The sequence below is a fragment of the Eschscholzia californica genome, unplaced genomic scaffold (assembly GCF_041429995.1).
Source record: "Eschscholzia californica isolate CP2 unplaced genomic scaffold, dmEscCali1.0.p SCAF_3, whole genome shotgun sequence".
Taxonomy (NCBI): Eukaryota; Viridiplantae; Streptophyta; class Magnoliopsida; order Ranunculales; family Papaveraceae; genus Eschscholzia; species Eschscholzia californica.
In genome coordinates this window covers 41,372,727-41,444,158 of record NW_028238420.1, presented here as the reverse complement: position 1 = coordinate 41,444,158, position 71,432 = coordinate 41,372,727, and the positions used below count along the sequence as shown (strand labels likewise).

The 71,432-nt window shown below is 35.8% G+C and overlaps 4 protein-coding genes and 2 long non-coding RNA genes across 16 annotated transcripts; 5 read left to right on the top strand and 1 right to left on the bottom strand.

Moving 5' to 3' along the window:
* The first annotated feature begins 891 nt into the window (after positions 1–891).
* Positions 892–1,888, top strand: LOC147550408 (uncharacterized). The gene is made up of 2 exons (XR_015238915.1): positions 892–1,179; positions 1,612–1,888. It is a non-coding gene; the product is annotated as an uncharacterized LOC147550408 (long non-coding RNA).
* Positions 1,889–5,943: 4,055 nt separating this feature from the next.
* On the top strand, positions 5,944–6,760 carry LOC147550407 (uncharacterized). Its single transcript, XR_015236722.1, has 2 exons — positions 5,944–6,210; positions 6,527–6,760. It is a non-coding gene; the product is annotated as an uncharacterized LOC147550407 (long non-coding RNA).
* A 20,287-nt stretch (positions 6,761–27,047) lies between these two features.
* On the top strand, positions 27,048–31,515 carry LOC147550406 (Zinc finger C-x8-C-x5-C-x3-H type family protein). Its single transcript, XM_086665512.1, has 10 exons — positions 27,048–27,350; positions 27,530–27,701; positions 28,140–28,237; positions 28,765–28,860; positions 29,000–29,093; positions 29,223–29,434; positions 29,590–29,699; positions 29,773–29,956; positions 30,933–30,999; positions 31,075–31,515. The coding sequence occupies exons 1-10, from the start codon at positions 27,304–27,306 to the stop codon at positions 31,111–31,113; spliced, it is 1,119 nt and encodes a 372-aa protein (XP_086521638.1). The 5' UTR covers positions 27,048–27,303; the 3' UTR covers positions 31,114–31,515.
* Positions 31,516–47,600: 16,085 nt separating this feature from the next.
* LOC147550405 (RNA-directed DNA polymerase (reverse transcriptase)) lies at positions 47,601–52,178 on the top strand. 10 transcript variants are annotated; one of them, XM_086665502.1, is made up of 4 exons: positions 47,601–51,001; positions 51,102–51,174; positions 51,316–51,493; positions 51,595–52,178. In XM_086665502.1, exon 1 carries the CDS (start codon positions 48,539–48,541, stop codon positions 50,831–50,833), a length of 2,295 nt encoding a protein of 764 aa, XP_086521628.1. In that variant the 5' UTR covers positions 47,601–48,538; the 3' UTR covers positions 50,834–51,001; positions 51,102–51,174; positions 51,316–51,493; positions 51,595–52,178. The 10 variants fall into 10 exon arrangements, with proteins under 10 accessions (XP_086521628.1, XP_086521631.1, XP_086521632.1 ...); XM_086665505.1 differs by having other exon boundaries at positions 51,592–52,087; XM_086665506.1 differs by having other exon boundaries at positions 48,396–50,989; positions 51,342–51,493; positions 51,592–52,178.
* Positions 52,158–56,920, top strand: LOC147550404 (mraW methylase family protein). Of its 2 annotated transcripts, XM_086665510.1 has the most exons (5): positions 52,158–53,028; positions 53,655–53,906; positions 55,295–55,363; positions 56,041–56,233; positions 56,318–56,920. In XM_086665510.1, the coding sequence occupies exons 1-5, from the start codon at positions 52,543–52,545 to the stop codon at positions 56,734–56,736; spliced, it is 1,419 nt and encodes a 472-aa protein (XP_086521636.1). In that variant the 5' UTR covers positions 52,158–52,542; the 3' UTR covers positions 56,737–56,920. The 2 variants fall into 2 exon arrangements, with proteins under 2 accessions (XP_086521636.1, XP_086521637.1); XM_086665511.1 differs by lacking the exon at positions 55,295–55,363.
* A 420-nt stretch (positions 56,921–57,340) lies between these two features.
* Positions 57,341–70,361, bottom strand: LOC147550403 (histone acetyltransferase HAC1-like). The gene is made up of 18 exons (XM_086665624.1): positions 69,953–70,361; positions 69,557–69,638; positions 68,071–68,429; positions 67,044–67,140; positions 66,459–66,771; positions 65,864–66,355; positions 63,869–65,751; positions 63,013–63,309; positions 62,639–62,917; positions 61,966–62,094; positions 61,513–61,713; positions 61,219–61,361; positions 60,802–61,111; positions 60,566–60,705; positions 59,708–59,786; positions 59,212–59,604; positions 58,400–58,617; positions 57,341–58,084 (listed from the first exon to the last, which is right to left on the bottom strand). Exons 3-18 carry the CDS (start codon positions 68,262–68,264, stop codon positions 57,970–57,972), a joined length of 5,283 nt encoding a protein of 1,760 aa, XP_086521750.1. The 5' UTR covers positions 68,265–68,429; positions 69,557–69,638; positions 69,953–70,361; the 3' UTR covers positions 57,341–57,969.
* Positions 70,362–71,432: the final 1,071 nt, after the last annotated feature.

Here is a 71,432-nt window from a genome sequence, read left to right as displayed (position 1 = left end):
CTTCTTAACCCATCGTCTTCTTAATCAATCACAGATTCGTTACTTTCCTTCTTCTTATAATTCTTCCACCACTGAAAATTACTCAGTTGAAACCCATTAAACCCATCATCAAGAACCTGATTCTAGACTTCATCTTCTCTTAAAGTAGGTATTTCTTCTCATCAATTCATCACTAACCTTGAATAACCTTTGAAATTGTGAAAGCAGTTGTAAGGGAAAGACGGGAAGAGAGATGGTAAAGAAAGACGGAAGAGAGAGAGAGAGCGTGTCCTTGGTGTGTGAAAACAGTTTTCACATGTATTTTGTGGGAAAAGAAAGTCAGACATTTTCCCACTTTATTTTACAATGGGAATGTTATTTTCTTACTCAACTTGACCAACCAAACGGTACGAAAATTGATTTTCTCAACCTATTTTTACACGTATCAAACAGACCCTTAATGAGAAAGAGATTGAGAGATGACTCAAAATTAACTATCTTCAATTTCTAATGGACTATCACGCCGACTACGTTATGGAGGAGTTGTATTACCATATGATATACAGTGTCTAACCTACCTAATGGTTCAAATTAATAGTTCTTATTTATATGATTTAAACGTAAGAGACACTATGCAATAAGAAAAGAAGTTAAATGATGGTTTTAGTTGGTACATTGTTTTTCATTTTAACCTTCGAAGATGTCATAAAAGCACATGTTAATGTCCTGCTCTACGCAATCTGGGAAAAGAATTGAATGGAGGTTTTAGTTAGTACATTTTCATTTGAGCCTCCTGTGATAAAAGCATATGCCCGTGCCCTTAGGGCACGGGTTATACCTAGTTGGTTATAAAATTGATTATGAAATTCAACCTATTGGATGTTACAAACCCCTTAATCTGGTACGTTGTCTTCTTATCTTCGTTATCTTCTTGTCTTTGCGCCTTACTTCTCCTTCCCGCGTTACAACCTCTTGATGGCATTGATTATGAAATTCAACCTGATGTCACAAAATTGATGGCAGAAGAAATTGATTATAAATCATGGTTGAATTTCAGTTTCTTAGGTGTGCATCCCCAAATCTTCTTTCTTCCCCTAATCGAAATGGTGAATCATGGCAGAAGAAATTCATTCCAAATCGAAATAAAGAATCGTAGCAGAAGAATTTCTTCCTCTTCGGATGAACACATTTCAGTAATATGTATTACAATAACTTTTTCTCTTTCTATTTCTCTCTTTATGTCTTTTATTCTTTACATGTTTGTGGTTTTAGTTTTGACTCAAAGATCTGTAATTTTGTTTTCTCATCTTTATTAGGGTTGTTATCCAAAAGAATAGAGCAATCAATCTTATTCTATGTTATTTTTCGTACATCGATCAACTGTTTGATAGAAGGTCCTGCGATTTCTGTAATTGCCTTATAACTGTTTGATAAAATCTCTTACTTCAAATTGGTACAGGTCAAGACTTTCTATGTCAATGTCATGCACTCGTGCATTTTTTTTACCATCTTCGAGTTTAAGAGAATCAATATATTAACGAACAACCATAAAATGATTGAGAATGCAATATATGGTTTTAGTTATTTATTCGTTACTATCCTCAGATAACCATTGTGTATTTAATTGCCCAGGATCATTAAAGAATCATGGTCGACTCTATGCCAGCTCTTCAGTAATGAGAATGGAACCATTGTCGGCCTTCAATAGGGGATGCACTCGAAAAACTCTTCTTTGTAAGTACATCTCTTACCCAATCTGTTGGTTGCACTCATTGTTTCCTGTGTCAAATTTTTTGGCAGTGAATCAATATTTTTTTGCTTGTGTTTGATATATTATTCAAAGTTGATGTGGCTGTAACAAACATTATTTTATTGGTTATTTCTTGCTAGATTGTTCCAATTATCGCTTTATCATCTTGTGTAATTTGGTGATGTTTCATATCATCTTCTTAAGTCTGGTAAATATGAGTATAAACTGATTGTAATAATGTTTCCGCTTTTAGATGAGTACTAGGCATAACCCGTGCCTCCGGCACGAACATTTCTGTTGAGCAGTTAACGCGTTATAAAGTAGTGGACCTGTTGCTATCAAGATTAATGATCATCGCAAAAATAAACCTTCTTATAAAAGTGTATATCTTACAAAAATAAATAATTGAACACAAATAACTTAAAAATAATAATCTATGCCACATTTTGAAGAGTTACTAAGTGTCTGGATCCTCTTTTGTCATTTAATTATTTGATTTCTCCCGAGCATAAAGACTCAGTTCAGTTGTGTAATATGAACATGACGTACAACAATCCAGTAGGTGATGATTATCCAAAGTAGGAGTCAATTAAGTATGAATCCATTTCGTTTGTTCATTTTGGAAAAGCAAAAACCAACTCACTTGATCAAATCACATTGCATAAACTATATCCCGCTACTACCGATTTCGAGGTCAAGATCAGTCTCTAGGTCCTTCGTATCATCATCAAAGTCCAATTCCGTCAGATAATTGTTGAGCCCAACCTTTACAACTACAGGTTGTTGGTCTGCATGATTTCATCAACACTCTACATAAGTTGTTGGTCTAGTTCATCAAATTGATTGTTCTCGTCCAATAGATCTTCTAGAAGGTTCTTTAGAAACCACTCATGGTTCCGAATCTCTGGTATGGTTATGCTTTGTAACGTGAAACGGTAAAAAAGTCTGAGATTAATATAAGAACCATGAATGTAAAATCATCCATAGAACTCGGAATACATATATTCTCGCCTGCAAGAAACATCAAAAAAAAAAGGGTCAAACAACAAACCACAAACACAAAAAATATTTTAGAAAGACGGTGTTCTTTATCTGATAAGAGAAATGCCAAAAAAATTTGTGAGCAAATCTAGCTTATAGTTCTTCCGACCTCAAAATGTCAATAGGTACACTAAAAATTAGGATCTATTCGAAAGAAAATCATTAGCCGTTGAAGAAGTTCCAAAAAAAAATCTTGAGATGAGATGGAGACACGCGGGAGTAATGCCATCGGGAATTGAACAATCAAAATTCATCGCATGAAACAAAAGACAAGTGAGCTAAGTTGGCTATATCTATGATAAGAACACAGTCCTACTAATTTCAGTAAGAACCTGTATACATTCTTCTGGACTCCTCGGGATTCTCAAAAGCATATGCACTCATCAGCATGACACGAAGGCTTACCCCACATGACCATACATCTGCAATCCGATATCCATTGAAAACGTGTATGCGGATCAATGTGGACTTCATTTTGGCTCTTTAAAACATTTTTCTAGGTTTTACTGGCGCATGACCAGATCAATGCAGGTTTTGACGATTGTCTCTTAATTTTGTTTTTGTATCCTCTTCTATCTATTGGAGCATCCTTATCAAAATCCGTGCACTATTAAGCCAAATAGTTAGCAAGTTGTAGCTAGTAAGACCAAACAGTTTTTTAACCTTGCCATCATATTCCTTCTTAAGCAGTATTTCTGGAGCTATATGGGCAGGCCCCACAGTTGATTTTGGATGTGAGTTCAACACTGATGACTGATCAAGTAGCCAAGTCAAGATGTAAAGCTTGAGATATGGTAAACCAACTTACATAGAGAAACATCATATTAAGCATCTTCCATGTCATGTGGTGCACAAATATTTTCATAAAGACAGAGCTGATATAATCAGTCTTGCTTACATAAAAATTATGTGACACCAAAGTTGCTGGTGAACCTAATACACCATCAGTACAATTATTGAAAGGGCAATGCGTATGTTCGAGTACCTAAAGTCGCATATCTTCAACAGTGGAGTTGAGTTTTCCATCCAACAGTACTGTGTTTTCCAACTAAAGATCATGATGGTATACTTGCTTCATGAAGTAACAGTACAGAAACATGAAAATCAATAATTCACACTTACGTAATCATGGTAATCGAAAACTGTAACTTATATGGAGAAACTGACAGAAATAGAGAGAAATAGAGGGGTAAGTTCAACATTGAGTTTACCTTGAAATCTTCAGCAATTTCACACACTGAATGCTGAAAGGGCGTTCCGATGATCAAAGTTTAGTACCTCAGCTCTCTGGAGAGAAATCCATAATTCTTTTCTAGTATTCCCTCATTTCACTGGTTGAACAAAAAATACAACAGACAAATGGGGCGTCTATATGACTATGTAAATAGGTGTTTCGGAAAGGTTAAATTGTTCATACAGGAGAGTGATCGTGCATGACGATAACAGTGAGACTTCTTCACACCTCTGGCGTTTGGCGCTGATTTCCTCAACCTTCATTTACGCCGCAAGATGTAGTCATCTGCAAAGTTAAGAGAGAGATAATCAAGTGTTGAGATGGTTATCTGTAGTAAGGCTAGAGTTGTACAAACCGCTAACAGTCAACATTATTTTGAGTCGCGCTCATAAGAATTAGTAATTAGTCCTTCTAAATATAATGCTTCGGTTTCTTTCGAGCCTAAAACATCGTTCTATCTAAAAGACAGGGAATCCACAAATTTTCTATTTTTATGTCTTTTAGCTCATAAATTCAAATGTAGTCATGGTTGTACAGAGATGTCAATGGCACTTTGGTAATGGAGTTGTTCAATTTCATTACTCTTAGAACGTTTGCCAGTTTCTTTGACCTTTTTTATTTCTTAGGTTAAAGAAAACCAACTCCCAAAAAACTAAGATTTTCATAAACATATCAAATTCATACATATTAAAAGATGGAAAGGCAAGCAATACCTAAATTAATTGTTGGAGTCTCTCAAATAGATCATGGTATAGAATTGAGTAAAGATATAGTATAAGAAACACATTGGAAAGCATTAGAAGAAATAGATGAACATAAGAAACAGAAATAACATAAAAAGAAAAATTAAGTCAACCAAAATTTATTACGGTAAGAATACGGAAGAAGAGTAAATGAGGTAAAAATACGATTGAGGAGAGAGGGTAAAAAACCTGGCTAATTGGAGAAACCAATTAAAACATTGATAGACCTTCTCCAACATAAGAATACTTATGTCTAGGAATGTTAATTCTTCATGTTGTGATTCAGCAAAACCCCTTGTAAATCCCAACCCTAATTGTAAGAGAGGGAGAGAGAAAAAAAGAAGACCCAAAAAGTAGCATGGTCTGAGAAACTGTGTCAGCATCCTAAGTCCTAACGGTGTCAAATTCACTATTTCTTCATCATTATTTCAGTTTCTTTTCTGAAAATCGAGAATATCAAGAGAACGTTGTAAAGAGAGAAGCCAGTGACATACGATAGAATAAATGGTGTTTTAAATGAGGGTAAAATAAAGGACGTTATGAGGGTAAATGAAAGGGGTAAACGGGGATGAAGCTTAGTAGTATGAGAGGTATTGAACTGAAAGTAGGAGGTTAAGGGTTTTGAGAATAAATGAAAACAGTTATGATGGGGAAACAACGAACGTGAATCAGATAAAACGATGAGAATTGTCCTTGTCATATATCTAAGTGGTTGTTGAGTCAGCATCTATACCTATATGGTTGTCTAGTCAGCAGCATTTATTTTGTCCCAGTCAGCAAAATAAGTTCTGTTTTGTTATATAGACTAGGGTATATCCAGTGCCCTAGTATCAATCAAATGTTACGAAATTTATTAAGAGAGACAAGATTTCTATTAGTTATTATTTTTTTGTTTCTTTTCTCTTAAATTACTTATTATTTTATTGAGAGGGAGAGATTTTAATTTCTTTTTTTAACTCTTGAAATTTATTTTGTTTCTTTTTTTCTTAAATTGGTATTTCATTTCTAAGAAGGAAACGATTGTTGTTTTTTTAATAGGTAACTTTATTTCTACAAAGGGCTATATTTTAAATTTTGAGAAGGGCTTCTAGACAATATCTTTTTTTAAAAAAAGGATGTTTGTCCCAGTCATAGTTTTCCCTTCTATTTTGTTACATAGATAATATATATATATATATACACACTAGCAAATCTACGGGTGAATCTTGAAGATTTCTACATTATTTTCATCATAATCTTGTAAATCTTGTGTATTCATCAATCTTCCATGTTTAGCCGTTGAAGTTGGGAGTTGCATGATTCTAGTAAAAAGAATATCATTGTATGCCTAGGTACTTATCTCTCCTATAAATACACTAACCAGTTACCCACTTTTATAAGGTACAAACAAATGGCCAAGTTCGTACAAGTTTGGGTTATGTTTGCCCTTCTTCTCATCGCCTCTACGGTCTCGGTCTCAGCTGGTATTACTTTTATCCTTTTCGTTTCTCGCATCGCATAAAATTATTATTTACTTTAGTCCACAGTAGAATTGGTAGTGTCATTAGAAAATATTAGTATTTTTCTATGTCCACATCAACTTCTCGATGTCATGATAGTATTTTTTTTTTTCTGCTGTAATTATCGATTTCATTTTATAAAAAGAAATAGATGTTATAAAACTGATAATTACTTTTTTCAAAATCTTTTGACAAAATAATATTACTATTTTTTACTGTTACGACAATGATGCTCATGACTGGCATATAATTAATTTTGGGGTTTTGTGATGGTAATCAGGTGGGCAGAAAGTACTGGAAAATATGGCGATCCATCCAAATGGGACGATTTGCATTCCTACATGCGTTCCATCTTGCAGTAAATTATGCCTCGACAAAGGGTACAAAGAAGGGGGATATTGCTACGTCCCTGGAGATTGTTGTGCTTGTCAGGAGAAGACAGTTTAAGCTCTAATTCCATATTTATCTTTTAGCTTACCGTTGATATATGGATTAACTGAAATAAATAAATAAATATCGTATTCAATCATCAATATGTATCAAATAAACATTTTAAACAATTTTGTCCTTAAGAAAACTCATATACATATATACGTGTGTGTCTGTGTATCTGAATCAAGGCCTGCTCTTATGGTAGCAATCAAATAGACGTTTTTTGCCATTTTTTGTAAATCTGTTGAGAAGTATTTTGAAACGATTAATGGGTCTATGCCTGACTAAAAGCTTGGAGGAATTCCGGGCAAAGTTACGCGGTTGAGCCAAATTTCGTGAGAAAAGGTACAAACACTAATACAATAACAGATTGTATCAATGTAACACCATTTTGTTCCATCAAAAACGTTTTTTACGATTAAGCACTATTTTTTGTACTAAAAAGACTAGCTTTTACCAATAATCCAATTTATCGAAATTATAAAAAAAAAATTAATTGTTTAGGGGTGCCTCGAACCCTTGACCTCCAAGGTGGAAGACTATACCTTATACCACTCCAACCATGGGTTGTTGGCAGCTTATCACAATTGTTTTGTCCCAAGAAATATTAGTTTGTACCAAAAAAAACAATAGATTGTCTAAACAAACAGTACTTTGTTTAAAATACGAAAAAAAAAAAAATTTAATCAAAAATTGATAAATTAATCTTAAAAATCAAGCGAAAACTGCAAATATCAGACACAAGAAATGAAGTTTTCGTTTAGGTCAGCTTTGATTTGGAGAGTTGAAATAAAAAGAGATCTATAACTTAGTTTAACTAGCACAGATTTATAACCTAATCAAACTAAAGAAACCATGTAAATCAAATTTAATCTATTCGGCTTTTATCTCAAATCGAATATCATACAAGAAAACAAAAACCAAATCATAATCTAACTAAAGAAACCATGTTAAGCCAATTAAAATCATTTCTTCATTATTAAGACATATTATTTTGGCTTAAGGTGCCACAAACCCATATTATTTTGGCCTAAATGGCCATGCTAGTATTCTAGTGGCTTTTGGGCATGTACCAACTTTGTTTAGCCTAAACAACAAATTTTCTCATATATAATATGTATTTAATATATAATGTTATATATATAGTACACAAAATAAAAGCTAACAAGTTTCTCGAAAAATATAACTAAAAATTATTGAACCAAGTAATGAACCTAAATAAAAACAAAACGTTAAGTTAAACCAAAAATTATATTTTATAAAATAATAAACCTGACCAGTGTAAAATATAAAATATTAGCTGACTAATATTACTAATGTATTGTTGTTAGGAGTGTTTGAAGTCATACTTCACATTGGCCTTTAAGTTTTGGTACTAAACTTTACCCTTTATAAAATGATCATCATTCAATCAACTTTTCATAAAATTTATGGAAAGAGTTATTAACTTAACCAGTATAAACCTTTGCTTTATCAATGGTTAAAAACTATTTATGAAAGGGCAAAAATGAGAGATAATTAAAGGAATGATGCATGGGGCCTACCAAATAGTTAATTTTTGGATTTATTTTACATTTTCGGTTTATTTTGGTTTTATTTTATTTATTGATTTAGGAGTGGATATATGACTCATTGCCCCCTATTTTTGGACCTTAGACTCAAAAATCCTCAAAACATTTAGATCCATATTATATGTCAGAATGTTTTAACTTCCAAGTTTAAGGTATTAACTTGACAACTTGAAACTTCTCAAGATGGGACTTTTAGTTTTGCAGCCTTGTGAAATATAACTCGTTCATGCTCTCAACTTCATAATCAAAAATTTGTTACTGTACCCTTTTATGTTTAAGTTAATTTCTCGGCTTTTCAAACAAGTGGGTGGCTAAACAATTTAAAATTATGGTGGCGGTTCATCCAAGTCTAGAGAATTTAGGGATCATTTGCTTATGGTCTAAAGAAATCAAAATTCTATTAATGGAGGTACGCTCTGGGTTTTCGCAACTGTAGAGCATTTACAAATTGGATTTTCTTCCATTAATCTCTAGCATGTTTACTTCAGCGAGATGGGAGTCATAACTCTTAATCCACTAAATTACCGTTAGATTTTCATTTGGCTGTTCATTTGACTCAATCTCAGGGTTATTGCTTTCTCTTTTTAAGCCACGTGTAATTAGTCTTCAGTTAATAGTTTTGTCAATCTTTTAGCTCAAGCTTTATTCTTTATTCAGCTCTGAAGCACTGTCCATAAATTTCACGTTTGGTTTTCGTTTTTGTGTACTAAATAACTCATTAAGCAAGTACTATCGTGCCGAATGCACGGGCTGTAACTAGTGAAAATATAAAGAAAATGGAAAGAAAAACGATATTCATTTTCTACAGTGGACAAAATTTACATTTGATCAATACTTTAAGAATAGATCAAAATTGAAGTCCATAGGTTAAAATTTTTTTCCTTGTATCCAGGTTCACGTTTTTAACACTAACAGGTTTCACATTTATCTTTTATTTTATTTTATTTCAGTTACACTTTCATTTATATATAACTGAGTTGGGTAATTAAGGCAATAAACTAAATACATCAAAAGACTATGTAATGTTATGCAAAAAACAAGGACCAAATTCAAGAGAGTATATGATTATAAAAAAATGTGTTATGCAACAAATCCGGTTTATAGAGAAATTAAGTTAAGAAAAGGGAGATTTGCTGTTTAAAACCCATTTCTTATAATTGATTTGTTGTTTGGACTCCCTTTTTCCAGTGTTGCACTTTGAACTCCCTTTTTCAAAGAAAATGTTAAATATAACCTTTCCCAAACACTTTGGACTATTTTACCCTTCTCCCTTTCTCACTCTAAAATTAGCAGCATTACCCATGGCATCATTTAACATGTAATTACTTCATTCACTCTTCCATTGATTTTTAGATGATATTGATGTGATCTTCAAACCCAAAGAAACCCACAAAAGTATTAAAAGATCAAGATGAGTTTGGGAAGGAAATCAAATCTCAAATGGTATACCAGAATGTGAAGAAGCTTATATGAACTATCATTCCGTCAAATCTAGTCCCAAAGAAATCCACCATTTAAAACTCAAAACCAAATAAAAAACTACTAAAACTCCTCAAATAGAATTATGACAGTGTACAAAGCTTTCAGTAGTCTTATTAGAAGATACAGTAGCAGTGGTCTTATTAGAACAACAATGGTGGAAGACATGATGATGAATCCAACAAAGTTCATGGCTTTTACAAAGAGAAAGTTGAAGTTTTGAAGGAAGCTGATATATTGAATAGACAGATGGATGCTTTAATTGCTTTTAGGACCAAGGATGATAATCCTTATGAATTGATGAATAATTGGCCTATTAAAATGAACTGTTTGGCTTTCAGTGTTAAGCCTTCCACCATTAGTGTTAAGCCTTCCACCATTGTTGTTTTGACTTCGTCACGTGGTGCAGCCAGAACCACTAGAACCACCTCCAAATAATTAGTCATTCTCTTAATTTTGGATACTAGGGTTTGTGTGGTTGTGTTGTGACAAAGAGGAAGAAGATGGATTAAATAAAATAGGGGTCCAAACTATAATATTAATTATGTAAGGGTAAGGTGGGAATTTTTCGAAATATAACCTTGGAGATGGAATGTTCCCAGAATATTCCGTTAAAAGGGAGTCCAAAGTGCAAAACTGAAAAAAGGGAGTCCAAACAGCAAGTCAAATATAAGAAAGTGGGTCCAAACAACAAATCTCCCTTATGAAAAACACGCATTTTATATAATTTCACATATGAATAACGGGATTAGGATCGGGTGGACTCTGGACTTTTATTTCATATGTCTGAGTTATACTTGATTAAAATTGATGGTGTGCATATACAAAAAGTGGATTTCCTTTTAACAATAAATTTTAGAGTAATGTTAAGGGGAGGTTACTTGGAGTTTGGGGGGGCACTTGTCCCGACAGGGCCCTTGGTGGGCTCGCCCCCCGTGAAAGATAGAGACTAGAGGGAAGACTGATCGCGTATTGCGAGATTCCTATGATTTATTGGGTCTTACTCACTTGGGTTTGCTTTTCTTTTTCTCTTAAAATGGTGCTTATAAAAGTACAATTGTATTTCGAGACCCTTGTCAAATTGGAGTCCAAAGCAGTCGTTTGGACATGGGTCGCCCTGTTTGGAACACTTGTACATGAAAATATATTTCCCCGATTAAGTCGAAGTCGAGCCAAACATGGTGATGGTGTGTCAACCACGACACAACCACTTAATGGAGCATGTCAACACAGCATAGCCCGTTGTGAAACTCTACTTGAAAATAAGACCAAAATGACGAGTGAAAACAAATCATAATATTTCAGCTAGCATAAGTTCAAAGCATATTTCAATGAATATATGAATGGTATTAGACACATCTACTTGCTCAAGTAACATAGACTTGTTTTTTTTTTTTTTTTTTTGTTAAGAGAAGTAACATAGACTTGTTGGATTGAACCTAAAAGCAGTTCTAAATGTGCAATTACGTTTGGGTAGGAGAAAACATGATAGTATAACATCCCCTAATTCTAAAAGCAGTTCTAAATATGTCAACCACGGCACAACCACTAAATGGGGCATGTCGACACAGCATAGCCCGTTGTGAAACTCCACTTGAAATTAAGACCAAAATGAGGAGTGAAAACAAATCATAATATTTCACCTAGCATAAGTTCAAAGCATATTTGTATGAATATATGAATGGAATTAGACACATCTACTTGCTAAGTAACATAGACTTGTTGGATTGAACCTAAAAGCAGTTTTAAATGTGCAACAACGTTTGGGTAGGAGAAAACATGATAGTATAACATGCCCTAATTCTAAAATCAACACCATATTTATTTAGCAATCCAACCAATTTCTCTTATCCTCCCTACAAGCTCACTTGTAGGAGGGTCCTACTGTTTCCCAACAAACTATGTTGCCTCAAACTGGCCCATTCATAATGGGGTCGTGGTGTGTGAAAGGGCGTCACACTGCTCGTTATGCCATGGCCCTTCAAGTACGGGACACAAAGAAATAGTCAGTGAGATTAAAAGAAGAATATGGCTTCTAAATCAATGTTTATTGACAAGTTCTTTATGCGCAAGAGATTTTTCTTTATTTCCCAAAGTCCCGACCTATTTTAATCACAAAAATTTAATAGCAAATAACTGGTGATCCAAACCTTATTTCCCAAAGACCAATCATGGTGGTTTTGTTCTCGATGAAGATATGGAATTACATGAGATCGTCTCGATTTTCAATATTCAGATAAAGAGGTCAACTCAATATTTCCTAATTATAAATCTTCACACAAACACAGAGAATAACGTTAAGTTTTATCATTAATGCCTTGACTAAAACAACAATTAAGTTTTCTCTGGCATCTCAAATTCTCAAAGTACTGTATGTTTAACTACTAAATTGACCTAGCAGCTAGCAATGAATTTAACTTTGTCTCCATATTTATTTATTTTTGTTTTGATCAATTTATAGGGAAAAGGAGTTTTGAGTTTCATATTATTCATTTGTTTCCATTCAACAAGTGTGACAAATAATCTCAACAAAAAAAGAAGTGTGACAAATTGGCCTGAACAATTTGTGAATATTACCATATAACTTACTCTGACAACTTGTGAATATTAACCATTGTAACTAACCAGGACAACTTGTGAGAGAGGATATTTTACACGAGATTCACAAACAAAGGTACAACCTAAATAAGGATATTTTTTCATAATATCCATTTCACCCTTCTACGTTGACAATATATATAAATATGTTGTTTGTAACTTTTTTGTCATTGTATTTCACTACTGCTTAGTCAGTTATATCAATGAAATTATCTTCCAAAAAAATAAACGGTTGACAACATATAAAATAATGTCCTCACTTTTTTTTTTTGATGAGAAAAACAATGTCCTCACTTATTATAAAATGTTGACATCATATATAGTTGCCCTGACTTGTTATATAATGTTAAAAACATACATAATTTTGTTGTTAACAACATAAACAATGCATTTAGGCAAAATATTATTTGTCCTTTAATAGATTGGTCAAATACAAAGAATAATATACATATTGCATAAAACTTTAATATTTGTAAAAGACAAACAAAAAAATGCATCAGTGTAAATGTTTCTATCCAAAACAAAACAAAAAAAATGCGGAAACCATTTTCTCATTACAAGACAAATCGAAAAATGTTTTAGTCAAAATTTTAGTGTTAAATCTGTGTTGGTCAAATGCAAAAGACGAAATGCGCAATATTTTACAAAATAATTTTTGAACATAGACGAATTTATTCCGAAATTTACAAAATTATTGAGAGCAAACTAACAAGTTTCAAAAATGCTTTTCACATTGATTTCGGATTAAATTGTACGTTCACAAAACAAGGTTTGAGATTTGGTTTCCCGAAACTTATATATGAAATCAGATTCATCAGTAACATTATTGTCAAGGAAACTCTTTAGCTGGACGGCAAGGATCTACAGGCACCAGCCAAGGATAGAGATCGGCTTTCATTGAAGCTTTCAGATTTGGGTTAGTTAGATAGAAATCGACTCCAGATGAGAGCATGTGATGGGTTGGTTCGATTCTAAAACACTTGATTCGGGCATGATGGATTTGCATACCGATCATCATTAAAACCCGACAGAAAAATCAAAGTGATTTTCAAAACATTCTACGTACCCAGAACAGCTCTGAGAAATCAAAGAAATTTTCAAATGTATACTTGCAATTAATTTCAAGAACCTGGCTATAAAAACATTCTACGTACCCAGAACAGCTCTGAGAAATCAAAGAAATTTTCAAATGTATACTTGCAATTAATTTCAAGAACCTGGCTATAAAAACATTCTACGTACCCAGAACAGCTCTGAGAAATCAAAGAAATTTTCAAATGTATACTTGCAATTAATTTCAAGAACCTGGCTATAAAAGTAAACCCTTACAAAAACAGTTATGGAAGAATCATATGTTGAGGGGTAGGTCTGAACAATTAATTTCAACTTGTTGTAGTTCAAATTGGGGCTTTTTAGGTTTTGTTAGAAAATTGTTTATATAATAAATAATTTTTTATTTGAGTAACTCTATAAATACTCAATTTGATTTCTCTTTTGCATATAAGTTTTTCGGACAGCTTTTAGTATATTTTAAAGACAATAGTTGAGTCGTCTAGAGTCATGTTTGAGAGCATAGTAACTCCATAGTTCGATGGAGCATATAGAATTGTAGTGCTTCTTTCTATATGACGTGATCGTTGTATCTTAGGAGACAAATGTCCGTAGACCGTTAGCACCGATGCGGGGACATGATTGTCTTAAGGAAAGAGTGACCACTCGCCTCGATCAAACAAGATAAGTTTTTCATTTTTATATTTATATAATCTAATAGTGTCATAGTAATTTAATTGTCAAGAACGAATCCGTAACCCGATACCAACAGGTTTCACGACCAAAATTATTGAGGATACGTGTAACTACCATAGAAATATTAAAAGGAGAGATGGCCAACAATTATACCTTGAGTAGTTGTGATAGGAATGGTTCTGGTCTTGGTTTTGATTTCTTGGTTTTGATGACATGATACTTTCTCTCTCTACTCCAAACCCTCCACAATGTGTATCTCTTTCTCTCTCACGGTTGAGAGCGGTAGAAATTGAGGAATATGTTATTCTGTTTTATCTTTATAGGAGACCGACTTCCTCCATTAGAGAGAAAAGAGAGAGATGATGGAGAAAAGAAAGAATAAAAGATAGAAAATAACTAAGGTTGAAGGTTGCCGGCCAGAAAAGTTTGACCAGCGACCTTCTGCCGGAGAAGAAAGTGTGAGGTGGAGAAAGAGAGGGTGAGATGGAGGAGAAACGGGGTGAAGTGGAGGAGAAATAAAAAGATATGGCTTTTATGTTTTTAACTTTTGTGGAAAGTAATTTGTTTTAGACCCAAGGGTACTTCTGAAAAAAGTAAAAAAAAAAAAATTTCTTTGGCGGCCAAAACGAACTGCCGGGCACTTATGGGGGTCAAAACGGTGAGTTGGTCACAATTGGGGGTCAAAACGGAATTAACCCTTTTCTTCAAACATTATTTAGATTTGGGTCTGGTTTTTATTTTTATTTTTTTTGAGAATTCGGCTACGATCTACGTTAGTCGTTATGAGACATTGATGCATCATGGAGATGTAATAAGTACGATAACTGCCTAATTTAAACAGAAAATGAAAGAGGCCTAAAGTCCGACAACAAAGAAGCCTAAAGACCGACAACAAAGAGGCCTAAAGCCCGACAAATTATTACATTATTTATAGCCTAAATTACATAAGATAAATCTTGATGACAACTGCTTCCAGCGAGACTCGATCCCACGACCTCATGGGCTTAAGAGGGGTGTCCAACCGTTACACCAAATGTTGGTGGACGTCGGATTTCGTATTATACCTCAAATTTTGAATTTTTTAGATCTCTCATAATGGTGGTCAATATATGGGCAATCAAATATTTTATATGGACAACTATTTTAAGTGGACAGGTGATAAAATTAGAAGTCTTATATGGACAACAATTTTGTAGGGACAACTCTCTAATATATTTCATTCATTTCCTCTAAAATTTAGAATTTTCAACGTTAGTTCTCTTATTGTCTTCTTCCACAAATTCTATGCACTTTCTTCTTCTTCATCATTACCAACAGAAGAAATTATTCTTCACTACTCATTAGTGGAAAACTTCATTTATGTAACATTGTTATTGTCATTGTTAATCTCCATCTTTAATAATTCCAGAGAAGTAAAAGGATTTTCCATTTCCCTGTTCAAATTAACCTAACACACTAGGGGTTTCACTCAAAATCAATTTATTATAACTCTAGTTTGATCAATTGGGGAAGAACTAACAGAAAAACCAGAGGCAGTAGATTTATCTTCATAGTCGTAACAGTGAATAAGTGCATCTGAATTTTCCGAACTTTTTTTTGCCTTATCAACTCTTTCATCAAATACTACTTCATGGGATCTTTCAAAATCAACTTTAACCACTTCAATCTTGGAAACCCCTTTGAGTGATTCATTACCACCATCTTCTTCATTCTCAATTTTGCCTATAAAAATTTAGTTGACTTTGATTTAGTAAGAGGAGAACCCCATACAGTCTTAAATACTAATAGTTAGTAACTTGTGGACTACTAGCAAAAAATAGTTAAAGATTGAAAACCTAAACTGTCATCTTCTTCCTTCTTCTTCCTTCTTCTTAGTCTTATTCTTCTTTCTTCACTTCTACTAAAAGTAGTTTTTACCACTTTTCTTTTTTATCAAACCTTAGATAGATGAAGATGACAAAACCCCTCAATCTGGCAAAATCGGACAACTTGCAAGATTTTCGTAGCAACTTAGCTTCTGATGCCATATTTTCGCAGAAATCCGACAAGAATATTGCATAACAAAAGCTAAGTTGCAACGAAAATCTGGCAAGTTTTCTGATTATGCCAGATTTTCGTCGCAAGTAAAGTCCTGTTATGCCATATTTTCGTTGGTTTTCTACGAAAATACGGCATAACAGAAGCTAAGTCGCTATGAAAATCTGGTAAGTTGTCCGATTTTGCCCTAGATGCAACTAATTTGCTTTCTGACTTTTGTTTTTCGGTCGATATCTTTTTTGGTTTTTGTATTTGTTCAAGTATGTTACGGTTGCTACTTAAATTTACAACGTTTTTGAACTTTTCTTATATTTCGGACTTGAACAACTTATTTTGGAGAAAATGATAACATGATGAATAATTGTAATTGAAGGGACATCGGGGAATAAGAAGTTTGAATTAAATAGAAGTCAAGTCATAAACATAAACCACACATAAAATAAAGGTTTTCGGTAACAACGTAATATCTCCGTAAAGTAGGTGATGGGTCATGAAAATGTCCCATCTAAGTCGTTTAATTTAGTCGAGTTAGTTCGTTTCGGGTCTTTATTATAATAAAATGGTTGATTTTCTTGATTAGGTGTGTTTTGTGGATTTAGGTGTAAAAAATGGTTAAAAACGAGGAAAAGACGCATGAAGGGTATTTTGGTCATTTGGAGTCAAGGACAATCTGGTAATTTGGCCAAGGTTAGTGCGTGGTTGAAAAGTAGAGGTCGAGACGAGTCCGTAGGAGAAAACGGAAGTTAAATCGGAGTCCGGATGAGCGAACTAGGCAAAGTCAAAGATGGAGTCAAAACAGGTTGACTAGCGGGACAATGTCAGGCATTATTTTGGTGCGCGGTACACCAAGGAACACGTGGCGCGCTCCGGAGATCGTTGCATCAAATTCCCGTGTTTCCGCTTAACAGCGAAATGGCCCAATGACCTTGATCCGGTGTATCCGAAGCAACTTAATACCATAGACCCGGAAGCAACGTTTTAATCTTAGCCGCTCCCTTCCGCGTGTCCCAGATCCAACGGCTCCCGTAATTCCCGTGTTTTATATTTATTCCGTCCATCCCGGAGCAGCTTACCTCGGTGGTCCCGATTCTATGTTTTAATCTTCACCGCTACCTTCCGCGTTCCTTTGATCCAACGGCTACTGTTTGATGCCGCGCCAAGTTACCAGCAGCCGACACGTGTCCACTTCTGCCGACCATCCAGATCCGTGCTTTCCTTCATCCGACGGCTGCTGCTCCTAGCACAAGATAACATGTTGCTTCCGGCTACACAGTAACATCCGAATTTGAACCCTATTAACCCAGCCGCCGACACTTGTGTGCTTTTAGGGTTTTTCAGTTTTAAACCCCCCATATTTCCAAATATAACCCTTCCTTTTCATCCTTTTTACCATTTAACCCAACCAAAACCAAAACCCACCTATAAATAAATCATTTTCTCCTCCATTAAAACCTAGACTTCAATAACCCTCTCAAATGGCTTCCTTACCTAATTTCTAAGCCACTTCTCTTCCTATCTTCTAACCCTAATCCTCTATTCTTTTCTTCTACCTCTTCTCACCTATTTCTTTCTCTCTTTTCTACTACTAAATCTATCTTCTCCATTCTTTTTCTATCTTCTCTACTAATACTACTACTTTTTCTCTACCACTTTCTTTTCTACCATTAATAGTCATCTCCTTCTTTCTTCCATATTCTTCTACCATTTCTATTTCTCTTCATCTCTTCTTTCTAACTTCTTTCTAGATCTAATTTCTTTCTTCTATCTCTTTTTCTTATTTGGGTGGCAATAAAATAGCTATTACTTGGATTTCTTGGAGTAACATTCTTGAGCATAAATGGAGCAAATCTTGGACAAATTGGAGATACATGGGGATATGGAATTTGAGCATTCTTGGTGATTTCTTTCCATTAATTTCTTAGTATTTTCATTTACTTTACAATGTCAATGAATGTTATTCTAGATTTCATGTATAGTTAATTTAGCAATCTAAGGTTGTGAATGAAACCCATTTTGGATCTTTATAATACTTGTTCTTGATTAATTAAATCCTTTGATGTGCTTTAATGCCTATTGATTGTCATTTCATGTTGATTCTATAACCTTATTGTCATTCATGTATTATAATTAGATATTTCATGCTTTTATTGATTTATTAGATGAGATATGCCTTTTAGATCTTGAATGATAGTGTAGGAAATTAGTTTTATATGGTAGTCAATCATACATTCTTAATTATAAAATTGTTTCATCTAGAATATCATCCGGAATCCAAATAGTTCATTATATTGGATCCCGAGTAAATACAAAAGAGATTTAAGTAATTAAGTGCTTGTGTTTATAAAGTGAAATTATGTGGTGGATTTTATAACCTTAGGTATCTTCTCCTCTCTCTTAGTTAGTTTATTTAGTTTTATTCGTTTTCTTACTTCTTCCAAATCAACCATCAAATTCATGAGTGGTGTGTGTGTGTTAGTCTAAGTTAGCTATTAACATTTTGATTATTGGGCTAAACTCGCCGTCAATATTCGAAATTGCCTACTTATCCCTTGGGACGATACTCGATCTTATTTTCAATACTATAACTTGACCCCGTATACTTGCGGGAAAAGACCTATTTTTAGGCCCATCAAGTTTTTGGCGCCGCTGCCGGGGATAGGTTTAGTAATTAGGATATAGTTTGCTTGTTTTGTTCATTAGTTTAGTGTTATTTGTTAACTTAGACGTTTTTCTTTCTTTATTTTTGGCTAATTTTGAACCCTTTTGTCTTGTTCATTAGTTTAGTAATTTTGGCTAATTTGAACCCTTTTGTCTTTGAACCCATGGTCATGCATTGGTTATGGTCATATCTCGCATCCCCAAACTTAAAACTAACATTGTCCTCAATGTTCTAAGCATACACTCACCAAAAGATAAAGAGGCACATTAATCTAAAGAGAAGAGTGGAGAGATATTACCATAACCGAAGGAGATAAAAGATGATACTACCAAGGCTCATGTATAAAGAGGTTCCAAGTTGATGCCAAGCTCGCGCCATCCCCAAACTTGGAACAAACCACGCCTCGGAAGTAAAACATATAAGAAATGCTCCTAAAATATCAACAAATATCATGAGAATGAAGCACATAAAACATATGACCATATAAAACCTACCACTAACGCGGGTATACACGATTGCATTGAGCTATGCAATTAGCCTTTAGTTCTCTTGATTTCTTACAAGAACACGAGTTATGTCTCGTGGAGGATTTCCAGAGATGATACCCACAAACATCTAGACCCATCAATCGGCCTAACGATCATAAAGCAAAAGACGGAATATTTGGGGGTCAACCCAAAGAAAGCTATATGCAGGTGCTAATCGTCTCACAAAAAGATAAAGAATACGAAGTGCACATGAGACGATAAAAGAAAACAAGCCATCCCCAAACTTAGTGGGTGCACAGTCCACTAAGTAGGTATAAATAGAAGGAACGACAACAAAGAAATCATCAAAAGGATCGACATACATGTGAAGAGTCAAAATATCAGTCAAAGGCAAAAAATCATCTGGAAGCTTAGTGGACAGAATATCCACTATGTCCATAGACGTCTTTGGAAAGACGTCTGAAATGTACCAAAAGGGATCAACAACCGAGTTTGAGATCATGTGGAAAGTCGAACTAGGTCCTAAGGGTAAGGCAGTATGCTCGGGGACCAAGTCAAGGTCCATGGTTTCCTTAGGTAAATAGTCTGACGAACTATCCAACATGTCTCTAACTACTATGTTATTAATATCCTCAAAGACATCTGGGGCCTCGCAGTCAATTATAATATCAGGCCTTCCTAGCATTGCATCTAAGACTGACTCCTTACAAGTGTCAAAAATTGGATAGTTCGGAATCGTGTCATCCTCAAACTTGTTCGAAGAGTCATCATCCTGAATCTCAAAGTCTAATGTAGTCCTATCATGATGAGATGACACATGGTGAGGAAACGAGACAACAAGGTTATCAGTTTGTTCAAGTTCTTGGGTCCTCTCAGTTGATTCGTCGACATCTAACTTAGTACTAGGGTATGACGTATTACCCTCGCCATCGGACCTAGTACCCTCTTGAGTTTGGGGTGGTAAAACCCCTTCCTCGTCGGCTAATAACTGTGACAACATCATCTCTAATGGGTGATTTAGAGATTCTAATTGATGATCTAGAGACTCAAACCTCTGATGTAACTCTTGTTCAAATCGATATTGTGTCTCTTCAAGTTGTAACATCATTTCAGTCAGACGACTCACAGACTCTAATTGAAAACTATCTTCAAGAGTCTCTTCATGATAAGGCTCACAAGTATAATTAAATGAAGACTCTTGATAATAACTCCCAACGTACATACTAGGATCATACCTGCCTCTAAAATCATCGGTCTCAGAATAGTGTGGAATGTAAGGTCTCTCATACAAATTTGATGTCGGACCATATCCATCACTAATTTGACCATCTCTACACATCCGTCGGTATTCTCCTAGGGTCATACGAGATCGGTCAGACTCAAATGGTCTATTCCCCTCACTAATCGAAACATCCCTACACATCCTTTGGTATTCACCTAAGGTCATATCAGGTCGGTTAGTGCGGGGAATCCTCGAAATAAGCTCATCATCATCAACATCAAATGGCCAACCGTTATAAGAACGGGCCATGATCTCACAATGCTCAAGGAACTAACAAACAAGCTATCAATGCAAATCAAAACTCATCCAACCAATCACACACAAGTAAGAAAGAAAGAGATAGAATACGATACTAGCGGATGCTCCTCTCGTTTCGTTCTTCCTTCCGATTCCTTTCTGATGCTTTTGTTCCTCTTCGCCCCTATGTTCTCGTTTTTGGGCTTTTCTCTTAAAGTGGTACCTAAAAAAAAAAGCAAAGATAAAAAACTACAAAAATAAAGAAAGAAAAACGTCTAAGTTAACAAATAACACTAAACTAATGAACAAAACAAGCAAACTATATCCTAATTACTAAACCTATCCCCGGCAGCGGCGCCAAAAACTTGATGGGCCTAAAAATAGGTCTTTTCCCGCAAGTATACGGGGTCAAGTTATAGTATTGAAAATAAGATCGAGTATCGTCCCAAGGGATAAGTAGGCAATTTCGAATATTGACGGCGAGTTTAGCCCAATAATCAAAATGTTAATAGCTAACTTAGACTAACACACACACACCACTCATGAATTTGATGGTTGATTTGGAAGAAGTAAGAAAACGAATAAAACTAAATAAACTAACTAAGAGAGAGGAGAAGATACCTAAGGTTATAAAATCCACCACATAATTTCACTTTATAAACACAAGCACTTAATTACTTAAATCTCTTTTGTATTTACTCGGGATCCAATATAATGAACTATTTGGATTCCGGATGATATTCTAGATGAAACAATTTTATAATTAAGAATGTATGATTGACTACCATATAAAACTAATTTCCTACACTATCATTCAAGATCTAAAAGGCATATCTCATCTAATAAATCAATAAAAGCATGAAATATCTAATTATAATACATGAATGACAATAAGGTTATAGAATCAACATGAAATGACAATCAATAGGCATTAAAGCACATCAAAGGATTTAATTAATCAAGAACAAGTATTATAAAGATCCAAAATGGGTTTCATTCACAACCTTAGATTGCTAAATTAACTATACATGAAATCTAGAATAACATTCATTGACATTGTAAAGTAAATGAAAATACTAAGAAATTAATGGAAAGAAATCACCAAGAATGCTCAAATTCCATATCCCCATGTATCTCCAATTTGTCCAAGATTTGCTCCATTTATGCTCAAGAATGTTACTCCAAGAAATCCAAGTAATAGCTATTTTATTGCCACCCAAATAAGAAAAAGAGATAGAAGAAAGAAATTAGATCTAGAAAGAAGTTGGAAAGAAGAGATGAAGAGAAATAGAAATGGTAGAAGAATATGGAAGAAAGAAGGAGATGACTATTAATGGTAGAAAAGAAAGTGGTAGAGAAGAAGTAGTAGTATTAGTAGAGAAGATAGAAAAAGAATGGAGAAGATAGATTTAGTAGTAGAAAAGAGAGAAAGAAATAGGTGAGAAGAGGTAGAAGAAAAGAATAGAGGATTAGGGTTAGAAGATAGGAAGAGAAGTGGCTTAGAAATTAGGTAAGGAAGCCATTTGAGAGGGTTATTGAAGTCTAGGTTTTAATGGAGGAGAAAATGATTTATTTATAGGTGGGTTTTGGTTTTGGTTGGGTTAAATGGTAAAAAGGATGAAAAGGAAGGGTTATATTTGGAAATATGGGGGGTTTAAAACTGAAAAACCCTAAAAGCACACAAGTGTCGGCGGCTGGGTTAATAGGGTTCAAATTCGGATGTTACTGTGTAGCCGGAAGCAACATGTTATCTTGTGCTAGGAGCAGCAGCCGTCGGATGAAGGAAAGCACGGATCTGGATGGTCGGCAGAAGTGGACACGTGTCGGCTGCTGGTAACTTGGCGCGGCATCAAACAGTAGCCGTTGGATCAAAGGAACGCGGAAGGTAGCGGTGAAGATTAAAACATAGAATCGGGACCACCGAGGTAAGCTGATCCGGGATGGACGGAATAAATATAAAACACGGGAATTACGGGAGCCGTTGGATCTGGGACACGCGGAAGGGAGCGGCTAAGATTAAAAGGTTGCTTCCGGGTCTATGGTATTAAGTTGCTTCGGATACACCGGATCAAGGTCATTGGGCCATTTCGCTGTTAAGCGGAAACATGGGAATTTGATGCAACGATCTCCGGAGCGCGCCACGTGTTCCTTGGTGTACCGCGCACCAAAATAATGCCTGACATTGTCCCGCTAGTCAACCTGTTTTGACTCCATCTTTGACTTTGCCTAGTTCGCTCATCCGGACTCCGATTTAACTTCCGTTTTCTCCTACGGACTCGTCTCGACCTCTACTTTTCAACCACGCACTAACCTTGGCCAAATTACCAGATTGTCCTTGACTCCAAATGACCAAAATACCCTTCATGCGTCTTTTCCTCGTTTTTAACCATTTTTTACACCTAACTCCACAAAACACACCTAATCAAGAAAATCAACCATTTTATTATAATAAAGACCCGAAACGAACTAACTCGACTAAATTAAACGACTTAGATGGGACATTTTCATGACCCATCAGTAGGTAACATAATCCGAACAGAAAATAAATATTGTGACTTGAAAAACTAAAATTCATATCACTCTTCGTCGTCCTCCTCAGAACCCGAATTACCAAATTCACCTTCCTCTTCTCAATCTTCTTCAGAGTCGGAACCAACAGATCCATCTTCGTCTTCCACATCTTCTCCGATTTTCTCTGCCATCAGAACCATATTCTTCTTCATGGTTGGATTGATAAGAGCGTCATCACCTCCACCACATGTTTTAAGTGTAGAAGTAAATTTTTTGACTCGTGCTTTTTATAAAACAAAGAAGATGTCAATATTCGTAGTAGGCAAGTAAATAAATAAATAATAGTAAAATTCAAACTTTTACCATGTCTATGTGATAAAAAGTTTAGTGGGAGTTGAAAACTATCCTGTAATTTATTGAAATGGAGTGAAAATCAGTAAAATGGAGTGATAATAAGTAAAAATGGAGTGAAAATCAGCAAAAACTACCCTATCTGTAAAATCCACTTGATTCGGGTTTCTCTCCCGAAATCAGTAGCAGTGACTGCTACTGATTTCGGAAGAAAAACCCAAAACAGTAGCAGTGAAGTGTTGTTTCGGAGGTTTGAAGCCCACGAACAATAGCAGTTCGTGGGATTCGAGCAGATCTACTTAAAAAAAAACGGTTTTGAAAACTTTGATTATAGGTTTACTAATTTAAGGGGATTTAGAGTTTTAGGGTTCTAACCTTTGTCTTTGGGAAGATTTTACAACAACTCCCTTGCCTTTGTTTGATGCCATAACCACTAATGCTTCTCCAAGGAATTTCTCTCTCTAGAAATTTGGGTGATGATGAAGAACAAGTAATAGAAGAGGTGAAGACTAAACTAACCTAGGGTTTATGGAGAAAGAGGGAGGTCATCAAATAATACATCTAATTCTAAGAGGATTTGAGTGAAAATAATAGAGAGTTGTCCCCTTAGAGCATCTCCAATGGGACACTCAATCTCTAACACTTAGAGTGCCACATAGACTTTTTGAAGTTTTTGTTAAAAAATCATCTCCAATGAAACACTTTATTAGCCACTCTAATATGATGTGGACACATTTATTATAAAGTGTCTAGAGAGAGAAACTCTAAAATGAGAGTGTCTACTTGAGACTCTCTAAGTGTTACTTTTAAATTTCAACCAATAGAAAATCTTGCTTTTCAACTACTTTTTATCTATTGAATTGAAGAAGGACATGTGTATTAAGTATAGACACTTTAGAGATCTCCATTGGAGACCAACAAAAATTAAAGTGTCTTTATATTGACATTTAAGAAAGAGAATCTCTATTGGCCCTTGACAACTAGAACTTAGAGTGTTTGTTAGAGTGTCCCATTGGAGATGTTCTTAAAAACTGATGTGCATATAAAAAATTAAATTTTTTTGGGTTGTCCACATAAGATAGTTGTCCATATAAGAAAAACGGTTGTCCGCGTATTGGCCACCATCAAAAAACTTCTTTTAGTATTATTATCTTAATCCATTCAAGTACTCTTTCCAACATGCAGTGACTCTCTCTTTAGGGCATTTTTGTTCAAAACTAATCTTCTGCTCCAAATCAAATTCTTACATTTTCTGTCTCTTACTTCAATTTGTTTTTATCGAATTTGTAATCAATTAGTGTTTTTTCCAGTGTTACTCGATGTTTGATAAGTTTAACCAGTAAACCACTTTCAATATCACCATTTTTGGATGAATTTTTGTGTTTTTAAACTAGTTAGAAGTTAGAATTCAAACTAGGGTTTTATTTTCAATAAATTTAGATTCTTTCTGGGGGGCCATATGCAGGGGCGGATCCAGGAATAAAACTCAAGGTATGCCAAAATATTATAGAAAAAAAAAATATCCGAGTATTACATAATCAAATATACTAATGTTTTAATTACAACTCAAAATAAAAATCTCTTTCTAGTCCAAGCGTAAATTCATTCTCCTTTTACTCATTCCTTGAAAGCGCTTGATTATATCTTTATCGTCGATTGTAGCAAACACATCTTTCTCCACAAATGTCACTAAACAATCATTAAGCCATGGGTTAGACATTCGATTTCTCAACTGATTGGGAGAGGCAAAGAATGGGGGGTTTAATTAGTTTTTTACAAAGAAATGGAGGGGATAGGTAGGGTTTTGGGGTTGGGTATAAGTAGGGTTTTTTGGAGGAAATTAGTGGTAAAAAGAAATATAAGAAAAAGTGACTTTTTAAGTGCTGCCAATGGGTCTCGAACCCAGGACTTGGGACATAAATCTCAACAATCTTACCACTGAGCTAAGTTGGTTTTTAGAGTATAGGGTTGTCCATGGCATATGTGGCAACCCTATAGATCCGCCCCTGGCCATATGTGAGAAATTGAGTGAGAAACGTCATGGGAGGAGTTTGTTCTGGTGGAGCAGCATTAAGAGGTTCAGATGGTATAGACTATCCTCCAGTACTCAAAGGAAGGAATTGTTTCAATCCTATTCATTATCGATAACTTCTTATTATTCCGACTTTGTTTGTCTTCAATGAATTTGGTCCCAAAATATTATCTAGAATTCTGAGATCTGCAACAATTAGCTTCATAAAATTCTGGTACCTGGTTCCTAGTTGCTTATGAACTTGTGATTATCTAGAGTATTTGTTTATGGTCTTAGATTAACTATTGTTTTTAAATTGAAGGCTTTATAGTTTTGTCCCCCTGTTAAATATAAGTTAATAAAGTCAAAATAATTGGCTAACTTCAGGCTCGAAAATTATTGTTCATATAAATTTTTTAGTTGTCCATATATTTTTTGTTGGGGTATTTAGCGATACCCCCTCATCCCTAACGTCCAATTAGGGATACCCCTTTTTTAATTGGATATTAGGGATAACCCCTTTTTGGACTTAAAAGTACAAAACTACTCTTATTCTTATTGTTTCTTTTTTTTTCTTTGATCTCTTATACCTCTTCGATGCTATGCTTATCAATTTATTTTCGTATCTCATAGTTTTTTTTTTTCTCTTAACCATTTTTTTAATTTACCAACAACATTTATAGAAAATCTAATATTGCTAAATCACAACAATTCGAAATACAAATCATCATTTAAAAAAAATTAACTTTCTATTTATTTTTTATTTTACGTTAAAATTGATGTATGTGACCGATTTGAAGAAAACATCTGGATATATATTGTTCTTTTTATTAATTATAACTCGTATACATTTAAAAAGTACAAATGAAAATTGAGATTATGAATCAAACAAAAAATAAAAAGTTCAAATGAAATTACTCAATGAACTTGCAAATGAGATTGCAAAATTCTTAGAACGAGCGAAATTAGAGTGTTATGTTAGTCGTGAATTTACAAACTAGATAGAAAAATTCACGTGAAGGCCAAAGTTAGAGTGTTATGTCGGTCGTAGTGATATGAAAGGGAAGAAAAGAAAATACAATATGTCGGTCGTTGTGATTTATCAATTTTAAATTTTCGATAAATGTTGTTGGTAAATTATAAAAAGATAGATAAAAAAAAATTATGAGAAACGAAAATAAGTTGATAAGCATAACATCGAAGAGGTATAAGACATCGAAGAAACAGTAAGAACAAGGGTAGTTTTGTACTTTTAAATACAAAAAGGAGTATCCCTAATATCTAATTAAAAAAAGGGTATCCCTAATTGGACATTAGGGATGTGGAGGTATCGCGAAATACTCATTTTTTGTTAAGGATAAATAAAATATATATAGAACTAAGCATTCAGACTGCCATTACAGTACATGTTTAAAAAAAAATAAAGAATACAGCTCCATTACTTTAGATCTCTCCTTCCTTCTAGTCCATTTAGCGAGTTTGTTCGCCTGAGTATTAACATTTCCGACTAAATTTGACCTTGATAATAATACAGATTCACAGCCATTACGGGAGTCGCCCAAAAGTAAAACTCTCTCTCTAGCTCTAGCTCTAGCTCTAGCTCGCGCCCTAATTTACTCCGTACTGGAGAGCTCATTCATCAGTTCGAGAGAGAGATGAACAGAAGAAAAGAAGAACCTTGCAGGAACTTCCAGCGTGGAAGGTAAGCTAACAAAGAAAACCCTCTTTCCTCCTCTTCTCTTTCTCTCTCTCTCTCTCTCTCTCTCTCTCTCTCTCTCTCTCTACTTTCCAGTCTCTATTTTTTCTCTCTAGGTTCAAAGATTTTGATTTTCTTCTGTTTGTTTCATCCCCAATTTTCTGTTTTCTATCTTTTTATTTCAGTTGTCAATATGGTGATCGATGTAAATTCTTACATGTGAATCAACAACAATCAAAACCTAATAATCCCTTTGGATTTGGAGGACAAACTGGTTCACAATTTCAAAACAACACCCAGCAGCAACAAAAACCCAATCCTTTTGGATTTGGTGTTCAGAGCAATTCACAACAAAAAGTGAGTACAACCCTAATCAATCAATTGGTTCTCCTTTTTCAATGTTCTTTTGTTTTCTGAAATTTTGGTCTTAATTTTCCACCCAAAATCTAAACCCACTTCATGTTCAATGCAATATACTTATTTGATCTATTAGACCTTAGAATATAGGGTTCACATTGTTGCTAGTTTATCTCTTTGGGTGCTTGGGTTTTTATGTTAAATTTTCATGGACAAATGCAAATACGGTTCTTTTCGACGGTTAACATGATTCTACTTGTAAACTCAATAAAAAATTCGTAATTTTATCGACAACTACAGGTTGATTGAAGCATTTTTCGTGTCTTTGAGAAGGTGGAATTAGTCTAGTCTTCAAAGATATATAGTGTTTAGGGTGCTAAATTGGAGTTGTGGTACTAGTTCTTCATCATAATACTTTTCTTTTACGTATGTAACCAGCCATTTGAAAACAAATGGAGTCGTTTCCAATCAACAAATGCTACAAATTCCACGCCTGCGCGAAAAGATGATAAACAATCTCAGACAGTTGATCATACGTGAGTCTTCAACTTTCTTGTTTCCTTGATAATATTCATTTGTTGAGTTAGAAACTGAGTTGTTAGAGCATCTCCAATGGGACACTTAACAAACACTCTAAAAATCCTAAGTGTCAAGGGTCAAAAGAGATTCTCTTTCCCAAATGTCAATATAGAGACACTCCAATTTTTGTTGGTCTCCAATGGAGATCTCTAAAGTCTTTGTACTTAATACACATGTCCCCCCTCAATCCAATAGATAAAAAGTAGTTGAAAAATAAGGTTTTCTATTGGTTGGAATGATAAAGTAACACTTAGAGAGTCTCAAGTAGACACTCTCATTTTAGAGATTCTCTCTCTAGACACTCTATAATAAATGTGTCCATCTCATATTAGAGTGTCTAACAAAGTGTTCCATTGGAGATGGTTTTTTAACAAAAACTCCAAAAAGTCATATGTGACACTCTTAAGTGTTAAAGATTGAGTGTCCCATTGGAGATGCTCTTATAGTAGTATTTCTTAAGTTGATTGCGAGTATGTGTATATAGGTGCACGGATCCCGAGTCATGTAAACGCCAAATTGCTATTGATTTCGAACAAGAGAGACCACTTTGGAAGCTTACCTGCTATGGACACGGCAAAAAGTAAGTCATTCTATTACGACTTTCATGCAAGCTATCTTGGGATTCTTCAAGAGAGATTTTGCTTTCTTAGTTGCTTGACATTTGGTGTTTCCAGTAATTGTCTTCTGGTTTCATGTGGTTAATGGTTTTTTGTTTCTAGTCGCCCATGTGACATTGTTGGTGACATCAGCTATGAAGAATTGAGAGCAGTAGCCTATGACGAGGCCAAGAGGGGAGTGCCTTTATCATCAATTGTAAGCAAAAGAATTGACAAACCCCATATTAAATGCACTTTCTTAATGTACGGTTCTGCGCCGTTCAGTTCATAATTTGTTATTAAATAAAGATCCATCAATAAAGATTTGCGGTTGTTCTTGATACAGGTTGAGAGGGAAAGAAACTTAGTCAATTCCAAGCTACTTGAATTTGGGAACTTGCTTCGTAATCCTTATGTCATTTCAAATACTGTTACTCCTGGGCCAAACCCGTTTCCTTCGACCAATCTCAATGTGCCTCAACCGAACAATCAGAACAATGCACCTCCTACTGTTTCAAGTTTTAGTCAACTTGGATCTTCTCCTGGACTAAACATAAGGCATGATACTTTCCTGTGATTAAACTCTATTTCATATCCTTGTTGAAATTGAATGAATCTACATAACTCATTTTCTCTGGCTTGTAACTGGGCAGGATTCTTCAAGCTCTTATGGTTTTTACTGATTTGTTATTTTTTTTTTTCTCTTTTTGCAGCAATCCACCACCATCAAATGCTACTTTTCCACAACCAAGTCCCTTTCAAATTCCTGCCCAGAACATGGGTGGTGGATTTGGGAATAATAACTTCCAATTTGGAACTCAAGGTACAGAATTAAACTTCGTTTGCTTATATTGTTATCTATCATCTTATTTACAACTGTACTTCTGCATCTTTAGGCGGTCAAAATCCTCCACAACCAGTTGGAAGTTCCGCCATCTTTTCCAACTTCAACAGTGGTTTTGGGAATACCGGAAACAATCCATCTGCATTATCTTCGGCAGGACCAGTTCAATTCCCTAGTTCTCAAAGTAATCAGTCACCCTTTACTTCTACTGTGGGTATGGCTGGCCAAGCATCTGTGTAAGTCTTGCTTATATAACTTCTCCTTTAAAATAGCTTCATTTGTCTTAAAGTTAGTATATTTCTAAGGCCAGCGCTTTGGGGAAAGCAAAATAGTTTCCGGGGTGTGAAGACTTGGTCAAAAATTGGTCAATTTTGTTTGACAATTTTATTTAGGGGGAAAGCAAAATAACTTCTCCACCTCAGCTCTCTCTCTCTCCACCTCACTTCTCTCTCTCTGCCACCTCATCGTCTTCACCGGTGAAGGTCGCCGGCCGGCCAATTTCCGGCCGGCGACCTTCAACAATAAAAAAAAAAACAAAATTTTTTTTTTTTTCCTTCTCCTCTCTCTCTAGATCTGATCTAGAGAGAGAGGAGACCTCCATTGGAGGTCCGAACAGACCTTCAATGGGTCTGTTCGGACCTCCAATGGAGGTCTGGAACAGACCCATTGAAGGTCTGTTCCGACCTCCATTGGAGGTCCGAGCAGACCTTCAATGGGTCTGTTCGGACCTCCAAATGGAGGTCTGGAACAGACCCTTTGAAGGTCTGTTCGCAGACCTCCATTGGAGGTCGGAACAGACCTTCAATGGGTCTGTTCCAGACCTCCAATGGAGATCTCCTCTCTCTCTAGATCAGATCTAGAGAGAGAAGGAAAAAAAAAAAAAATTTATGGTTGAAGGTCGCCGGCCGGAAGTTGGCCGGCCGGCGACCTTCACCGGTGAAGACGATGAGGTGGCGAATACATGAGGTGTTAAAAAATATTCCCCATAAAATATATTTCCCCGGAAAATTTTCAAAATTCTACATATTCCCTTTAAAATTTCACACCCCGGAAACTATTTAGCTTTCCCCAAAGCGCTGGCCATTTCTAAACCAAGTAGACAACATCCTCTTTCGCCATCTTGAACCAACTCAAGGTTTCTTTTCTTCCAAGTTTGTATCAATCGAAAAAGATTTATTAGTGAAGATGAGATATCTTGCGTAATTTTCTCAGGGGAGGAACTGCGAATGTGCCTGAGGATTCACGTATTTGGTTGAAGGAGGAATGGACTCGTGGAGAGGTAAGAAGCTATTCTGTTAGAGTATCTTATCACCAACTGGGAACTTCTCGATATCATGTGTTATTTCTCTTGCAGATACCAGAACAAGCGCCTCCTGATCAATATGTATGGTGATTCATTTATTTACATGTCAAAATGAAAACACCGATATCCACTTTTGAAGAATCTAAGGTTTCACATGAAACCATTAATCGTCTGCTCAACCACGGGAAGGGAGAAAGTAGTTGGTGAGTCAGGAAAAAAAAGGGTCGGAAAATTTGGAGCCAACAGAACAAGTGAAAGCTGTTCCAGAACCTGAGAGCTCATGGTGAGTTTCATCTGCATAGAAGATAGAATGGGTGAAATGTCAAGTTTCAACTTTCAAGACTGAAGTCAAATTAGCATTATATTTGGAAATCAGATCTAACCAGAATACCTCTGAATTTGATGTTCTTATATTTTCCCTTTGAATTCACCTTGTTTGTGGTTCTAAAATTTTACGATTTTGAGGCAAATGAAAAGTGTTTGTTTATTTAATTTTGATCCAATTGGTGTTTTCTTTTTCAATTTACTCTTCTGTCGAAGTTGATCCACAAACCTATATTTATACTGTTCTAATGGTCAAAATCATAACAATTTCACACATTTTTTGTCGTTTTTCGAAGTAGTCTGATATTTTCCGTTATGGAACCATTTATAGTCCGGTAGTTTCTTTTTGTCAGTGTTTGGGAATAAAAAAAAGTTTCCGGGTAATAAGTTTTGGGTGGAAACAAAACTTTTTTTGATTCCTCCAAACATCACCCTTAATTATTTGTTAAGTTTTTATTGTTTCTTGTTCCCCTCTCACCTCTACTAGAACTCCCACACCACCATTATATTCCGCTAACCTCCAACATTAATGTCGGCGATCACCATCATCAAATCCAGTTGGCGCTTCTCTCTCTTCTTTTCTTTCTTCTCCCTCTCCTCGTATCCTTTCTCCCTCTCTCATTCTCTCACGAAGTTCCCGCAAAGGGGATTTCTCCTTCGCAAGAAACTCGTCTGGTTTTCCAGACGAATGAACCCTACCTTCGTCTGGAAATCAGATGAAGGGTTTTGTTGAAGGGGACAACCTTTCGCCGGAACTTAGACACAGAAAAAGAGAAGAAAAGAGGGGAAAGGGAAAGAAGAGAGAGACAGATAGAGGAGAAGAGAAAAGAGAGACAAATAGAGGAGAGAGAGTGAGAGAGAGAAGGGAGACAAATAGAGGAGGCGAAAAGAGGAGAGAGAAAGGTGTCGTTGGCCGTCGCCGGCCATTTCCGTTCTGAGGTTTTATGTCGGAGACATGAGGAGTGTGTTTGGTGATTGTTTTTTGAGTTTTCAACTTTTTTCTCCGTAGACTTTTCTTTTTTTCCCGCACCCGCCTTTCATTTGATTTTACCACTATCTTTTCCATGCTTATGAATCTTTAGGATAGTGAATAATTCATCCCCAATCTCAAACATTAAAGTAATATCAAATCTTCTCTAGGATCTTCTCTCAATCTTTCTGATTACAGGTATATAAGTAAGAAAATGCAATATTTACCTCTATACATTTTCCGTTTATTTCAATCTAACAGAAAACGCTCTCAGTATTTTAATAAGAAAATGGCAACTAATCAGTTTACTCCGAAGACCTTATTTTTCATTGCTCTATTGTTTTTAGCTATTGGTATGTATTCTTTTTTCATTATTTTCTGTCTCATTTTGGGTTTCTTTTTAATCTTATATGAGAATGTTTACAGACCCCTTCCTGTTATATTAAAATAAATCTACTATTTTTTGTGTGCTAGTTGGACAGTAAACTAGTGAAGGTAAATTATACATTTTTTTTACCGCAAATATTTAACATAAGTTTACGTATGTTTGCAGCAAAGACGATGATCCTTGATGTTGAAAGTTGCCAGACTAATTGGCTAGATTTATGCGATCATGGAAACGACTACCCTTGTAGACAGAAATGCTATAATGTGTATGGTAGTGCTATGACTGAAGCATTTTGTTATGGTGTTTGGCCTGTTCTTTATCCCTATTGTATTTGTGAATATAGATGTTAACCATAAGATGTGCATGATCAAAATCTCATTCTCTCAACATTTCTAATGAAAAGGAGAAACTAATAAATTAAGGGTTTATAGTAATGGATTCTCATGTGTTTTTATACTTTTCTTTTTGTTGAAAGATGTTTTTTGTACTTGATTTAGTATTTACCAGTACATCCTTTGATGCAACTTAATTCGCCACCTTTGGAAAATTGATGGTTGAGTTTGTTCGTATAGAATTTCCCAAGAGATATCTTTCAAAAGATTGTCTAACAATATTGTGTGGGTCAATATTTTTTATTTGACTTTGTCAACGGGTTAATGTGCCCGACACTTACAATAAATAAATGGGTTATCTTGCACTTCTGTGAGGGAGAATTTGTCTGCCTGCAACAAAGGAGGTTATCTTGTACACAAAATGTTTTCCTTGGCTAAGAACAAAGAGATATACAAATATGAACATGGAGAAAAAAAATGTATCTCGCGATTTCTTTGTTGCCTGCAACAAAGGAGGTTATCTTGCACTTCTGTGAGAGAGAATTTGTCTGGACCATGAACGACTCTAGAGATCTAGCCGTTGCTTGTCCGATATCGATCCTATTAGGGCTCAGAAACTTGATGACTCCTCCATTAGTGCTTTTGGGGAACGAACTTTGTAAGTCATTTCCGTCCACCATAACTTCTGGTAAGTCATCGGTGGTTAGAGCAGCGAATTGTTGAAGGAAAGGGTTGTTGGGTGCATCCATAAATTGAGTGAAGGGAGTAGATAATCACAAAATATTTTTACAAAATAATTTTTGAGCGAAAACGAATTTATTCCGAAATTTACAAAATTGTTGAGAGCAAACTAAGAATTTTCAAAAATGTTTTTAACGTTGATTTCGGAGTAAAATTGTACTTTCACAAAACAAATTTTTTTTTCCTTCAAATATCATTTAGATTTGGGTCTGATTTCATAATGGTGGCCAATATATGGACAATCGAATATTTTATATGAACAACTATTTTAAGTGGACAAATGATAAAATTAGAAATCTTATATAGACAACAATTTTATAGGGACAACTCTCTAATATATTTCACTCGTGTCCTCTAAAACTTAGAATTTCAATTTAAGTTCTCTCATTCCCTTCAACTTTGTAGGGACAGATCTATTCAGCTATCATCCATGTCTCAACTAGAGCTAAATTATATATACAAGCAAGGTGTTGGATGAAAGACTTCATTTAAAATCTCCAAAAGAATCAAAAATCCTGCCAGATTGCTTCATTGACTTTTAATAAACTTAATCAATTCAAACACACCAAATTCAGTTTTGATGTGTTTGAATTGATTAAGTAGTTGTAGCTTCTGCACGTGAAGTAGTTGTAGCTTCATCACTTAAGTTGTCTGTTTGCCGATGTATTTGATGTTCTCTTCTGTTTGGCCCCTCTCTCTGCTCCTAAGTTGAAACAAACACAAGCATTTTCGAACCATGAGAGATGAGTAATTATAATCAGATTTTGCTCCTTGGCGTCTCAATCCTGTGTGCATTTTACTATAAGTTTTCTGTCATGTTGATTGATGGGCCTAAAAAGTTTCCTAATTAGGTCTACACCCGCAAGTGCACGGGTGTCAAGTTGTAATTTCCCGGTAAGACCGGGGTCGTTCCTTAGAGACTATGTGAAACCTATCCTAAGACTTGGAAGTAACTCGGTTTTTTTTTGAAAATTGTTTTGGTGATGATAAAGTCAAATACTGAAACAAAAATAAATGAAAATGAACTCAAATGGGGGAGGAGTCTAGGTTTTAGGAATTCACCACATAAAATCACCTTTAGAACAAATAATTATCTAATCAATTCTCTTTCTTTATAACTCAGAATTTCGGATAATAAACTATCCTACTTCCGAAAGATGTTTTCGTTAAAACCCGATTGATAATCGTAAACTTGTAATTGTTTTATTTAGAAAAACAAATCTCTAAACTATTGACTATTAGTCGATAAGCATACACCATCAAATAACTTAATCTAAGCATGGTGTATCAAACTAAAAATATAGACAATGAAAAGAAAACAAGTTTAATTAACTAAAACAACTTGAACTTTTAAACACAATCAAGAGAATTAGTCAAACAAAAATGTGTCTCTAAAAGCTTAAAAATGGGTTTCATCCTAGCCCTAGATGAGGTGGTTAGCTAATCATAATATGAGATTAAGACAATGAAAATAAGAGATAAAGAGGAAAGGAAAACAGAACTTTTCTCACTCGCTGGAAATGGTTTCCTTCTGTTTTTCCTGTCTGGCAGCCAAACGCACCCTAAGGAAATCGATTTTCTCGTCTTCTTGGAAGTATTTTCTCTCTGGAAAAGTTATTTTCCAGAGAGATTATTGACCCAAACGTGGTCTTCTTCCTCCTCTGGTTTTCTCTCACTCTTCTCACTCTCTCTGAAATATTTTCTCACTCAAATTTGTTCAAACAGGAAGGAAGCTCTCTGTTTCCATCTCCATTTTACTTCTCTCTGTTTTTTCTCTCCCTCTCACAAAGATAAGAAGACAATTAAGAACAAGTTGGAGATGATAAAATAAGAAGCTTTTCTGTTTATTCTCTTTCTTTGTAATTTCTCTCTCTCTCTCACTAAGAAGTAATTGCAAAGAAAAAGACACCAGTAGATGATGATGAGTCCAATTCCTTCCTCTCTGTTTTAGCCAAATGGATACACTGACAATGGTTCTCTTTCACTCTCTCTGTTTATAACTTTCTCTCACAAAAAACAATAAACACAAAGAAAAGAAAAGAAATGGATGATGATAATGGTGTCTCTCTCTCTCTAATAATTTTATCTCAATAAATAAGAATGGAATCCTCCTTCTATCTTCTCTCTACTGTTATGGAATAGATTGAGGAGATAAAAGGAAATAAAATCCTTAATCAGTCGAATCATCCCCTTCTATACTTGGTTCCTGTTAAACTTTCTTTCCTTTCAATCACATAAAATATCAACCAACTCTTGCCATTAAAGCCCATCTTTCCTTCTCTCTCTCTTTCTAGATTTTCTCTGTTCAAAATATATCCTATCTTCATCTCAATCAATCTCTGTGATTTACCTTCAAAAGCATCAACCGATCTATCTCTCTGTGATATCTTTGATCTTCAATCAAATCTCTAGATTTCAATTTCCAGCTACCCTCTTCTCTAAATATAATCAATCACACCCTCTTTCCTTATCTATTTTCTCTTCAAAATTTCTTACCACAGAAACTAATTTCCAACTCTCCCACTTTCCATTTCTCTCTACTGTCAAATATATGGGTTTACAAAAGTTAGACGAGAGAGAAACAGAAAGAATGAAAAATGCCCTTCCACGATTATTGGCATTAGATTTCGGTTGTTTAAGGGAGACTGTTATGGTGCATCGGGAGTAATCTAAAGAGCTTGTGATGAGACCTCAAACGGACACGTGCACGGGAAGGACAACAACCTTTTAGGTGTTGTGGATGCGCCCAGGAACATTGTAATAGGTTACTTCGCGTCACATTGGATCGAGGCTTAGGGCGGACGCGGTTACTACTCATTGTCCCACCAGTGTACCGAGAATTTAGCCCACACTGTCTGGTTGCACGCCACGTGGCCTTCAAAAGCCATAACTTGACCTGATTTGACCAAAACTTTGACTTGATATAATTTTCACACTTTGACTACGATTTCACTTCCGTTTCCGTCATTGGTTGTCTTGGGGTCTTATTTCATATGAACACTAAAATGTCCAAATCACCCGACTATCATCATCTCCAAATGACCAAAACGCCTCCAGGTTTGTCTTTCTCTCGATTTTATCAGTTTTTCGCGCTCAATTCTAAAAATGACACCTGGACAAGAGAAACAAGTAATTCATCGGAGTAACCGCTCGAAATGGCCTAACTAATCCAAGTTAAAAGAATCAGATGAGACATTTTCATGGCTCATCATTGATGCACTTTAATAATTGTCTATTGTGTTCCTGGCCATGTTTATTCCCATTTCATCGGCCAACATTAGTGCTTATTGGTAAACTGGAAGAGTACATTACGATTATAATCTTGATTTACTTCTTCTAAAGTTTGATTCTTAGGGTTTAAAAATCCAATCAGATGGCTAACCAATGCAGCTGATAACTCTCCCGAATGTAATTTTCAAATGTTTTGTGTTTTTTTACTTATTTTCTACATTATTTTGACCTATATAGTTAATACCCCTAATATTCCCAAGAATTTCTCATTTCACATTTCCTTCCTATCACGTTTAGGGAGACAACCATAAAATGGGGGTGAACCTCAATAGCCATGGGTCTCGATAAATTAGGTTTTATTAAATCTTAATACATGAAGGGTTTTCTTTCTTCAAATTAGGTTTTATTTTAGTCCATTTGGATCAAACTAAGGGTTGTTTACTAACTCCACAAGATCTGAGTCATGGTCGGAACTGAAAATTGGAAAGCAGCTAAATTCTGAATGATCAAACTTTGATCATCTTCGTCAAGCAAACATGGAGTATGGGTAATTAACCAATTGATTAGGTTTCCATTATTATTTCTTCATCAAGGATTTTGCTTCGGCTTCAGACATTAGATAAGACAATATTTATTTCTCAAATTTTACTTTTTTTATTATTTCCAGGCTTTCTATGAGTGGATATTAACAGGGACGGATCCAGGATTTTCACTTAGGGGGTGCGGATTTATATACCTATTTTTTTTTTTTTTTTGCAAACAAAGTAATTAACAAAATACTTAATTATATTAATATGTCAACAATTACAAACGCATTAACCTCTACGAGAGTTCATGTTTTAAAATATTCTGATAATCGACTCATTGTCAATTCTACTAAAAATTTCTTTTTCAATAAAGACTACTAAACTATCATTCAACTACGGATCACTGTCTTGTTTCTTAAACGTATTTTAACTAGTTTCAAAAAAGCTCTTTCAATAGAGGCAGTTGCAGTTGGCAAAGTTAGTGCTAAAGTGATAAGCATAATGTCAAGACAAATGAAATCTAACGGATAAAATTGAGCAAGACGCATCAACTTAATATTGTCGAAACATGCCATACAACTAAGCAAATCGGTACTTTTGAAACGAACATTTAGCAAGAGCTCCAATCCCATCTAAATTTGGCATTCTTTCTTGTACCGTAAATGTAATTATCAAGCTGAGAACTAAGTAGCATAGTATCAAGTCTAATGAAATCTGACGGATAAAATTGAGCAAGACGCATCAACTTAATTTTGTCGAAAAGGTAAATCCATTGACTCAAACATGCCATACAATAGAGCAACTAGATACTCTTGAAACATTAAAGCCACAAGTTTGGAACCACTAAGTCAAACTCTATTTGTTATCATTTGTACACATGATTAGATATATAGTAAAATACAAAAATATCTGTAGAGAAAAAAATGCAATTGTTTATATAGGGATTCGATCCCACGACCTGACACTCATAATTAAAATCTACCCCACACCCTAACCAGTATGCCAAGTCCTTCTTTATGTCCACATCATACATCATTAGATAAATATATAGATTTCTATATACCTATATTAAAAAAAAATTACAACTACTGTTATTATTTTTCGGAAAGATCCAGGGGGTGCGGCGACTCCCCCTCGCACACCCATGGATGCGCCCCTGGATATTAACATCTTCTCTGTTATCAAGATGGGTTTTCTCTCCAGGACCAGGAGCTAAGGCAGTCGGTGGGTGCAAAATGAGTGGGATTTCGGATGCATGAATCTCTTATGGGCAGCGATCTTTTTCATAACTCATTCTCTAAGTAAATCTGACATCAAGTCTTTCCATCTCTCTCTAATCTCTCATGTGATATGTTAATTTTGGTTTTAGCAATTTGGGCGTTTGTTCAACAAAAAAAAAAAAACAATTTGGGCGTTTTATTCACGCATTAGTTGACAGTTGACACCAGTCTCACTCTCAGTCTCTTTAACTAGACATTTTGACACTTGTATTTTCCACCACCTACATGCTTGTCCCTTTTTGCTATCCTCGTATATCCTTCAATTTGGCTACCTATATAGTTGTCTTGGTTTTCACTTATTCTTTTTTTTATAAACTTAGAGCCACACAACTGTATTGTTCTTCACTATAGATTCTTCCACGCAACCTCTTGATTCCAACACTGTCCAAGACTTGTCTTCAAAGATGGAAGGGTTATTTTTCAAATAGCCCCCAACTTTGTGACCAATTTCCTGCCTAGCCCCTTGCTTTATCAAAAATATCCAGATGATCTCCTTTTTCAGATTCCATTATAACACCGTTAACCAGTCATCATTTTTCTCTCTTCCATTTCATCCCCCCTCTGCTACCTAACCTTCTCGCCACCTCATCGTTTTCACCGGCGAAGATCGCGCCTGGTCAATTTTTCAGCCGACGACCTTCAAACATAAAAAAGAAAAAAATTGCTTTTTTCCTCTCTCCCACTCTAATTTTTTTTTTTAATATTAATATTAAACTTAAGAAGTTAGTCAATAAGTCGAAACATTGGAATCGCACTGTTTTTTACTTCATTGACTCTAAGTTGAGTCTTTGATTAAGGCTTTACAAATCCAAGAGGACCCTAATATTATTTCTCACATTCAACAGGAAATTGAAACTCAATATGCTATGAAAGAGGATTTTTGGAAGGAAAAATCTAGGGACGATAATATAAAATTAGGAGACCGTAATACCAAAATTTTTTCATGCTAAAAATTTATCTCGGGACCAGACTAATCAAATATTAAGTATTAAAAACTCTAATAATATTTGGACGGATAACAAGGATGAAATCTATGACATTTTTTACACCACTTTCAAAAAATCGCCACTACGTCTAATCCTTCTGCTAATGCTAACATTTTGAACTTATTTCAACCTGCTATTTCGGAGGAACAAAACATGTTTTTAACAATGTGGCCTACTCTTGATGAAATCCATATACCTGTTAAAAAACTTAGAGTTGAGGCAGTTTCTGGTCCGGATGGTTATCCTTTTTTTTTTTTTTTTTTTTTTCTTTCAGCATAATTGGGATATTATTCAGGAGAGTATTCATCAAATGGTAATTTTTTTTTCACTCACAAACAAATGCCTCTGGATATTAATCATACACACATTTTTCTGTTATCTAAAACAAAAAAATCCTCAAACTCCAAATGATTTTCGTCCGATTAGTTTACTTAACACTACTTATAAAATTATAACTCGTATTATGGCGGATAGGTTTAAAACCACTTTAGATGATATCATATCTCCTTTTTAAACTGCTTTTGTTCCGGATAGGCACATTACTGATAATATTATTATGGCGCATGAATTAGATCATTCTTTCAAGTATGTTAAAGGGGCAAAATCTTATTTTGGGTTAAAACTAGATATGTCTAAAGTTTTTGATCTGGTAGAATGGTCTTTCATCATGGATATGATGCATGCATTAGGTTATTTTGAAGCTTGGTCTGATTTAGTTTATAAATGTTTGTCGTCTAGTTCTTCTTCTATCCTTATTAATGGTAGACCCACTACATGTTTTAATCCTTCTAGAGGAGTCAGACAAGGCGATCCTCTCTCCCCTTTTCTTGATATGTATGGAAGCTCTCTCTAGGTTATTAGATAAGCATACTCATAGTGGACAATTTATATAATTTATAATACCACATTCATCTCTTCATATTACTCATTTACTTTTCGCTGATGATTGTGTTATTTTTGGTGAAAATAATCTGCATATTATAGACACTTTGAAGCATATCCTTTATATTTTTTGCATGGTTCTGGTCAAATGATTAATATTTCCAAATCTGGTATCTTCTTTAGCAATAACACACCTAAAAGGTTTTCGAGAATTATCAGTAGTTCTATGAAAGTGCAAAAAATGGACCCACATGATAAATATCTCGGTTCTCGGCTTTTTATTCAGAAGAAAAAAATATAAACCTTTAGCGCTAAACTGTCTTCTTGGAAGAGTAATCTTCTATCTCTAGCAGCTCGCACGATTATGGTTAACGCAATCGTTGATACAGTTTCTAAATATCAAATGCAATGTTTTAAACTTCCTAAACACATTTGGAGGAAAATTGAAGCAGCCCAATGTGCATTTTGGTGGGGAAACAAGAATAAGCTACACACTAAAGCTTGGCATACTATATGTAAACAAAAAGAGCATGGTGGCTTGGGTATACATGTTCCTGAAACTGATAATGTTGCTTTTGTAACCAAGATAGCTTTGAAACTTCTTACTTCCAGACCTCAGCCGTGGACTCCTTTACTTCAGGCCGAATATTTTCATAATAGAGAACCTCCGGGACTTCATTAAACATATAATTCTTGGCTTTGAAAAGGTATTTGTAATACTTTTTCTATAGTTGAATCTAATTCTATTTGGGAGGTGCATCAAGGTACGAAGATTAACATTTGGAACACAATTGGATACCTCACTTCCCTTTACCTATCACTAACACTTATGGGTCCACACTTAGCACAGTTAGTCGATTGATTCAGGATGATACTTGGCACATTCCAACCCTTGATAACACTCTAGAACCACACCTAGTTAATAATATTATGACTATTTCTATAAGGGTTATTTCCCAAATGGGCTCCAACTTTGTGACCAGCTTCCTGCCTGACCCCCTACTTTAGCAATAGTTCTCGTATGGCCCCCTTTTTCCGTTATCTTTAACATCCGTTACTCTCTTTCCTCCATCTCATTTTCTCTCTCTGCCAAATCATCATCTTCACCGGCAGGCCAAATCTCCAGGCGGCGACCTTCAAAATTTTTATTTTCTCTCTCTGAAAAAAAAATTTTAAATTCTCTCCTCTCTCTCTCTCTCTAAACTCCGGCGAAGGGAAACCCCCTTCGCCGGAGTTTAGAGAGAGAGGGAGGAGAGAATTTTAAAAAAATATAATAATTTAGAGAGAGAAAAAAAATTTTGAAAGTTGCCGGCCGGAAATTTGGTCGGCCGGCGACCCCTGCCGGTGAAGATGATGATGTAGCGTGCTGAAATGATGTGGCAGAGAGAGAAAATGAGATGGACGAGAAAGAATAACGGAAAAAGGGGGCCATACGGGAATTATTGCTAAAGTAGGGGCTAGGTAGGAAGCTGGTCACAAAGTTACGGGCCATTTGGGAAATAACCCTTTCTATAAAAAGGACCTTAATGATACTAGGCGTTGGACTCTTACGAAGTCAGGGGACTATTCTGTTTATTCTCTTTATAAAAAAAAACTTAATGCTAGTTCTAATGTTGATTAAGATGAGGTCTCCTTCTGGAACCACATTTGGAATATACAAACTTTGCCGCGTATTCAGATTTTATTTGGAAATGTTGTGTTAATTATTACCTCTTAATACTAAGCTTTGTTATGTTATTAAATGTAGTGATATTTGCCCCGTCTGCCATATATCTAATGAAGCTTATACTCACTTATTTTTACATTGTTCATTGGCTCGAAGTATATGGTCTCATTTCGGCATTAGAACTGATTTAATCACGACATCTACTATGAAGAATTGGATATCTTCTTAGTTTATCTCTAGTAATAGATCAGACCCCATAGACCTCACCATGTACTCTATTATCTTGTGGCAAATATGGAAACATAGATGCACACTCCTCTTTGAAAACAAACAATAAACCCCAGATCAAATCATCTGCCATATGACCTATTCCTATAATTTGTTTAGGTCTAATGTTACTCAGCAAGTTATTACTTGATCTCATGATCAATCAATTCCTTCTCCTGATATATGTTGGACTTCGCCTGTTTTTAGTATGATCAAGATAAATGTTGATGTTTCTTTTATATCGGGGGCTAAACCAGCAACTATTAGTTGCATCCCTCATGATTATAAATATAACTTTCTTCTAGCCAAAGGAGATATGATTAGATGACGCAACAGCGAAGAAGGAGAGTGACGAGCACTCTTGTTAGCCCTCCAATGAGCGTTCCAGCTCTGTTTTTTGTAGATAGTAATCGAATCAGACTCTTCGAATGTTATTGACGCAACTTCATTAGGAAAGAGCATCGAGTTGTTGATGCTTTAAGCAGACGAGCTTCTCTGTTATTAACTCTTTCTCAAGAAATTGTAGGGTTCGATTGTTTAAAAGACCTGTACCGCAATTGAAAAGAGATGTGGGAAAAATTATTCAGAAATGTTATACTTGTCAAGTTTCGAAAGGACAAGTTGAAAACATTGGTCTTTACCTGTTCAAACATAGCCAAGTTGTTCTTCAGAGAAGTTGTACGCCTACATGGAGTTCCTAAGTCCATCACTTCAGATCGAGACACAAAGTTCATGAGCCATTTTTGGATTACCTTATGGACATTGTTTGGAACTTTGTTAAATCGAATTACTAACGCACATCCTCAAACTGATGGGCAAACTGAAGTTACAAATAAAACACTTGGCAACATGGTTCAAAGTATTTATGAGAACACACCCAAGTAATGGGATTATGCTCTCTCAGATGGAATTTTCATACAATAATGTTGTACATAGTGCAACAGGTAAATCCCCATTTTCAGTTGTTTACACTGCTATACCTCATCATGTGGTAGATTTGGTGAAACTTCGTAAGGGTCTAGGTCATAATGTTGCTGCTGAGAACATGGCAAAATATGTGGTGGCTATTCGTGAAGAAGTGAAACAAAGACTTGTGTAGAATAATGCCAAGTATAGGACTGCAGCAGATAAACATCGTAGAGAGAACGTATTTCAAAGACAAAACTTTCCCAAATGTTTCTGCCGTCCAGTTCAGTAATTTTCTGATGAAGAAAATACTCATTGAAGACAACCAAATTTCTCTCTACCAAATAAAGACCGAAATCTGCTCTGATTCTCCATGGGAGTTCTCTCTCCAACCCTCTCAATCGATTTCTAAAAGTGTAATTGATTATCTCTCTCCAACTCTCTCAATCCATTATCAAACCAGTTTTCTCTCTAACCCTCTCAATCGAGTTTTAAAAGTGTAACTAATTTTATCTCTCTAACCTTCTCAATCCGTTAACATACCAGATTTCTCTCTAACCCTTTCAATCAATTTCTCTGTACCAAAATCAATGAGATCCCGCCCCTTCCATTTTGATTTTCTAAAAGTGTAACTGATTGCTGAAATGAAATTTCATAGGGTGAAGAGATGAAGATATGGGTATGGTTTTAAATTTTAGAGAGAAAAAAAAATTTAGAGAGAAAAAGAGATAGAGATTTTGGCCGCTGCTATTTATAGAGCTATTTAGAGAGCTGCCTATTTGTAGATACACTTTTTGCTAATTACAGAGAGTTCGACTTTATCACAACTTATTAGGTATTTAGAATTAGACCTCTATTTTACAAATAGGTCCTTCCCTCCATCTAAAACCCTTAATCTCTTCCCTCCAAAAATTCTTAAAACCATTCTTTCAACTTTTATCTTGATGTGTTAGGTTTTCAAGACTTCTTTAGGTAGTTTTCAAAGAAATCTTGTTATAGATTTATCTTGAATCCTGTATACTCATGGAAGTAGGTTTCTCTTTAGCTCTTTAGGTAGTTTTCACAGAAATCTTGTCATAGAAGAAGATGATATTTTGTTGCCATATTTTTTGTTGGTTCTGGTCGAAAATTTCATTCTAAATTCGGCGGTTCCTGCCGAAAATCCATCTTTTTATTTGTTGTCATATTTTTCTTATACTTTTTTGTTATTTTTCACCGATTCTTTTTTGTAAAAACGTCACCAAAAAAGCTCATCGTTCTAAGCATTATTTCACCGAAAATTTGGGTCGTTCATAAAAGTTAGGAAAAAATGTTGACCTAGAAATCTAAGTTATTTTTGGAATAATCACCAAAAATGAGTTTATTTTACTTCTAAACTTATGTCTTCACTTAGAATGTTATTATATGAGTCCAACGAAGAGTTGTGGTTGAGTTATTCTATATCAAACTCTTCCATTAATGAAGCTTCTTGACAACCAAGCTACTCCATTAATGTACCTTCGTCATTGTTAGTTTCTTCCATTACTAGTGTTTCTAGTAGATTGTTCATAGTTGTGGTGGTGATTGTCGGGATGGTGGAAGGTGTTGGTGGTGAGGTTTAGGAATGAAGGAGATAAAATATCTTCTACTCCATAATCAATATATTTTTTTTATCAGTTTGATCCTCACTAAAATTTGATTTTAGTCTCTATGTGCTTTGTAAATAGCAAAACCTTATTTACAGAGAAAGTGAAAAGATTCCAACTTTTGGATTCTATAAACAGCCAAAGTAGCTATGTAAATAGTTTTGGCCGATATTTTTAGAAAGAGAGTTGAATACAGAATTAAAAGAGAGTATTTTTAGTAAGTTAAAAAAAAAATTAACAGTCAAATGGACGGTAACGGTCAAAGGGGAGCATCTGAGTATTTTGTATAAAGTAGGGAGCTACACGGAAAACTGGTCACAAAGTAGGGAGTCCTTTGAAAAATAACCGAAGTTATAAAGCTAAATTGAGAGCAATAGTCCCACGTAATCTTTAGGATAGTGAACAATTCATCCCCAATATTAAACATCTAAAGTAAAATCAAATCTTCTTCTCTAAGATCTTCTCTCAATCTCTCTAATTACAAGTATATAAGTAAGAAATGCATTATTTACCTTTAAACATTTCTCAATATTTTAATAAGAAAATGGCAAATAATCAATTTACTCCTAAGACCTTGTTTTTCATTGTTCTATTGGTTTTCGCTATCGGTATGTGTTCTGGTATGTGTTCTTTTTTCATTATTTTCTGATTCATTGTGGCTTTCTTTTTAATCTTATATGAGAATGTTTACAGACCCCTTCCTCTTATATTAAAATAAATCTACTACTTTTTGTATGCTAGTTGGACAGTAAACCAGTAAAGATAAATTATACATTTTTTTACTGCAAATATTTAACATAAGTTTACGTGCGTATGCAGCAAAGACGATGACCGTTGATGCTGAAAGTTGCCACACTGCTTGGCTAGGTTTATGCCCTCATGGAGATGAGGCCCCTTGTAAACAGAAATGCTCTAATGTGTATGGTACTGCTGCGATTGAAGCACATTGTTATGGCATTTGGCCTAGGCCTGATACCTATTGTTTTTGTATCTATACATGTTAACCATAAGATGTGCATGATCGAAATCTATTTCTCTCAACATTTCTAATGAAAAGGAGAAACTAATAAATTAAGGGTTTATAGTAATGGATTCTCATGTCTTTTATACCTTTATTTTTGTTGAAAGATGTTTTTTATACTTGATTTAGTATTTACCAAGTACATCCATTGTTTATCGCATAAAAAAAAGTACATCCATTGTTTGATGTCTTTCAAAAGAATGTCTACCAATATTGGGTGACCTAAATCCCTCTTATTATATTTACGTTGGTCATTGGTAGACGACCGTTGTCATGGATCCATCACTAAAAATAATTTGTTTTTCTTTTTTTTTTCTCCTCGTACCTCCACTAGTGTTGAGGCCAGAATTTTTTTTGTTGTCTGGACACATTTAGTAATTGTAAGTAAAAAGTTTGTATCAAAAAAAATGCTAGGAGGGTTGGAGTTTTTGCAACAGAAAAAAGGAGGGTTGAAGTTAAAAGTGAAACGGAAAGTTATGTACACACTAGATTACAAACCCCATTTATAACCAACTCGTCGTAAAAGCTAGGGAAATTTTAGTCCACACGGACTACTTGTACACAAAAGGGTTCTTAGGTCAAGAACAATGAGATATACGAATATGAACATGGAAAAAGAACGTATGTCGCGATTTCTTTGTTGCTTGCGACATAGGAGGTCCCCACCAACATGTTTTCGTCATATATATCTCTCTCTTTGTCCCTCTTTTGCTCTCTCCCTTAATCTGACAATAACTATCCTTAATAAGATTACTTCTTTCTCCATTCATCCATCTCGACCTTACTCTCTCTTGATCTCTTTTAATCATTGTTTATGTAGCTGGTTAAGGATTTATCTCAAGATTGTTCATCTTCTACTTTCTTTTTGTTGCGGACTTAATACAAATTTGGTCAGAAGAGTTGGTCTTTCACCAAGTCAAATACGAATGTTGATCTGGGTTTGTAAAAAGAGTGCCAACTATATAATTTCCGAAATAAGTTAAGGGATTGGTTATGGAGAAGAACTAAGTGAGTGTGTGGTTATTTGTGTAGGCACATAGACTTTGTTATATGGTCAGGGTTGAAGTTTAAAAGTGTCATTTGAAGGGGGTTTAATTTGAATTGGGCAAGTAACCTCGGTCTTGGGGCATAACGGCCACGTGCCCCCAGAGTCCTGTGTGGGCTCGACCATGACCTCCACACACCCTCTCTATTAATCGTCCCTTGGTTCTGGAGAAGGAGATTTTCTCCTTAGTCGTAACAAAGAAAAATTGCACTGAAAGAGATATAAAAAATAGTGGTAGGATAAGAGGCCAGTGACATGAGAGGAAGAGTTCTTTTTAGGAAAAAATCATTGGTAATGGGATTCTACCAGCGACCTTTCGTCAGCGAGTAATGTGAAGTGGATAAGGGGGGCTTCCTTTTTTTGCTCCCGGGTGGTGTGATTTAGGAATCCATACCAGAACAACCTATTTTGGTGGTAACCGTTTTCTTCTGGAGAGAGAAAATCGTCTGTTCCTCGTTTCCTCTGGTGAGGGGTTGTCCCTTCGTTGGAATCTCTTTTTCTTTCCGACTACGAGTTTGTTGTTTCGTTTCTTACCCTAATTTAACATCTATAACCATCACAGTAAAGATTTTTGAAGTATTGACACAAATGGTATGGGAAGAGATTTCATCATCTGACTAACCATTATCAATTGTCGTTGAGGGAGGAGGAAGTGGGTAAAGGTGGTGGGTTCTTGAAGAGATTTCGTCCATTTGATGAAGAATGATGTTTCGTCCATTGATGAAGAGATTTCGTCCATTTGGTAGTTCTTCATTGATCAAGATCTCCATTTCTCTACTTGGTTTATAATTTATACTTATGTTTTCGTACAATAAAAGCTTTTGTCGACCTTTAGGTCTTTTTATTCTTGATCTTGAGGATATTTTCTTTTGTCGACCTTTAGTGTCTTTTCTTTGAGTCTGTGTCTTGTTTAATTTCTTTCCCTTCATGAGGCACTTTACATTCGAAAGTTTTGTGTAGAACTTTACGTTGTAACTCTCATGTAATTCTTAGAGGAATAAGAACTCTCATACCATGAAATGATGTGAATCGATTTCACTATGAATGTTATTGTGGTTTTTCTCAAAAAAAAAAGAAAAGAAATTATTTGGAAATGAATGTCACTTTAGGATCAAATGAATTAATTGTGAGTTGTAAAGGACCCAAACTAAATAAATTCAAAACTTTATGACCCAATAACTAAATAATATGATTCTTCCTGCTTTACAAAATAGTACCAAAGTTCTCTTTCCCTCCATATTTTGATTGCTGAAGAAAACAACTTCTCAAAACCCTAAATTTCTTACCTTTACCAGTCTCATTTTGATCCTCTCTTCAATTCAAGATGAGAAAATTATTCCTCTCACCCTTATATTTTAGGGTTTCAATTTTTCCCCATTTTCGATTCAATTCAAACCTAGCCCTTGCTACAAACCTTACTCCAGTATCTTCTCAAGTTTCATCAACCCATTCAAACCCCATCAACAACACCGAATTGGAAACCCTAGTTCTCCAACAGTACAAACAAGGTAAATTTCATAACCTTGTTGAAACCGTCATTTCTAAACCCACTGTTCTTCTTGCTGCTTGTAAAAATCTTCACTCAAACAACACAATAAGTGATGATTTAATCTCAAATTCGGTTTCCAGAAGGTTTTCAATCGACGAATTATCTCAACAACTCAAAAATAACAGATTTGATGTTCAAGAATGTTGTGTTAAATTATTGCCTTCAAGACAAAAAGGTGAGTCCTTGATTTTACCCAATTTGAGATTAAAAGTTGTTATTGAAGCTATTAGAATGGTTTTAGAGATTATTTATGATAAACGTTTTGCTACTTTTGCTTATGGTGGTCGTGTTGGAATGGGTAGGCATACTGCTATTAGATACCTTAAAACAACTGTTCAAAACCCTAATTGGTGGTTTCGAGTCCGTTTTCGAACAAGTATATTTGATTTTAGACATGTTAGTAAATTAAGTTCGTTCATTGAAGACAAAATTGAAGATAAGTTCTTAATTGAGTTGATAAAGAGGTTTTTTGAGTTTGAAGCATTGAGGATTGAGTTAGGTGGTAATTATATGGGTAGAGGTTTCCCTCAAGAGAGTGGGTTGACCTCCATTCTGGTTAATATTTACTTTGATGGGTTTGACAAAGAAATTCAAGAACTTCGGTTGAAGATAGATAAGAAAAACCCTAGATTTGACTCTGAAGAACTTAAGGATCAAGTTTTCCATAAGCCTGCAAAAGTATATGCAGTTAGATATTTAGATGAAATACTAGTTATAACTTCGGGGTCTAAAATGCTCACATTGGACTTGAAGAATCAGGTTGTGAACTTTTTAGAAAGAATTTTGGAGCTTAAGGTAGATAAATTAAATACAGCTGTCCATAGTGCTGTCTCAGAGAAGATCGATTTTCTGGGTATGGAACTTCAGGCAGTCCCACCATCGGTTTTGCATCCCCAGCCGTCGGAAAAGGAAATCAGGGCAAGGAAGAAATATGCTAAAATGAAAGCGGCACAAGCTTTGGAACTGAAAAATGCGCGAGAGACTAACCGAAAGAAACTTGGGTTGAAAATAGTTAACCATGTTTTTAAGAAAGTGAAGAGAGGTGATGTATTCAAATTTGAGTTTCAGATAGAGAGAGAGGTGCGAGATGTTTTTAGAAGTTGGGGGAGTGAAACAGTGCAAGAGTTCTTTGGATCTTTGGAGGATCGTTCGGAGTGGTACAGAAAATTCTCTTCTGGTGATTTTCTCTCTTTGAGAACTATTCGAAATCAATTGCCCCATGAGCTCGTGGAAGCTTATGATCTGTTCCAGGAACAAGTATATAAACATCTGACACCTTTTCATGCTAGAAAAGCCTTGGAAGAAGTAGAAAGACAAGTAGAAGAAGAAGAGAAGGAGAACTATGCAGAGAACACTATAGATGACCTAACGAAGCTTTGCATGAAAGTTGCCGCACCTCCAGAACTTGTAAGGAAGTCAGTTAAATTAGCTGGATTCACGAACTCAATGGGGCGTCCTAGGCCGATCAAGTTACTGATTTGTCTAGAGGATACCGATATCATCAAGTGGTATGCTGGTGTGGGAAGGAGATGGCTTGAATTCTTTTGTTGTTGTCGAAACTTTGCATTGGTGAAAACAGTTGTTACTTATCATTTGAGATTCTCCTGTATCCTGACCTTGGCAGAAAAACATGAGTCGACAAAACTTGAGGCTATTCGGCATTATACCAAGGATTTGAAAGTATTTGATGCAACTGGTGCGGAAGAAGTTCACTTTCCCACAGAAAGGGAAATAAAGATGATGGGCGATAAAACCCTTTCAGATCCAAAACCGGTTGATGGGGCATTAACAATGGCTTTGATTAGAATGGTTTATGAAGATTCATCGTCTAATTGCATGGCTCATTTTTGTCATAAATCAGAAACTTCTCTGTATCGGATCCGTTTGCTACAAAATCGTCTCAATGTCAATCCATTGAACACTGAAAAGTGGGTTTCAGGAATGGGTGCTATTCACGAAAGCCTGAACCGGAAGTGTCTTTCACTCTGTTATGACCACCTAAGTGATTTGTACCTGGGTAAAATCTCGTTGCAGGATATTGACTGTACTTCACATTTGGATCTGCAGTAATATCCACCTGTAATGAACTTGCTAATAAGCGAACGCTTCTGGATTGTTCCATGACTCTAATGCCTCGAGTATGAGTTTAGAAAAGTTCGGTGGATCCTCTGTAATGAACTCAAAGTCAATTGCGTATATTCTGGTGTGCAACCCTTCAAATTCGAAGTAAGGATATCAGTAAAAGTTCCCATTTTCGCCTTGATATATTGATATGTTCGATCTCCCTACTGGATGATTATCTCACGTGTCTCATTCTGTTATATTGTTGGGCAATCAGATTTCTGAGGCAATAAAAAAGCCTATGGTTTAAGTATCTAAAATACGGAGTGCTGATTACTGCTCGATAATGGGTAAGTTCTTTTCTCGCCTTGTATTTATGTGTTGTCTTTTTCCATTTCAGACTAAACCAATACATGCTACTTGTGCTGGTTAGTGGATCGTGATTTCTGTACTAAAACCCTTGGTCTTACAAGTCCTTGTTGGTCGGGCAGAGGCCAATTGATGCACATACTTTCAGGTACGCGCACTAGCTGGCGAAAGGAGGGCAGGATGCAGTTATCTTTAGCTCAAATTTCTCCCTCGAACATAGTTTATATGCCAACACCAAGGATTGCATAAATATTCATAACAGCATCTAAAACATAAATATTTAGATACGAGACTAAAAAAGTAAGTTGCATATTTCTAGTGCACTTGTACGTTTTTGAATTTGGTACGCTAGACAATTTGCTTGTTAATGTTTATGACGATATTTTCCCAATTCCTAGCAGGTGATCATTTTACGGAAACGGGTGGTCTTCTTTCTTTCTGTGTTGTATAATTTCCAAAGGTCTTTATGTGATAGCTCACCACAAGAATCGTTCTTTGCATTTTGCATTGTGAAAGGGGTGTGGCGATTCGATTAGAAAGCTTGCAATAACCATCTTCAAGATCAATATCTTTGTCCAACTCGTTGATTCTTCTTATCAGTGGCTTTCAAGTGTATGAAGAAGAAGAAGAAGGCTCCAGAAAACAGATCATACCCCAGAAACCACCACTGTGAAGCCATTGGTTCTTGTGAAGAAATGAATCATTCAATTGGAGAATGGTTTCTCTTTCTCTTTATAGAGAAATGGGGCTTCATCCCCACTACTTTTATTGAGTCAGCCCCTTTTCTCTTAAAATTTTTAACTCTAGTGTATGAAATACTTGTGTAATTAAAAGAAATATTGTTTTTACGTTTTTACGATTTTTTTTCTAGTGCTCGAAATACTTGTGTAACAATCTTCCTTCATAACCGTAGCAACCATCTAAATTTACTGTTCCTTTTTATATGTAACTACAAAATAGTGAAATACAACCCTCTCACATGAAACGTTTGCGAGTAGATTGCACACCAGTTAGACAGATTTTTTTACTAAAGTAGTGTTTCTTTTCGTTTGTAAATCAAATACTTATGAAATTTAACATTAGATCTAAATTTAATTGAATCAGATTTCAAAATATTCTTTATTTTCTAACTTGTTTGAATGATTGATTTTAGTATCTACATCGATCTAAATCAAACGAGTCAGATTCATGCAAACATGAGAAAGAAAAAAAAAACACCACCTAAATGAAAAGTTGGGGTGGATGAGACTTGAGAGAGCAGCTGCAAAATGGTGGAAGCGCCCGAAATTCAATAACAGGGCAGGGGTTTGAAAATATCCATCCCCTTAACTCCTATCTTATCGGGAAGAATGGCATCGGCGGCAGCGAAGCTCTTCTTCTCCGCCGTCTTACCCTTAAATTCTCCGGTGCCACCAATATCAAGAATAGGAACAACACTCTCATTATTCCTCAACAAGTCTGATAATTTCATCTTCCCCAGAATCGCCAATACCCATTCCTATAAAACAGCAACAACAACAACAACAACAACAATTACAGCAAACCGGAAGAATCAAACAAACAGTAAAACAAAGACGAAGAAGAAGAAGAAGAATGAGAAGAAGGTGGAAGTGATTTCTTCTTCCTCTTCCCCTAAGACTTCCTCTGCTGAATCTCTGCTCAAGTTGAAGAGACGGACTCGTTCTAATACAGTCTTTCAACTTCCTGAGAATTTCCAACTTAATGATGAAACTCACATACCTGTTATGATTACTGAGGTTTTGGAGGTTTTTCAGGGTTTATCTCTTCATTCCTTTGTTGATTGCACTCTTGGAGCTGCTGGTCATTCTTCTGCTGTTAGTTTCTCTCTCTCTCTACCCACCATTTTATTTCATAAGAGAAGCTTGATGGAGCCAACTTCAAAGAGAAATCTTTTTTACCCAATTCTCTTATTACATTTGATTAGATTAGTTTTCATATAAAGGTGTAGTTTTTCGTTATTATTGTAAGTTAAAATCTTCATAGGCTGATCATTTTCATTGAAGATAAGGAAAAGGGTTTTTCTATCCTACCCATTTTAGGGTTTAATCAAAATAATGTGAAGATCGTAATGTCCACAATAGAACAGGATAAGTATCTGATATAGCAATCTATGAAGTATGAACCTGTATAATATTTCTTCACTCTTTGGTAGTTATAATGTTGGAGGAGAAGTTTGTAGAGTTTTATATGCAATGCTAGCGAAGATAGAGTTAAATGATTTGCTCTTTGGAGTTTAGAACGAACGACGTGTGCCTCTTTTGATTTAGGATTTGATAGTTCATGTACTTTCTTACGAATTAATGTAATGATTTAGTAATTATTTGAATTGATCAACCCAATGCTGTGTCTACACTAGTATTATTGCTGTTTTTGTCCGTCATTTATAAAAGTGGTATCTCCCTCGTTAATCTATTTTCAATGGTTTTTTACTATGAAGCAGATAATCAGAACCCATCCAGAGTTGAGGCTATTTGTTGGATTGGATGTGGATCCGGTAGCACATGAAAAGGCTGAAGCTCATCTCAGTGATATCTTAAATGATGGGTCCGGGAGTGGAGCTTCAGACTTGAAACTTGTCACACGGCTGAAGAATTTTAAAGATATCAAATCTGTTCTGACTGATATCGACGAGAAATGCTTGATCCATGGTATTGATGGAATCTTAATGGACTTGGGAATGTCATCTATGCAGGTTTGTCACTTTCTGTATAGCTATAATATAAACGCCTTGCTTCTGATCTTATATTTCCTGACCTTTTATAGTCTTTCTGGTTCACCTTTTCTTTTGAAACTTTGAATGAATATATTTGAAAAAAACTATGTACAAAAGTTAGGAGGAGGCGATGGGATCTCTCACGATATCCACGCCTCCCAATTTATTACTGCATCTAGGAAAGTTTCATCTTTGTATTTATCTAGCTTCCTAATCCAAGAAAATAAAGTGCCTTTAACATCTTTAATATCAACATTGCTAGCGAGGTTCTTTTCCTTGAAGATTTTGTTATTCCTGTCTCCCCATATGTTCCAAAGGATGGCCGCTGGCACAAGCTGCCACACCTCTTTTCTCTTCTTCCTTTTGTAGAGGCCATCCCACTGGATAAGCATCTGACTGGCTGAGTTGGGATAGCACCACTGGGTTGAAATGGATTTGGAAAAGAAATTCCAAATACTTGAAGCCACTCTACAATGAAGGAACGAATGATCCGGTGTCTCCTCCTCTTCCTTGCATAAAATACATCTGTTAGGGATGTGGAAGCCTCTTCTCTTTAAAGCATCCACGGTTGGGACTTTCCTTAGTAACATAGACCATAAGAAGAAACCAACTCTAGGAGAGAGAGAGAGCCTTTAGCCACACAATTCTGGAGACACAAGGCTCGAGAATCTGACTATCCTGATCTAACTTTTATAGCAGTTGGAGACTGTCATGGTATCCTTCTCCTCTGAAACCCACGCTTTGGTGTCCTGAGACTCGGAAATAACATCTTGAAGGATTTCTAAGAGATGGGCATACTACTGCAGTTCCTCATTTAGAATTCTTCAGATGTTAATCTCCCTCACTTGGCGCTCTGCATTGAACGGATTAGACACTTTAATTTGCTGCTGGGCTACAACGTTGTAAATTTCAGGGAAGCACACTTTGAGGGGTTCCGAACCAATCCATACATCCCACCAAAAATTTATCTTGGCACCATTTCCTAACTTCCATTTCGTAATATTTTGATACTTCCTCAGATTGGTCACAATTCCTTTCCACACCCCCCAACCAAAAGTATCTCTGTTGCACTTCTTTACCCAATCTCTACTATTTGTTCCATGTTTGCTATAAATCACCCTTTTCCACTGTGAGTCGCTATCTTGGTCCATTCTCCATAGCCACTTCATAAGCAAAGCTTGGTTCATAACTTTTAAATTATTTCTGGTTCACCTCGTGTCACTAATGAAGGCAACCCCAATTATTTGTGAGGATGGGTTCCTACATGGTTTCTAACATTGAACTTCTCATTTAGTAGTACGGGGAGGTATTGTTAAAATCCAATCCTATTGACTAATTCCTTCTTACTGGATGTTCCTTTTGCGCAGGTGAACAATGGTGAAAGAGGGTTCAGTGTCCTCAGTAACGGACCTCTTGATATGCGGATGAATCCTAACGTGGGTAAAAGTCATTGTCAATTTACTTTTTTCATGTGTGCTTTTGTTCACGTTGTATGTGGATAGGAACTGCTGGTTTCTTATGCCTTTGCGACTTTATCACGTCAATATATTCAACTAATTAATAGATTAAGGGACTGCACCCAGATTACACCCAAAAAGAGAAAAAGAAAGGAAAAGCAGGAAAAGCCAAAGAATATATTTTCTCTTTTTTAGCCGGATACATATATATTGTCATCGGGAAGGGAGTTGCCTAGTTTACATAGCAATTAAGCTGGGAAAAAATCTGGGTGGCCTGAAGTTAGTGTTGAGTGTTAAAACCACGATATTCCGTGTTGTTAGGGCAGCACTCAACTATTGCCACCATCCCTGGGGTTTGAGGCCATACCTGTATCATGGTACCTTAGATCTTATTGCTTCTAATTGTTTAAATCTAACACGAGCTCCACTTTCTAGTGTCTAATCCTAAAACTTACGTCGGGGATCGCCATAGAACTAGTCAACTTGGACCATTTCGTTATTTATCGTTTGACTTGTTGCTTTCTGTTTCTAATCCTGTAAGTAAATTTTTTTAATGAGACATGGGAGTTTAGGAATGAGTGTAAGACACTTGTTAGCATTGTAACTTCTCTTCACAGCATTTTTCCATTATTCGACTGATAACAGGTATATGACAGGCGAGTTTGAAAGCAGAAGATATCTTGAATTCTTGGCCTGAGGCTGAAGTTGGACGTATTTTGCGTGATTATGGAGAGGAAAGTAACTGGCGTTCTCTTCAATCCAAGATTGTTAAGGCTCGCTTATACGGTGGATTGCATTCCACCAGTGAACTAGTAAGACTTATCCGCGGTTCAACTCCCAAGTCTGTAGGTGGGTTCTCGTGTGTATATATATATACTACTATTACCACTACACACACACATGCAAGTAATGTTGTCAATGGAATGATTACAGGGAGACAAGGATGGATAAAGACCGCAACTCGAGTATTTCAAGCGCTTAGAATAGCAGTTAATGATGAATTGAAGACACTAGAAGATGCAATATATGCTTGTTTCAGTTGCCTCTCATCTCGGGGTAGGCTTGCTGTTATCTCTTTCCACAGCTTGGAGGATAGGATTGTGAAGCAGACCTTCCTGGATATTGCGAAACTGCAAGGAGATGGGAATGGAGTTGCCCAAGAAGGAACTATAGTTCGAAAGGAGAACGAAGATGATGCAGGTGAAGAAGAGAGAGATACATGGATCAAACAAAAGATTGTGGGGCAAAACGGAATCATCCTCACAAAAAGACCAATAACACCTTGTGAAGAGGAAGAGAGTTTAAATCGAAGGTGCAGAAGTGCTAAGCTTAGGGTAATTCAGAAGGTTTGAAGGTAACAACGACATGAATCGAAAGGTGTTCCTGATTTATGTAATTTTTTGTCAAGTTAATCCATTATTTTCTTGTATCACCACTTCGTTTAAATCTTACCGTTTTTGAAATCAAAAGCTCTCATTGGAATACTTTCAGAAATCTCCCTCAATGATGGATTGTGTATTTTGTCATTAGAGCAAATACTCCTCTATTTGTTGTTATTGGAGTTTTTATCAGAAGAGGCCCATTGTCTGACCTACTTCTTGAAAAAGGAAACAGGGGTTCCTAATTTTATGTCTGAGGGGCGTTTCGGTGCTTGTCCCATGTCTTTTCCACAGGATGGGGACAACAGGTCTGAGAACCCAAAATCCTAGACCCGCCGCGTCTTAGTAGACCCGTGAAGGATGAAAGATTAAGGGCAGAGTTGGGAGGTGGAAGTGAGGCGAAGATGAGGAGTAAAGACTAAAATACAATTGAGTTTCTTTTTTGCCAAAATTAAAGACCGGCCCCTAAGTCAATCTTCATGGACCAGTCTTCTGCAACGGCATTACATATCCAGATGGAGAAGATATTTCCATCCAAATTCAGCTGGAACAAGACAGAGAGAACCAAACCAACAAATTTCAGACCAAGAAAATGTAAATTATTAAATTTGAGAGAAGATGTTAAATTTTTCCATTTTTACTACAGCAAATTAGACAAGTATTCTAAAAAAAAAACTCAGTCAAGAAACAAAAGCAGAGACCTCCTTCAGTCTCAAACTCTTCCAATAAACAAAAATGGAAACTATCATAAACAAATAAACATCTATGAAGGGATAAAGAAAACTTCTGAAGTCTTTTTTGGTTGTTCTCTGTTTCGTCAGATGTATTCTCTAAAAATTGGAAAATTTGTAATACACCCATCCACACACCCAAGGATGGAACTGAAGTACAAAAATGATAACTATAAAACCAAAGGGTGTCTTATAGCAGACTGGTTCTTTCTTCTTTGTCACTCTACCTTTCTTATCTCTCTAATAAACCCAGCATGGTTGATTCTTGAACTGTGACTTAACGGTGCAGTTTAAGCCGTAAACTCCATCCTAACTGTAGCTCAAAAATCTACAGAACTCCTTAATCCTCCTTCAGCATATGTGCAGCTACATATACATGTGATCACGCTGAGTAATATTTTCACCGAGAAAAGCTTCAACTCTAGCTTAGTTTGTCTCTCAGAAGCCGAACTATTATTTACACAACACGACAGTTTCACCCATTGACGCCAGAAACCTCTGCAGCTCGTTGTCGCATCATCTCCATCACAGCAGCTCTACGCCGAGAATCAGCTTGCTGTTGCAACCTTTTCAAATGTTCTTTTAAATCCCTGTTATAAATTAGGAAGAAACAAAGTTAAGGTTGTGCTTGTTTTTTATGGACTTCTGAAAATTTGAATTTAATTCTGCACAATTACTTGTAAAATTTGGATCCTTCATGCATTTATCTCTCTATTAAAATCAGATCACAAAACAGGTTTTCTTTTAAATCAAACTTCTTTTTTTATTAAAGCATGGGACAGGAAGGCTTTGTCTTAAGATTATATTGGCAAGATCAACACATGTAAATTAAGCATAATCATATTCAGTTCCACATTACAGAATCACAAAAAATGAAATACCCAAGAGTTAGATTTATTACAGACCTGCAACGAGGTACATGACATGCTGATTCTTTGCAAGCTCGGGCATGCAGTTGAAGGAGATACCACATTCTTTTACATAGAGGACAACCACCAGAAGCACGCGTTTTGCATTGTATACCATGGCGGAATAGCCCCTTAACCTTACGGCAGTTTGGGTATTGACACTGAGGAAATCGACATTGTGAAGCATGGACAAGAAGGTCAAGCATTTTCCGGAGCTGCAGATCATCAAATCATGTGAGATGTCAGAATATTGCCAATTAGTTTTCTTCAACACTTTTGAGATTTCAAAAACTGGGTAACCATCCATTATCCATCCAAAATAAGGTCAACCAAAATGTGTGTACGTAAAATTGGAAAAAGCTATTGATACGAATTTATTTTCATCATTTTATAGCAACATCTCTGACCACAAAAGAGACCTATTTATCATCTTATATGGTTCATCATCTCCACTTCAATCCTAACGACAACATAGCATAACTGTATCATAAAACTTAAAAACACTTTCTACATACATGGATTACTCCTTTTAGTATCTTTTTGCCCTGCCAGGCACTCTGATACTTGTCTGTTATTTGCATTTACTTCAGTAGGTACACTGAGATTTTGCATGTAAATCTTAATGTTGCAGACAATGTGTTAGGAGCAAAACACAAAATATAGGTTGATCTTTCTTGTATCACGTAAGATTACCAGGTTAACCATAACGTGATTTGAAAGAAAATAACATCCGTAAGGTTAATCATGTTACCAGCTTATTATACAGCTTATGTTCACAAACATAACTTTGAAGGAGGAAATTAACATACCTGCAGAACTCGTTTTTGTCGAGCTTCTGTGTTTTGTGCATCACGTTCAGCAATGGATGGATGCTTTGTCAATGGATGAGGATGGTCGACACCTCCATCCTTATTATAACAAGCATTGCATACATCATAGTCGGCACAGGTTTCACAGCGCCATCCCTGACCTGCTTCAATGTCTTGATGGCAGTTGTTGCACGTTGTGACAAAAGCAGGTGCAGTTGGATTGTGGAGATGATACAGAACCATCATAGATGAATGTTTTGCCCGGCGTAGAGTGTCATACTGATAATGATTTCCTTGACAAAGACTCAAAAATGCCTGTCTGGTGTCAAAAAATTCACTTTCTAGAATTTCATCTTTATCCTTGGTATCCAATGGCACGCCCGTGACTTCAACCTGTCCGGGTTTCTTGGATATTAGAGTTTCTGTGGCAAATAAACTTAAATAGGCTATTTTTAACTAACCAATAGAATTTGAAGTGGATCACCAGTAAACTTACAGGATGAAAGGAATGTTTGTCTCTATTGCTGATTGGGTGCTTCCCCCTCTCATCAACTTTTTCTTCAGCATCATGGCACCTAAGTGAAGTTTTTGGAGAACAAAACATCAAAAACTTAAGCTTCTAATCATCACAATAGAACATCGAGAATTTCCCTGGATACGGAAAATAGTCTTCGAAAACATCTCCAGGATTCATAACACTAAATTGGAAAGTTGTCAATATATAATATAACATGCACATGTTTCTTACATTGCGTAAACCAGCTTCTCGTCTTATATACATCTGGATTCTGAAGTCCTTTTCTAAAAACATGCACACAACATGGCTTATAGCCAAATTTACTAGTGGAGTAGCTTAATGCTTAAAGACCACGAGAGAGATCTATCAAAGTAGCATTACTCCAGAGTCTAAACAATGGTCTCTGTAGGATATGTGGAATTTGGTGTGCCAAGCAAACTTGGATAGATCCAAACAGGTTTTAACAATTACATTTATCAAATTCAAGGGGGCATTAAAATGATTTTTATCAAATTCAAGAGAAACGATCTTCATCATTGTTATATTAGAAAAAGCTTTTAGCCCATTAGTTAAACAATGTCATATTACACACACGTTCTCCCTTGCTCTTTTCTCAGGAAAAGAAACAAGCAGAAGAATGACGAGACATCTAAAACTTATCTGCACTAACAGTCTGACATGAATCCCAGTCCAGGTTGGTATCAGAAGAAGATGAAATTTATAATTTGAACCAAGGCAACAAAAGAGAATATAATTACGACTTATAAGTAACATCCTACTATAGTGCAAAGTGCAGTAAGATTAAGAGTATGTGGTTCTGCTTAAAAGAAATCTTACTTGTCACAAAGTTGAAAATTCTTGCATTGTTTGCAGACCCAGCGATTTCCAGATACCATTAAATGGCAACAATGATTGCAGGCATGTTGCAAGTGTACCATGATAAAATCTTCCTTCATCGGGCTGATGGTCTCACCAAGCTGTAAACCGAAAGAATTCAAAACTAAATGTACTAAATGAAAAGGATCAAAATTTTAAAATGATAATCAGAACTCAGAAGGGGAAATAAACATTACTTTGTGCATTAACATAACATCTTTTGATGCATTTGCAGAGAGGTCGGTATGACCAGCAGCTTTTAGAGCCCTTTTAGTTATAGTCTTTTTTGTTCCCTTCTTTTGTTGTTTCCTATCATCTTCCTCTTGTTGAAGTTGATTTATCATATCTTCTGCAGCACCAGGCCAATAGTCACCGTCAAAATACGGCAGGCGCGCTGCAGTTACCTTGGCTTTACATTCACCAGTAGATATAAAGAAATGGTCATATAAGTTAGTAAGATCGGCCACAACACTCTCCTTAGCTGCCTTTCTTAACATCGATAAATACCTACAAGGATAAAAGTCAATGGATTGCCAGAGGGCGCATTAGTATGGAGAAGGGCAAGAGACTTTAGACGACACCAGCAAGAGTATAATCAGGGTTAATTGGCTTACCACTCCCTTAGTTTATCAGATTTCGGTGTTTTCTGAATCTCAGGATGGCAATATAAGATGTAGTCTTCACCCTTTAACGGAGGGCAAGCCCATATGTAGCAGCTCGTGAAGCCCCGATTCTTGCAATACTCAAGGTACCCAATCTGGAAACAGAAGCACAATATGCAAAACTCTTACCATTATTATTTCGCACCGTAAACATCTCAAGTCTTTAAAACATACGAAGAGCCAAACACCAAATCTTGCACATAGTCAAAACTTGCAATTTCAGTAAAAGGAAGAATCTTGAGTTACCAGAATTTCATGATAAACGAATGTACGGAGAGCTTCCCCAGTAACTGTTCTAATCTCAGGCCTGAAGTATTTGACAGAATCCAGATATGAAAGATATACACGACGCTGGTTTGGATGTTGACACTCTGAACCAAATTCTTGGACATACATGCCAAAAAGGCACACTTCTACGCCTTCAATCTTCTGAAACAAAAGAACAACCTGGACAAAAAATTTAATCCCAATTAAATAAGAATACTATCCACTAATTATTCTATTTCTTACTTTTCTCTTCATTTTCTCTAATGGTCATAATTGTTCCATCTTTGAATTGACATTATAACAATATATACAAATTTAGTGAGCTATAAACATAGAATCAATTTGACGATATGCTAAATACTAAAACTTGATAAACTAATTCACCTACTTCATAACTAAAACATTACATTTTTAACTACAAGTCTTACGCACCTTGGATTTATACGGGAAATCTAATGGGTAGTTCTCTTCTTGAAAAATTTCCAGAAACCGCTGCTTCACGTCCAACTTTTTGTATACTGATGATACAACTCTGACTACAAGTGCTTCTGCTCCTGGGATCTAGAAATACGAACCAAGTTAGCTTACATGCATTAACTGACAGTAATGGCAGTGTAAAAGTTGAACGGTTCTAACAAAATACTTATCAAATCAGTCGAGTTACATAAACAGTATATGCAACTATGTGCGTCTAGAAGAGAAACATGCAAAATTTGCTTCCAGGACAAGTGATTACAAGAAACAAGTCTGGAATTGTAATTGTACCAACCAATCTGAGCTATCCTAAAGAAACTAGAGACCATCTATCAATAAGTTTCGCATGTAAGATTCTCTTAGGCTCAGAATACGAGCAAAATTGCAATTCAATTCCTAAAGAAAGCAATTTACTGCTAACAAGGTTCACTTTCAAGGTTTTCATTAATCATATCAGAATTGCACACAGTATATTAAGTTCTCTAATAAGAGATATACGTCCATCAGTTTTCAGCCTTTCAGGTTCAGGGAATGAATAGTATGAAATTTACAATTTTAGAGAAGAGACAAAATTTCCTTCGAGGGATTAGTGCTAAGTTCGCAATAGTTCACATCAGTGCAAATAGATTACCTCATCCATGCTCTTCCCTAAAACCCGCGCCCTTTCTTGTTTCTCCTGCTTTAGACGTCTGAAGAGACGTTGCTCTATATGATCACTAAGAATGGTTCTTGGCAAATCTTTTGCTCCAAGAACAGCGCTTTGCGGCAGGGGCTTTCTTTCTCCTCTTTCAACCTCTGCTATGTAGCAATTTGGACAAGTGTATTCAGCTTGCCCACCATCATTTCTTCGGCCGTTAAAGAGAGCACATATTTGATGTTGCCAAGCTTCACATTTATCACACTGAACCCACTGCAGATAAACATAGAGAAATATACATGTATATATGTATCATATCCTCGACGGACAGAAAGAAAAAACATAACAGGAAGGTACATCTCATTTACCCATTCTTCAGTTTCCTCATCATTTCTCTTCTTCTCTAGCCTCATCTTTAGAATAGCAGTTCCATCAACCTCAATAGTCTCTCCACGAGCCTCATTATAGCAACGAATGCAGAAATAATGTCGCGTATCACCACTTCCCACGGTATAAAATGTTGCATTTCGTTTTATTCTAGCACCGCATGGCGTGCAATAGATAGGTGGAGGTTCAAAAGTAAGTTTCTCCACCGCGCACAACTGACAAGAGTTTTCACTCATTGTGTGCTCCATTGCTTGGTTCTTTTCAGCCTTCGCTTTACTCTGAAGGCATAAATTTGGGAGGAAATAGCATTATTCAAGTGGTTACCATTAGAATAAAGAGAAGAAGCTTATTACATTTCAAATTAAGCATTACAGAATATCTCACCACAACCACCAAAATTAGGACCTTAAAATTTTCTAAGAGCTCTTCTTGAAATTTGGCCCCAAAAGCTTTCTCGTGTTAACTAGTAGTCATATACCTAGTTTGGCATGCCCTACCTTAATTAATTATACATAATTAAAAAAAAAATGTATATATCATACATATATATATGCATGTAAATTCTTAAGTTTCTTAAAGAATAACTTCTTCATTCAATTATACTGCCCTCACTTTTGCATGGGCAAGATAGTTCAGAAGAAGTCTCTATGTCTTAATGAAATATTTTGTTTTGACCAGTTATTGTGGAAACAGTTGGCCGCCAACTTCTGATGCCTATAACATAGTTCTGAAAAAACAGTTCATCCAGACCATAGAGCATTATGTAATACAAGAAGACGACTTGCAAATGTTGAGCTAAAAGAAATGCGTTGTGTAAGAGAGTACGTATATGCTAACCTGACCAACCCACTGTCTGAGACCCACAATGTGCTCTCTTATTTGCTCAGGAGTGAACAGTTCCATCAAAGAAACACCCTTCACTTTTGGCTTTCCCGACTTTCCTGCTGCATTTTCTGCAGGTACTGCAACACTTTCTTCTTGGTCGATCTCTTTCTCATTTTTCATGTCTTGCTTACGAAGACTAACGGCCTCAATGGGAATAATAGGCCCAACATCAGGCTTCATCATACACATATCATCAGATTCATCTTTCTTAACCTCACTGAAATTGGCAGTGCCTCGTGAAACTACTGCATTTTCATTCTTCATCTCTGTAAAATTTGATGAAGCCATTGGCATGTCAACTTGTTGAGATACTTGGATCTGCTCACCATGAATTTTAGGTTGGTTCACATCAGTTATTGATACAGACGAATATTCAACTTTAGGAGTAAGAGAAGGAGATGGATGTTCCATCTTCATGCGTTTCATTGAGGATTGTAAATCATGTGACGCTTCAGTAGTAGGTAAACTAGTCTTTGCTGTTAAACTAGCACCATCTCCCGCATTAAGGGATTTCCACGACCCATTCGTTGAATTTTCTAAGCCAGTATCAGAAAGAGCACGATTGCATGCCTTACTACGTGACCTGATATAATTGCGAACCGGAACACAGAGCGGACAATCTGGAAGCCGACAACTTTTTAGGTGCCGGATCAATCTCTTGGTAGAACCGCACCGAGAATTAGGGCATGGATCTGTATCACACCTTGATACATGCTTCAACAACCTCTGCAACGTACTACAATTAACTTCTTGACACCTTCCTTCCGGAGCTGAACAATTACGAGCATGATACAAGAACAACAGCCACCTCTGTTGGTCATATAACTGCTTCTCGCGTTTTGTGATGTTCGGTGCACTGGCTGCGATATTTGATACTTGAGGCATTGCAGTTCTTCTTGAAGCAGCATGTTGGACAGTAATTGATCCTTCTGGAGACAGTTGGGGCCACTGTGCTTCATCTTGCTCCCGAAACTGTTGGTTAAATTCATCTTGGAGATGCCTCTCTTGTGATATCTGGTCCACTGTAATCAACTTTTGTTGTGATTGAGGATGCCACTGGCCCTGCAATAGCGATTCTGATTGTAATCCACCACCGAAGCAACTAAAATTATTTTGAGATTCTGCAGCTTGGTTATGAGGTTGCAGCACTTGCTGAACATGCTGAGCATTCTGTTGTGGTAATGATAAGCCGAAATTCTGAGTGCTGGATGGGTGACTTAGCATTTGAGTGCCATTATAATTATCTTCATCAGTCTGATAGAGTTGGTTTTGTAGATCAGAAAGTTGAAACATTTCGGTATCTACTGAATACGGAACTTCATTACGGGACTCCGTTCCGTGCTTAGGCACCATTTGACTTCCTAAATGAGGTGCTAGCATGGATTGCTTTGAAGCATCATTTTTTGACAAAAGCTGCTGATTTTGATTACTATGCTGCTTTTGTTGGTGTTGCTGCTGTTGTTGTTGCTGTTGATGTTGCTGTTGAACAAATTGCTGTTGTTGGAGTTGATTTTGATTTTCCTGGAATTGTTGCTGCTCAAACTTCGGAAGCTGGTGTTGAGCATGCGGGGATTGGAAACTCACTTTTAATGAATGGTCAATCATTTGATGCTTCATGTGAGCAGTTTGTTTCACTGCCTGCAAATTAGCTTGATTTACCATCAACGAGGAGTTGGTCTTTAATTTAGACTGCATGCTCACAAAATTCATGTTTTGATTATCCACTGTAGACCCAATAGACGTTAGATTACCATATAAGTTCCCTGATCCAGACGAATCAGAAGAGTTCATACCAAAACCATCACTGGTCATTGGCTTCATTTGTTGAGACAATGCTGCGGTACAGGAAAAACAGGTTGAGAACATCTTCAGTTCGCAAAAAGATAACATTTTCATGATGATCAGAAACAAGAAAGTGAGGCAGTGACCGGAACAGTTAAAACTTACTTGGCATTAGTTGTTGTTGGTTTTGCTGATCGAAATGTTGATGTAAAGGGTTCGTTGAATTTGCATAGGCTGATGCTGTCAAATAGCCATCGGATGATGCAGAACCATTCATCATTGGCATATTGTTTTCACTCATACCTGAACCACCATTTGGAGCCCCATTTGAAAATTTATAAGTGGACTGCTTCTGCTGCAAGCTAGATCTCATTCCAATGCCTGTGTGACCTCCAAGATTTTGCGTAATGGGACTGTTTTGACCACCATTGTACTGCTTTGGGAGTGTTACTTGTGATACTATAGCTGATTCAACCCCCGAAAATCCACCCCGGTTATTTGAAGCTTCAGAGTTAATAGATGACCTTGTGTTGCTCAAACCTGGAGTAGGAATCATTTGGCCTGCGAGTCTTTGTGCTGTCCCCGGCTGCATCATGTTAGTTTCACCAGATCCAAGAGACATACCAGAAGGTGATTGTTGGTAGCCTTTCAGTGTTCCTGCAAAACTGCACCTTATTATTCTGAACTGAATAACTGAGCGTCAGAATTCCAGAAAAATCAGTATTTATTTTGAAACTATAAAAATCAGTATTAGAATTACCATTAGATGGATTGAAGGAACCGGAATGTATACCACCACTAGAACTACTGGTGGTTGGCAACATTTGACCCGTGTTGACAGTGTTCGGCTGGATCGCATTAACACCAGTTGAAGCCATCATTTGATTGGCCATGGAAGATTGAATTGTCGAGTTCAAGTTCCCATTATGTGCCATACCAGGGGTTGGTATCATTGTACCAATTGACGACGAAGAACTAGGTTGAGGGAATTGTTGGATCTGATTAGAACCCGATGAAGGTCTGATCACATTACATAAACGCTGCTCCAATGTATTCATGTTCATGTATTCCTCCTATTGATAAGCAAAAGTTTGAGTTAGAAATGTACCACGGAATCTTTATATTATATTTCAGCTAGAAAGTTACTGGTTATCCTTGTGCCTATAGTAAACAAAAGAAAATGTGAATCACAAAGAAGTTAGCTAACTAAGGTCAGGACGCTAAGAAGATAGTTTTCAGCGGTCTGTCTTAGGAGTAAAGCAACTTTTAGAATTCAACAAATAAAAGTTCACAATCTAGACGCTGTGCAGTAGCAAGAAGTGAGTGAAGCACGAGAAGAACAGACCTTTGAGGTAGCAGCCTTATATAGAGCCTCCTCCAGGCGTTTTACAAAATCTTTCATCCTTTCTGGATTAATAGGCCGTTGTTGGACAAGTCGGTAGCTGTAAACATCAAAGGGTAATACAAATTAAATTTTTCCCTGAAACACAAATACAAATCAATATTAAAGTTACAAAAAACAAGTTATTTTATACCATATGCATTATAAGATTGACCTTAGATGATATACCCCAAAAGAAAATAATAGCTCATACATTACTCATAAAATAATAATTTTACGCTTTACATTATCTGCTCCAAACATTTCGTACCGGGACCAATACTCAGCCACGCCACAAAATCCAACAGTCTTCCTCATGAATATGTATCATTTCAAGGAGTACTTCAGTAGTTCAGTGGCCAAAGGAGGTAGAGATGTTATCAGTTATCCGCAAAGCGTTGTGACTAAGCCACGACTCTAAAAGGCTTAATTTCTTTTAGGGTTATTAATGAATCGACGAACATCAATAAATTAAAGGAAACTCCCTAGAATCATACAAAAAATAAAGGAAACAAAAAAGTAAATAATAAATAAAGAAGAGAAATTTTGATGGTTCAGTGAACATCACTAAAGATGCCAAACCATTTGATGTTCTATATAAATTAGATACACAGAGATCAGTAAACAAACTCCAAAACTAACTCAAGTCATTGCTTATTCCTGTTATGATTGCCTACTAGACTTGAGGTCAATGGCTATATTACTATTATTTCCTTTTCCCCCTTCATGTTGAGCTTTTCAGTTTTTCCCAATAAATGATTAGCAACAGAGGTTTCTTTTTAGTGAACGTGTCACGGTTCACTCTATTCTACATCCAAACTGCAGCTGTCACCAAAGAATCAATAATTTCTTAACTAATTGCAAGATATATCAACTGCATCAGACTAACAAAATATGGTTTGACAAGCACCAAAAGGTTAAACACTCACAATAATGAATTGAAATACACAAAGATGAAAAAGAACCCAATTAGTAAAAATGAAAGACTTACATTCTTTGTCGCATAAATTGGCGTGTCATTTCAACCTCGTGATCCATAGTCGAGTTATTGCGAAGACCCCCTATGTTTTGCATCTGGGTAGCTAGAGAACCACCACTATGTGGAAATACCACAGGCAATTGAGTGCCTGCTTGATTGGGTACCTGCCCTGAAACCTGTCCCGACATATGGGACTCTGCCTGCATATCTACTCTGTATGCTATAGTTCAAGAAGATTGAGGCAGGCTTTGACAATTCCACCATCAAATCCTTGAATGCCAAAACTTATAACACAAACACGACTTTTTGTTGAAACCCTCATTAATTATATCAATTGTACAGTTACCGGGAGCATGAAACCAACCCCGCCCCTAAGAGAAAAACAAAGTAAAAGTCAATACATGCAATATGGAGATATGGTGCATTAAACTATTTGAACATCTAAGAAATATGGAAAATAAACTTTTATGGAGTAAATAAAGAATGTTGACATTGAACACTGTTTTACTGGGAATTGAACTGAGACTGCTTTTAATGTATTACAAATCAAGGTTTGCCAAATGAAAATTAAAAGTCAAAACTAGCTTCAAATCACCAAAAGGGTAACACGTGCGCATGTAGAAATGATAACAAAATTATAAGACAAGCTACCTCGTATCAAAGCATGGTTCTGAAGGCAGGGTTGGGGCGAGGAGTGCCAAGGAACGACGCCCATATTTTATAGTATATAAATATATACACACATTACATTTAAATATGATTTATTACATATATATAATTAATTATTCAGTTAAACTTTTTAACTAAAAACAGTCAACACTAATCAACAAAAAAAAATTACATACTCGTATATTGTTCAATATATCAATTTGAACTTACAAACACCCAATTTACTACAGTCAGATAAGAATGACCTATATTAAACACATGGAGTGCCCATAATGGAGAAACAGCACGTCCAGAATCTCTCATTTATCACCTTGAAGTATTGCGGATATACACATTAAGATCACAATTTGCCAAGCAAGACAGGGTCAAAGGAAATCGTCAGATGACACTAGTTCTTAAGCAAATTGCAAGTGCGACCGCTACTTCTGGAAGGAGCTTCACATTATCCTTACTAAACCAAGGCACTTTCAGACAAATAATATGACTAGTTAAATGGCATACCAACTTTTGCAAAGAAGATTACACCAGTATCAAATTCCATTCGTTGAGATAAAAAAACAAACGAGACGAAACGAGATACATGTTTCTGAATTGATTACTTGGGTCCAACCATCCAAATCAAAAGCACAAGACATATGAGCTAATTAAACTAGACATTGAGATTAATGGCCAAAGTTTTAACAATGATGAACAAACATTAACACCACGAATATTGGGTAAACTCATTGATACCACGAGTATTGGGTAAACTCGTAAACAGTGACACCACGATTACTAATTTTAACTAAAATTAGAGAATTCAATGTTACAAGATATGGTATGAATTTACCTTTGCCACTCCAAACCACAGAGTAAACTGATCTTCCTTGTCCGCCCAAATATTAATTCCTTGAGTAATCCACACACTCTGACTAACAATTCCAGGACAACAATCAAGATAAAGGAATCAGCTAAACATGAAAATAACAATGAACGCGAAATAATTCAGAAGCTTAAATTAATGAGATCAAACTGCAAATCAATAAAGAGAAATTCCATTCTTTTTTTCCCCTTTCTCATAACTATATCTAACTGAATCTATCAAAACCCCCAAATTAAATTCAACAAACATAAAGAACTTCACTTCATTATAGACAAATTAAAAGCGTAACAATTCTAGGGCTTCTACTGAAAACCCCAAGCAGTAAAATAAATTGGGGCGAACATGAAAACAGAAGAAACTTACTGTCTTCAGGAATTGGATCGGAACTCCAATTGATTGTTAATATCGACGAATTGAATCAAAAGACGGAGGAATGAGAGGGAAAAGAAGACGAAGGAATGAGAAAAAAACCTCTTAATTTCAATTCTCAAATTTGATTGGGGGGTTTTTGGTGGCTGAGAAATTCGAGTTGAACAAAAAGGTCTTTTTTTAGAGGGAGAGAAATTATAAGGACGTACAAAGTTTTTACCGCCGTGTCCCCGAACGCCTAAGACAAAAAGAAAAATGACGGGATCCGATTATGAATTGCCCTTTGTCTTTGGAGCGACGACCTAGTGCCTAATAGATAGAGAGCTCCCACCCACGGCTCTAGCTAAGAGTGAAGACTATTTATGGCATTTGGCATGGGAGCTAAAGGTTTCGCCGCGACTTTGGGAGATAAAGAAAAGTATCTGAGAATAAATTACTTCACAAAATTAGTTAACTGACACGGATTTTTTTATGGAATAGTGGATTAGAGTCCAAATGTCAGAGATCTCAACAAAAACAAAAAAATCCAAATGTCAGCGAATTACTTTGTTTCATTTTTTCTCCCTTTATTGCCCTTGGGTAGGACATACCTTCCTCACCCAACGTGAAAACCATTAATCTTTCTCACTCTTCTCTTATGTAATCTTGTTTTACTTTTTCTCTCTAAGAACTTTTTTAACAATAGATGAATTTATTACAAAAAAAAATAAAATAAAAAACGGATTTAGGATTCTCTAATATAGTGAATATGGTGAAGAATGGAGATTTAATAAATTTTTAATGGTGAAGAAATTAGAAATGCGGTTATTGATTTTGGATGGATTCGATTTCGTGAACAGATTTGATCAAATTTAATGGTGTGATATTTCGAAGAAATCTAATGGTGAAGAAATTTGGAAAAATCAAATTGGGTGAAAATTTAATGGCGAATTCTTTTTTTTTTAAACAGAGATTCGCAGATTTTAGAGAAATTTTCGATTTGAGTTCAGAAGATCAAAGATTGTTGATGATTTATGGTTAGGTTCTTATTAAGAGATTTTAAATAAAATCTTTGACTTTTTTTTTGGATTTATGAATCCTAAAATTAAGATCTAGGTTTTTAAAAATTTAATCGTATAACAACAAATCTGGTATCTTTAAACCAGGTCGAAGATCTTTTAATTTGGTCTACTATTTGTGATCAAACGTGGGCTACTGTAAGATGTTTGTAAGATCTGTTACTTTTGGGTTCTAATTACGAGTTGTGTGAATGAATCTACAATGGTTTAGATCCTTGAAATTGTGAATGAAATCAAAATATCCAATACATAACAACATGTCCAGTATATAGCAAAATGACTTGTAAATTTTCACTGAAATAGTTTACGTTTGGAAAGGAATGTTAAGGAAATTTTATTATGTACTGTATATAACAAAATGTCCTATAAATTTTCATTAAAATAATTTACGTTTTGAAAGTAATGTAAAGGACATT

Excerpts from the sequence above, each read along its gene's own strand:
- LOC147550404 (XM_086665510.1), top strand. The coding sequence starts at position 52,543 with ATGGCATCGGCGGCAGCGAAGCTCTTCTTCTCCGCCGTCTTACCCTTA. Across the intron at positions 53,029-53,654 it reads CTGCTGGTCATTCTTCTGCT|ATAATCAGAACCCATCCAGA; the intron begins GTTAGTTTCTCT and ends ACTATGAAGCAG. Across the intron at positions 56,234-56,317 it reads TTCAACTCCCAAGTCTGTAG|GGAGACAAGGATGGATAAAG; the intron begins GTGGGTTCTCGT and ends GAATGATTACAG.
- LOC147550403 (XM_086665624.1), bottom strand. The coding sequence starts at position 68,264 with ATGCAGGCAGAGTCCCATATGTCGGGACAGGTTTCAGGGCAGGTACCC. Across the intron at positions 63,310-63,868 it reads TCAGACAGTGGGTTGGTCAG|AGTAAAGCGAAGGCTGAAAA; the intron begins GTTAGCATATAC and ends TTATGCCTTCAG. Across the intron at positions 61,112-61,218 it reads TCTGATAAACTAAGGGAGTG|GTATTTATCGATGTTAAGAA; the intron begins GTAAGCCAATTA and ends TTATCCTTGTAG.
- LOC147550405 (XM_086665502.1), top strand. The coding sequence starts at position 48,539 with ATGAGAAAATTATTCCTCTCACCCTTATATTTTAGGGTTTCAATTTTT.
- LOC147550406 (XM_086665512.1), top strand. The coding sequence starts at position 27,304 with ATGAACAGAAGAAAAGAAGAACCTTGCAGGAACTTCCAGCGTGGAAG. Across the intron at positions 27,702-28,139 it reads AGAGCAATTCACAACAAAAA|CCATTTGAAAACAAATGGAG; the intron begins GTGAGTACAACC and ends GTATGTAACCAG. Across the intron at positions 29,435-29,589 it reads TCTCCTGGACTAAACATAAG|CAATCCACCACCATCAAATG; the intron begins GCATGATACTTT and ends CTCTTTTTGCAG.